The 72,089-nt window shown below is 46.3% G+C and overlaps 5 non-coding genes across 5 annotated transcripts; 2 read left to right on the top strand and 3 right to left on the bottom strand.

Moving 5' to 3' along the window:
- Positions 1-49,140: 49,140 nt before the first annotated feature.
- On the bottom strand, positions 49,141-49,212 carry TRNAD-GUC (transfer RNA aspartic acid (anticodon GUC)). The gene has a single exon. It is a non-coding gene; the product is annotated as a tRNA-Asp (tRNA).
- A 492-nt stretch (positions 49,213-49,704) lies between these two features.
- Positions 49,705-49,790, bottom strand: TRNAY-GUA (transfer RNA tyrosine (anticodon GUA)). Its single transcript is given in 2 exon segments — positions 49,705-49,740; positions 49,754-49,790. It is a non-coding gene; the product is annotated as a tRNA-Tyr (tRNA).
- An 864-nt stretch (positions 49,791-50,654) lies between these two features.
- Positions 50,655-50,726, top strand: TRNAE-CUC (transfer RNA glutamic acid (anticodon CUC)). Its single transcript has one exon. It is a non-coding gene; the product is annotated as a tRNA-Glu (tRNA).
- An 804-nt stretch (positions 50,727-51,530) lies between these two features.
- On the top strand, positions 51,531-51,603 carry TRNAT-UGU (transfer RNA threonine (anticodon UGU)). The gene has a single exon. It is a non-coding gene; the product is annotated as a tRNA-Thr (tRNA).
- Positions 51,604-54,789: 3,186 nt separating this feature from the next.
- Positions 54,790-54,861, bottom strand: TRNAC-GCA (transfer RNA cysteine (anticodon GCA)). The gene has a single exon. It is a non-coding gene; the product is annotated as a tRNA-Cys (tRNA).
- Positions 54,862-72,089: the final 17,228 nt, after the last annotated feature.

Genomic DNA, 72,089 nt, shown 5'->3' with positions numbered 1-72,089 from the left:
AATTGCGAGAGTTTGAGCTATTGGCATTGTAAATGGCAATGCCTTTTATTGATCTGTTTAAAAAACCTGTGACAATAAAAGGCATTATCATTTACAATACCAATTGGTTAAGTTTGTAAAATGTGAGACCTATTTATGCAAATACTTTTTTTTACAAGTTAAACACCGGTCAAGCGCGTTGTGCTCTTTCTCGGGCAATAAGTATGTTCATGCCCCCTGTCACTGCAAGGGTGCAGTTACTGCCTCTGAGAAAACACACCAGGTCACGCTCTGCTCCACGGGTTACCTGGAGTGAACGTGTTCAGACCGGAGGCACGACGAGCGACCCTTCCAGCATCTTATGGGCCACTGCATGGTGGTGAAAAGGGGACAACTGTCAGATATGGCTCCCGGTTCACTGCGCACGGATGCGTAAACAGGCTCTCTCCACAAGGACATGTTGGTGCTTGGGCTGGTGTGCGGAGTTGAGTGGGCATTCCTGCCTTAGTTCCTGGTGGTGGTAGGGGGCGCATTACCCTATAAAAGCACCTGAGCACCTCGTCAGGGTAGTAACCGCTAAATATATGAACATACGTTACAATAAGTGGAAGTTGGAGTAGGGAAGAGGCGTGATAAAAAAAAGCAGCAGAATTCTACACAAGTAAACATTTAAGCCATTAAACAAGCTGTCTCTGTTGTAAAAAAGTGACCGCCCGCCCACTTCACGACAATAACTTTAATCAACAAGTCTAGATCTGCATGAAAAACTAGTATCAACTCAGTGGGGTCGATTCACAGAACTAACTTAAGACAAAATCCTAAACTTACTACTTTTGGTATTCACAGAAGTTAGAATTTTGTCTTGAGTTTGTCTTAAGACAAACTTAAGACAGACTTAAGACAGACTTTTTTTTTTTTAATTCTTTTTATTGAAGTTGTGTTCAGGTTTTATGCAGCATAGATCGAAGAATACTGAAAATCACAGCAAAATAAATATTTACATTTGATTTCAACTTAACATAACGTCACACCAATTTACTCAAAATAACATCCCCAGATTTGATCGAATTTTCTAATGCCCCCAACTCTTTGAGCATATAACAGTTCGCTTTTCCTAACCCTTTTCATTTTTTCCAGCCATTCCTGCAGCGTCGGGATACAGGTTGAAAGCCAATTCTGCAATAATAAGGATCTAGCCACAGCCATTATAATATATATCAATTTTGCCAGGTGACTTGAAAATGTACAATCAGGATCATAACCAAATAATAACATTGTTGCATTGCATGGGACTGATAACATACAATAAGTTTTTAAAAAACCAATAATTTCTTCCCAGAAATGCTTCATTTTAGGACAAAATACTATAATGTGTGACCAATTGGCTTGTTCGCAATTACATTGTCTGAAACAGAAAGCAGATGCATTATTATACATTTTAGCAATTATTACTGGCGTACGATATAATAGCCACTTGCTAAAATACAACATCCGGCGCCAATTGGCACCACGTAGTACACAGAAATTAAACTGATTAATAGTTTTCCGTATTTCCGGTGACAAAATTAAATTTTCCTGAGTGTACCATTTACGGATTGCTTTAGCAGTCAACTCTACCTCCCGACTTTGAATTAGACACTGTTTCCATGCTCCGGGTTTCTTCTCCGAATTATTAACAAACAGATCTAAAACAAGAGTAGAAGTATAATTCGAAATGATACCGGGATCTAATTGTGCCAACATAGGATAAATTAAATTAGAATAGGAGCCCATTAGCAAAAAATTGCCAACAATTCGACCTGACATCTCGTTAACAGAGAGCCAAGTCCCGCTGACCAAAAAGTCTGCTAATGTTCTGAACCCGGCCCGGTCCCAATTTTCTATAACAATGGGATCGATTTTGATCTTTAAAAAGGAAAACACTCCAATTAAAGGAGTTAGTAAATGAAAGGGTGGAAGTGAATATCTCTTAATCATTGCATTGCGTCGTTTAAAAAACCAATTTAGGATTTTATACCGCACAAATTTGGGAGATTTCAGAACGAACAAAGGGGATGGAATTTGAATTTCTGAACATATCAGATCAAAGAAAAAATGTATAAAACAACTAGTAGCTGCATTCCTGTTTTTAAATCTCTCTAAATACTGTGCAAAATAAGCAAAGTAATAATCTTTCAAATTTGGAAAGGAAAGACCTCCATAATCAGTTTCTGCAGTTAATGTCCGTATATCTAATCTGGGTGTTTTTTTTGCCCAAATAAATTTGGAAAACATAGATTCTATTTTGGAGAAAAAAGTACCTGGCAAATAGACTGGAATTGAAGCAAACAAAAAATTAAAAAGAGGAAGGATTGACATTTTAATTAATTTGATGCGACCGAGAATAGTCAAAGGCAAAGGGTCCCATCGAGCAAACATAGATTGAACTTTTTTTATTAATGGTATGAAATTGAGTGTATATAAATCCAAGATATTGGAAGAGAACCAAATTCCCAGATATCTTTTCGGTTTTGAATTAATACAGCCTTGTAAATCTTTGTGAAGAACTGGGTCTGCACCCCCACAAACCAATATTTCTGTCTTTTTTTTATTATTCCGGTAACCTCCTAAAGATTCGAACTCTTCAAAAATTTGAAAAATATGGGTCTGTGATTCCAAATCGGGTTTAATAAGTAACATGATATCATCTGCGTAGAGTTTGATTTTGGCCATGGAGGTAACTGGAGATTTAATCTGAAAACAATTCCTGATAGCAATAGTTAATGGTTCGATAAAGAAAGCAAAAAGAATAGGTGATAAAGGGCAGCCTTGCCTAGTGCCACGTTGTACTGAAATTAAGCCTGCTAATGATTTATTAATAATTATGTTTGCTCTAGCACCAACATATAAATTCTTTATCAAATTGATGATGCGTTGAGAGATGGCAAACTTTGATAAAATAAGGAAAAGAGTGTCCCATACCACCAAATCAAAAGCTTTTTCTGCATCTAAAAGTAATACCAAGGCCTGCATCCCACGTGCTTCAAAATAATCTAATGCTTCAACTAAAAAGTGTGTGTTAGTAAATAATTGTCTATCTATTATAAAATCGTTTTGATCTGGATGAATCAAGTCCGCCGCATGATCATTAAGGCGGAGTGAAAGCATCTTAGTAGTTATTTTATAATCGGAATTTAATAAAGTAATTGGCCTGTATGAGTTCGGGTCTTTGGATTCTTTCCCTTTTTTAAAAAAACTAATGACTATACCTTCATGAAAGGATTCCGGGACTTGCCCTCCTTCCAGCATTGAGTTCAACAATAACAAAAATAAGTCACTGAAGGAGTTAAAAAAAGCTTTAAAGAATTCTGAGGGGAAGCCGTCGGGACCACAAGCCTTGCCTAGTGGAAGGTTTTTAACAACTTCTTCCAATTCTGTTTTAGAAAAAGGTCTTTGCATATGCCTCTGATCTTCGAAGGGTAGACTTGGAATTTCATGTCGGTCTAAAAACTCTGATAATTTTTGAGGATCGAAAATATGTTTTACAGAGTAAATACTCTCGTAATGTTTAAGCATGATATCATTTATTTCAGCCTGATCAAATATATCGGAATGAGTGAGAGGGTCTTTTAAGGAATGAATCAAATTTGAAGCCGCCTGTTCTTTTACTTGCCAGGCTAGAAATTTCCCTGAAAAGTTACTCTCTTCGTACACTTTTTGTGATTGTTTCTGAAACACCAATTCACTTTGCTCATAATAATGAGCGCTAAGCGCTTGTTTAGCTTCCCTCAATTGAAATAAAACTGCATAATTTGGTTGATGTTGATAGCTTAATGTTAAATCCTGAATTTTTTGAAGCAAGGAGTTCCTTTTCTTTTTCACAGCACACCACTCAGCCGCATCTTTGCTAATAAAAACCCCCCGAAAAAAAAGCCTTTAACGAGTCCCAAATAATATGAAGAGGGTCTGTGCCTATATTTCGGTTAATGTACTCTGCTATCTCCACCTTTACTGCTGATATCCAGTTCAAATTCTGTAAATACATTTTATTAAACATCCATCTTTTCGAAACCTTAGTAGTCTCCGCATAGTCAAAATTAATCACTATCATAGCATGGTCTGAAAAGCCATTGTGGTAAAATCTCTGTGAACTGAATTTAAGCTGTCTAGATGTTAAAAAAAAGTCTATACGAGATGATGATTTATACCTTCCTGACCAGCAGGTATACTCCATTTTCAGAGGGTTTCTCACACGCCACGGGTCACATAGACCAAATAAAGATATATAATTTAGAATAGTCTTAAGAGATCTAGGCTTAGACTGCCTCTTAAGAGATGATGTGGAGTCTAAATTAGGGTTCATGAGTATATTAAAATCGCCACCTATAATGATATCTCCACCAACCAATAGAAGAGATTGAAACAGAGCATCGTAAATCTGGGGATTATCCTCTATAGGGGCATAAAAGCAAACAAAGGTAATCAAGGAGTGATGATTTTTAACTTTACATGAAACCCAACACCAACGACCTGAAGAATCATTTTCAGTCTGGACTATCTCAATCTCTAAATTTTTATTTATACATAAAGCAACACCTCGTTGTGAATCCGTGGCGCACGAAAACCCCCGAAAAGAAGCCCAGGATTTAAACATTTTAAAATCCTCTTTTTTGGCGACAGCTATATGAGTCTCCTGTAACATGATCACTGTAGGATTTTCAGTTCTAATCCAGGACTCTATTGCACGCATTTTTCTAGCGTTATTCAGACCATTCACATTAAAGGATATCAGTTTCAACCCCATCCTAAGCGACATGAAGCAGAATTAATTGCACAAAGAAGTACAAAAATTTTAATCTCAAAACAACTTAATTTACGCATATATATGCACAATTGCCTACCAGAATACCAAAAATGCAAGATCTTACCACATTTAAATCCATTGAAAACAACTTCAATTTTTCCATTTTTTCGCCTCCCCCCCTCACCCATGGCTCTCCTCCTAGCACTCTCCCCCACGCTCACCACCGGGTCTTCCCCCCAACCATAGAGGTGTCTTGGAATAACACCCCGTTCCCTGCCCAGCCCTCCCGCTCCCTCACCCCTCCACCAGATCCACCAAATCCACCATATCTATTAAAAAAAAAAAAACGAAAAGAGAAAAAACCTGAGAAAAATATAGGCACAAAGTATGCTAGGAAACATAGAGTTAGCCTAAATCATTTATCCGGGTGACATTTGGCTAAGCAAATCGTTGGCTTCATCTATATCTGTTAGCAAGTGGAATTTGCCTTTAATCAACACTTTTAATTTCGACTGTTGTGCTATAGAGGCTTGTGCCCCTCTAGCTTTAAACAGGTGCAGAAGTTTCACAAACTCTTTTCTGCGTTTCGCAGCAGCGGCGGACATATCGGAAAAAATCCGGCATTTTGAAGTTGCATTAGCTGCAAACTGACCCTGTTTAATGGCTCTTGTCAGAATTGTCTCTTTAACCCGAAAGTCAGCAAAATTAACCAAGATAGTGCGGGGAAAAGGAGAGTTCGGAAATGGCTGAGCAGGCACAGGATGAGCTCGGGTGATTGTCAAATCACCTTTAAATTCCGGAATGACTTCATGTGATATAAAAGAGGTGACCCACTGAACCATATCCGAGCCCTCAATTTTCTCCGGGACCCCTACTATTCACAGATTAGATCTACGATTGTAATTTTCCAACTCATCAAGCTCAACTCATCCTAGACGATTTATAAACATCCTTGACGTCCTTTTGAAGTTTGGGAATTTCATCCTCTAGGCTTGAAATTCTGGCCTCAGCCTCCTGAAGACGAGGTGGGAAAGAAGTGACAATATCCTCAATTTTGTCCAAACGATTTTGAATTCCAGCAAGTTCTGCTTTTTGAGACTGTTGAGACTGTTTCACTTCACGAATCTCAGCCAAAATTAGGTTAAGCATGTCCTTGACTGACAATTGCATTGTATTTGAGCCAGTTGTCTGGTTAGTCTCAGTATTCAAAGACAGGGTAGGGCTCGTCAAACCCGTTTGTTCCTCCCCGACTTGCATTCCATGACTTGCGTCTTGAGCCACCTGGCTATCAGCTCCATTATTCAAGTTAGTGACTACTGTTGCAACATGAGCTGTACTTAAATCTTGAGCACAGACTGAACCAGGATTAGGCTGGGTGATAACAGAACTGCTCGGCGTGGGCGCGGGCGAGTTATTTCTAGGCTCGAACAATGGAAATTGTCTTAAAGGTTTGTTAGTAGACAATGCCTTCAGCTGTGTACTAGTGTCTACTACAGGCACGGAATCAGAGTCAGTTTGCAGAGTCTCAAATGGGCGAACATTCCCCAAAGTATCAGGAATATCAGGGGACTCTATAATTGCCTCATTCTCCCACTCGGAACTCACCAAAGAAATTTCTGCCCTGCTTTCCATCAGGTCCGTTGACTTTTCAGATGCAGTCTCTTCTGTAGCTTTAAGCCGTCGGGCTCTCGCCTTAGCACGCACTTTTGTTAGTTTGCCCATCAACAGCTCCAGTTATTTCAGAAGTTTATCGAAATGGGGGAAGTCACACAGTAGAAACACTCTTGCATAGGAACAAAGCAGTAGAGCAGGTTTTTTTTCTTTCAGGGAAGCAGGGCAATATGGGAGATGTAGACCTGTATGCAGCATGTAGTATTCAGACACTGCACATTGTGACTACTGGGTAGGAAACGCTGTCAAATGCCTTAGTCAATAGAGCCAATGCCAATGCCTACCAGAATCCATCAGCGCATACCAGCCGACCCGCTCTCAAAATCCACCTCACACCATGCACCGGTGCGCCGGTGTAATGACACAGGGAATGATGTTAGAGCCGATATTTTAGCCCCCTGCAGCGGCAGCCGCCAAACCAGGCACTCGGATCCTGCTCACCCGTGTTGGTGTCGGTGAAAATGCGCGCCTGTTCCACTTCAATGCGCCCTCTCAAATCGTCCTCGGTAAAGTTGTCTACGGAGCAGCATGAGGACCGGGCAGCATTCGATTCCGGATAAAACGCCGGCCGGCATCTGCTTCAGAAAGACGCCACCGCCATCGCCATTACCATCTCGCGTTCACAGTTGGGGGAGGAGCAAGGAGGCAGGAGTGCTCAGGTGCTACGTGGAGGCGTGGAGCTCCACCGTAGCGGCTGGGCGAGAGCTAAGACAGACTTAAGACAATATCCTAACTTAAGTCTGTCCTAAGTTGTCTTAGGACAAACTTAAGACAAAATCCTAACTTCTGTGAATACCAAAAGTAGTAAGTTTAGGATTTTGTCTTAAGTTAGTTCTGTGAATTGGGCCCAGGGAATGTTATTGCTTTCTATGTCAGCAAAGTACCCAATCAAATGCTTGTTCACCTAAAAACAAAAAAAAAACACTGTCCAGAAATCACCTCAATTAAATACAAATTATCTACAACAGTGGTTCCCAAACTTTTGACTCCTTAGGACCCCCATTGAGTCACCACTGGAAGCTGGGGACCCCCAAGCAATTTGTATGAGTTAAATTTCAAACATTAAAACAGTAATTCGAAAAAAATACACATGTGTGCACACAAAACTAATACTCAAAGTATTAAGGATTTTGGTGCCAGATGTACGACCATTTCATTTAGCGCCTCGCAATTGGCGACACATTGCGAGTGGCAAATTGCGAGTCGCTAAATAAAATGTACACTGTTTGGGATTCCCAATGGGGTCGCCAAATTGCGAGGTTCATTAATATTAATGAGCCTCTCTCAATTTGCGAGCCCATTGGGAATGCCAGCCATCCCAGCGATGGTGGCCTGCTGGGCTCTGCAGGCCACCATGTCTCGGACTGCTTTTAAATAAAGCAGTTTTAAAAAAAAAAAATGCAGCCTGTTTACCATGCATTTAAAAGAAAAAGAAAATTTTTTAAGGGCAGGCAGGCAGAGGTCCCTGAGACCACTGCCAGACCTTAAAAAATAATTTTGCATGCATTTTCAAAGGGGAAGGGGTCCCCGGGGGACCCCTTCCGATTTGCGAATGCATTACCATCTACTTGAAGTAGTTGGTAATTGTGACTGTTTTGCGACCGCAAAACATTTGTACATGGTTTTGAGACTCGCTATTTGGAAGGAAATGCCCCTTCCAAATAGGAAGTTGCAAAACCTATTTAGAAATTCGCAAACAAATTGCGACACGCAAATAGGCTATGTACATGGCCCAATAGGTTTTTGCATGCGCAAACGGGTTCGCGAACCATTTGCGCATATAAAAACAGATCGTACATCTGGCCCTTAGTATTTTATATTGAAGTAATAGCCCCTCTGTCACATGTATTTCATTTGTTTTGTAGCATCTCTCATACCATTGTAGGCTGTCAGAGCACTTTACATCACACACATATAGAGACATTGAATCATACATGTAAATCAGTGTGTATATAAAATGTTTAAAGAGTGCTTGGTCTGGAAAAGCACAAACTCCGGATTCAGAGCATAACACAGTGGCTAGCATTGACTTTAACATAAAAAATGTATTTCCACCCAAATATATCTTTTTAGCAGCATCAGGATAATGAATAACTGGGACAAAATAGAAGTTACTAACTGGTACAATGCAGTTTGCAAGCAGCTCTTTGATGACAGTTTATAGGTCTCTCTGCTGGATTACGATTGTCACTTATGACGTGCACAGTAATAAAGGAATCTCTGTGACAAAAGCAGTAACCACGAACCTAGGCACATAAAATGCTGCTTTTTAAGATGCATGTTACATGTTCTTTGCAGTAGGCACAGTAACCCTCTGTGCTACATTAGTTAAATCAAAGCTGCCACTGAACAAAACTCTCCTCGCTCTCCAGCAGGTATATTAATCACTGGCCTTATCTTGACACTTTTATTGTTGCTGGAAAGCTGCTAATTATACAAGAAATATTTCTGTGCTTTTAAAACTGTTGCCTACGGACCCCCTGGGAATGTGTCACGGACCCTTGGGGGTCCGCGGATCACAGTTTGGGAAACACTGATCTACAAGATTACAGCAAAAATGTTACTTATACAGCATGTCATACGAGCATTTGGATAATTCTCACAAGTGAGTCAGATATACTCATTGACTGAGATGGAATAAAGTATTTTGACAAAGATCGAAAGAGTTCTTAAGATGTAGTTGCAAAGCGACACGTTAGAGCGCTAAATATCTTTCGGCTATATTAACAAGTGGCAAAAAAGGGTAAAATGTTATGAGTGTTGCATAAATGCGCCAGTGCCGAATAAATGGTGTATCGCCATTTGCACTGACCAGTGTGCGCTCTAACAAATTGGCACAGGCTCGCCACTTTAAAAACACCTGCTCAAATCTTGGGGGCGCTCTATGCTGTTTTGGACCTAGTGGGTGTAACCAACCTTGCAAGTGAATAGCGCTTCGCAGCAGCAAGGGGACACCAGGCGCTGGGTGTGCTCCGAAGCTGCACGTAGGCACAGGCGTGCTAGTATTAATCTATCTGAGACACTGTGCAGGGTTCCCAGGAGTGTTTTGGACCTAGGGGGTGTAACCAACCTTGCGGGTGAACAGCGCTTCACAGCAGCAAGGGGACACCAGGCGCTGGGTGTGCTCAGAAGCTACACGTAGGCACAGGCGTGCGCCAGAGAAGACACAGCATGAGCGAGCAAATCGGCTGTCCGGGCAAGTGCACATCAGAATGTGCTGTGAGCGTGCACATCTGCTGTCCAGGCGCAAGCTGACATCGCCAGAGAAGACAACCCCTGAGCGTGCACATCGACTGTCCGGCTAAGTGTACATCTCCTGTCCCCCCCTCGGACGTAAAACCGACAACAATAGATATCGCAAGGTGTGCAACCCATGCGCTGCATCGCTAGGCAAGACCTAAAAAGTCACAAAAATCCTTCCTAAAACTTGAATCATTTCCAAAACTTGTCTCATCTGCATTTTTAATCGTCTGCCAGTGCTCAATACTAAATATGTCTTAATTCTTACATGGGTCATGTGGGTTTACTAACTGAAACTTTCACTGGTCCGTATTATTACATCATAGATTGGATTAACAATACATTAAACCAGAACACTTCTGCATATTATCATATATACTTTAAAATATCTAAAATCTGAAAACATAAATTTACTCTCCCCAGTCAGGGAATTAAACCCCAGTCTCAAGCGTCACAGGCAGGGATACTGACCACTATACTGACAAGAAATCTACCGCTTCTCGCGGTGCACGCAGTGGGCACTGTAAGAGGGTGGCTCCCTTAGTGCCGCAATAGGCACATCGCCACGCCCTGTCGCTGGGACTCCCTCCTTGGGAGCCCCTCCTAGGCCCAATGCCTCTGTGGCATAATTTCCGGTATGCAGTGGGCTGGGGACAAGTATTTATACCTGCCCCCACCCACTGCCCATCCTCTTTGTTCTCCGCTGGACACGCTGTTCAGTCTCGCCGGTCTTGCAGTGGTGGTCTCAATTCAGGTTTAAATTCGATTTTTTTTGCAGTGAGTGCAGGCCAGGAGGGGCCATTGTCTGGGCTGAACAGCCTCCCTCGTCTTTTCCCCTATTGTGGACCCTGTGGCTCCGACCCCCAGGTTCTTGCATGCTCCAGTGAAGCACATGTTAGAGAGGACTGCACCGAGGGCTGTCATACTTGGTAGCCTACATGCAAGTGTGTGGCTGGCCAGGTGTTCAGGCGGAGCATCCCACTAATGCAACGCTGAAAATCTCATGCTTTTATGTAATTCACTCCCATTTTGTTAAGTGAAAAGTGTTATTTAGGGGCTGTATAATTACCCTAATGGGTTGTTAGTCCAACGTCCTGAAACTAAACTTTGGTCTCGTAAGCGCAACTGCACTGCAAATCATTTCCCGGTCTGGGTGCTTGAGGCTGTCCTGGGTCCAGATTTGTGTTGTGAAAGGGGGCTGTGTTTGTAGCATGGGTTGTGCCATCAGTCCGACACGTGGAGTTGGGGCCGGGCCAGTGCCTGCAGCCGCCCGATTGGTGTACTGTTGTTTCCGGCTTGCATTGGGGGCAAGATAGCTGCATGTATGGAGGCCCGCAGCCTTGCCACCAAAGCAGTGGTTGTTTTGGTGGGGCATAATGGAGAGAGCTGTCGACTTTGGTCCTGGGGACCTGGGTTCGAGCTTTGGTGTAGGTTACTGTTAGAAATGGGGGTCTCTAGTTGGCAGAGATACGAACCTTTGGCCAAATAGGGACCCTTCTTCCTAGTCAGGATAAGGGAGATAAACTCCTAAAATAACCCCTGCTCATCCCCTTTGTAGCATGGCACGTGCAGTCAGGCTCAATCTAGAGGAAGTGTGTACAACAGTAATACAGTGTAAGCACTACAAAAGGACTCCACACCCGTTTAGAAAAATATCCAATATTTTTATATACTCAAGAAAAGACCAAAAATGATAAAAATCCACAATACAGTACTTAGAAATCTTCAGTTATCAAAATAACCTTGAAAAACAGTTTCTTGAAGTCGATAGCTCCCTCTGGGCCATCACGGCGTCATGAACAAACAAATCCAAACAGTTCTGGCTGACAGCGGTGTCGCAGGCCAGCTACGGTGTCGGGAACATGCACAAAATAGTACCTTTTAGAAATGCAGGGCGTCTGTAACCTCTCCTTGAGCTTCCGAAAGCACGGCGTCAGCAGGCGGAGGTCGGTTAAGGAGTCGTCGGGCCCTCGAAGTCACAAGCATTGCAGATCGAGCTCCTCTTTGTTGAAGTCAGGAGCGCTGGCGTCAGCGGGCATCGGGTGCTGCAGTGCGAAGTGCAGCGGTATGTCTTGCGGTGCCCTCAGGTCTAGATGCGAGCGGCAGTTCGATGGCGGCATCAGATGGCATTGTCGGAGGGACCAGGGTCACTGTGTGAAGTGAATGCGGTGCTCAATGCGGTGCTGGGGGGTCACGGTGCAAGCAGCGTCATTGTCGTTGGTAAAGAACTGTCGTCAGCTGACGAACTGGAGTCGATGGCAACAGCATCGGTAGGCCAAGGCTGCAGTGCGGGATGAGTGCGGTGCGTTGTATAATTTTATGAGCAGGGACCTCGAACCATGGTGCAAGCAGCGGCGTCGATTTTGGGGTGGAGAGGTGTCATCTGGGAGGCCAAGGCGTCATCGTGAAGTAAGGCGGTGCGGAGTGTGGTGCCCACAGGTCGCCCTGCGAGCAGCAGCTCGGTGGTGGTGTCGGTGAGACCAGGGTCGCGGAACTCTGGTTGCATTTTCTTTTGTTGTAGCACAAAACACACAGTCCCCAGTGCTAAGGGCAGAATAACTTGAAGTCTTTGCTGTTCCTGAGACTTCTTGAACAGGGGGAAAGCTCTACCTCCAGCCCTTGGAGAAACTCCCAAAATAGATTGCAGAAAGTTCATTCCAGTCCTTTCACTGCCCAAGACAGAAGCAGCCACTGCAGTCCAACACAGCAAAGCACTCAGCAAAGTGGTAGTTCCTCCTCAGAGCTTCTCCAGCTCTTCTTCTTGACAGTCTTTTTGGTCCAAAAAGGGGGTTGGGCCCCAATATTTATACAATAAAATCCTTTTTCATCTCAGGCAGAGAGTGTCTGAACCCAGCCAAAACCAGTTCTGTCCTCACTGGTGCAGCTTCCTGGCAGGAGATGGAGACAGCATTGTTTAAGGCAGACCAGGCCCAGGCAGGTGAAAGGAAATCTCCTTCCCTTACTCTAAATTCAACCCAGGTCCATTCAGCCCAGCCCTGACTCATCAGACATCTGAAGCCACAGTCCTCCCCAGCCCCCTGTCATCCAAAAGTAAACCCAGCAGAGGTGCACTGGATGGTCAGGCAAGACAATACCCACTTTTTAAAAGTGGTATTTTCAAACACAGAATGTAAACATCACCCTCACTAAAAGATGCACTTTAACATTCTGAGTTCAGGCATACTAAACTTTTCTTTTCTATCTTGTTCCCAGGGTCAGTTATGTTTATATTATGTTATAAACAAACTACCCATTCTGGGCTGTGGGAACAGATAGCCTTGCAATAGTGAAAAACAAAATTGGTAGTAATTCATTATCAGGACATGCCACACACACCAGGGTATGTCCGACCTTTCACATACACTGCACCCTGCCCACAGGGGTACCTTGGGCCTACCTTAGAGGTGACTGACATGTAAGAAAAGGGAAGATTAGGGCCTGGCAAGTGGGTGCACTTGCCAAGTCGACATGGCAGTTCCAGACTGCACACAGACTCTGCAATGGCAGGCCAGAGTTACATTTATGGGCTGTTTGTGTGGGTGGCACAATCCAGAGCTGCAGCCTACTAACAGCATTTGATTTACAGGCCCTGGCACACCCAGTGCACCTTACTAGGGACTGGCACATAAATCAAATAGGCCAATCATGGAAACACCAATCCATAACACATTTTTCTGCAGGAGCACTTGCACTTTTTCATTGATCAGCAGTGAGAAAAAAGTGCGCAGAAACACTAAAAGAGCAAAAACAAAACCGGGAGGTCAGAAAGCAAAAACTCAGGTGAAGCATGCCAAAAGATGCCAAGTATAACAGTTGCTTACAGCATATATGGATGTTGTGATTGCAGGGGACTTGGGAGTGGTACTTTTGCATGTCTCTCATTGGGTGAGTTGGGCCTATTGGTCCTGCCCCGGTCATCTTGGGGCACGCCTGGTCGGGCGTTGTATGGGGGAGCAGAGAGCGGTGCCCAAATATAAAAGTCAGCAATAGACATCCCCTGTGCTGCCCTGGTTAGCATTTTGTACAGAGCAGCCACAGGGGCAGTAATTCTCCTCGTGGCTCACACCTCTGATGGTGCAGCTTGAAGGAGCTAGGTGCCCAACGCAGCGCTGCTGCCGAGGGTCTTACAGTGGTGATGAAGGAGTCCAGGAGGCTTGATGGGTACGTGACGTAAAACCCCAGGCAGTTCGCACCCTGCCTGCCTCACGCTACCAGACAGACATACCTTGCCTGCGCACACGTTGAGCTTTGTTTTAATTCTGATCTACAGAAGCCCGCCGGGTATCCCATCCTGACTCAGCAGGCACATTAAAATCTAATGTTACAAATTTCACTAACCTCAGGTAACTGAAGCCTAAACAGTGAGGTACCAAATGATGAGGTTACGTGTGTCTGCAATGTATAGCACATGCATGTTAGGTGGGAGAGCTTGAAGCTAGACAATGTGTGGGAAAAGCCGAGCCAAGGGTCTGTCTGGCTTGGCCCCAAGAGCACGAGCCGAGCCAAAAAAGAAGGTTTCGACATGTCTGCTTGCTATCTTAACACTTGCACAAAACAGTGAGAGGGGGTTCAAAGGGAAAAGAGTTTAAAGACCTACTACAAGTTCACTTCCCCAGCTAAGTACTATGAAAAACAAAACAGAACTAGTAAGGTCTAACAACCAAATGAATTGGCCACACTGACATGAAGTACACTATGTCGGTGAGTGCTATAATTGCCTCTAAACAGAGTAACAGAGTGTGAGTCACATGTGTGAGAAGAACAAAGTATAATCACGGACTGGTCAACTAAATCCAGAACAACTTATTGTGGATAACCATCAAACAAACAAAGTGATCAGTCATATCATTTGGTCGTCCACACTGTGACCAGGCCGGTCTTTAGATCATCTAGACCTCATGCCACACAGTAAGAGGGAGTTTGACCATCTCCCAGACAGGATTTAATGTATTAGGACTGGGTGGGTGTGCTTGTGAGCGACTGAAAGTCTGCATGAGGTGCACATTTGGTGTCCCAAGCCATAGTCCAGTTCAAACCAGTCCTGGGAGCCATTGGCTACCACTCTGGGATGAAACTGGACAAAGGATATGGGAGTAACCTCTCCTCTGCACAGACTTCTCCTGGGAGGGTACCCTGAATCTTTCCAACCCTCTCCCATGGGTACTTAAGGGCTTACCTGGCGTGAACATTTCAAACGCCTCCTTTAAGCTGTTACAGCCTTTATTAGGTTGACTCTGACCCAGCATCCAACTGCACAGACCGTGGGCACGGCTTTCTGCATCCTTTTACTCTCCTTGTACTTGGCCTGGACTTCTACTCGGTCTTTGCCTGAAACAAACCTCCTCCAAGTCACTCTGACCTGAATAGGCAAAATGTATACAGGCATACCATTGTTAATGTCCTGATGATGATCCTATATCTTTTGTAAGGGTCAAAACGCTGTTGAATTTTTGTACGCCATATACACCTCTTTATTTAATACTTATTATGTGTAATTGTGTCTCCACTATAATTTATTTGTCCTACCAAAATGTGTCTCATAAAAAATGTACTCTGCCCTAAGCCTTTTTGTTTCATGTTGTATGTCCTTCCCACTAAGTTGGATACAGGCTTGTGTCCCACTTTATTTGTTTCATGCTGAATTTTGTGTATATTTAAGCAACTACATATTAAAAACACCTGTCCGACTGGACAGCTGTAAAATATAGTACTGATTAGGTCTATATTTATTGTTTGCTCTCATTACTCCTTGTCTAGGGGCCACTGTCTGTAGAAATAATTGATTACCCAAGGTCCCTGACCAACCTTATTTGGATTCCCTTGTTCTTCATAACATCAGTGAACATTACAGCAGTTCCTATACCTGATGGTATAGTGTGGGACAGGTTTGATTATGATATATTTGGTCCAACCCTACTTTTGAAAATACTACATTTATTTACAATATCCTTAAATGATATTACCTCCAGAACATTTTCCAATGATTGGGATTATGAAACTGTAAAGAATATGTTGTCTGATTTAGAACAATCTGCTGCCTTTTCTACTAATGAAACGTTGGAAGACACATCAGATTTTGACACAATGTATTGCTTTCAGCATTATGGTCATCATTTTTTGCACAAATCTGCTAATCCCAGAAATGTTTTCACATACCACCAATGGGAACACTGCCCAACACCGCCGAAAAGCAGTTCAAAAACATTTGCCCGGAAATTCTCATATTTTTCAAAGGTTTAACATGTCTGAGCCAGCCTCATATTATTATAAGGTTAAACCGACATCAGCACAGAAAAATATGTTGACAAACACCAAACAGATTTACTCGGCTACCTTTATTACCCAGTTGTCTGAACAAGGTTTCGACTTATGGAAAGACACAAGAGACACAAAATCAGTCTGGGGTTCAAGAGACTGGCAAGTCCAGGGAACAAAGGCGTAATTAGAGCATGCCTCATTCCTCAGCAGATTATGTTTCTGAATGATACTCTGCAACAAACTACCTGTCTTGGAATAGCCAAGAATAAGGATTTGAACGCACCTCGGATTCCAACACTTCCAGAAGTGTGGCTCAATGATTAGAGCGGCAGACCCTGATGCAGAGGTCTAGCCCGGGACCAGGGTTCAATTCCCTGCCTCGGCGGGTCTTGGGCTCAAAATTCCACAGACCTGATAATTATCGCCTCTGTGCCTATTCCAATCATGGAGTCCCACTCTGCAACTCTTGGCAATAGCTTGCTTAATCTCCACAACGGCCCCCACAACGCTAAGGATGCCTGGCCTCCACCTTGGGGGTGCCCAGGAGTGGACGCCTCACAGGGAAAGCCAGGGTAGGTTCCACAGCGGTATTTGTACAAGTGCCTTGAGACCCTTGCGGGTGAGTAGTGTGCTATACAAGTATCAATTTACATTTACACATACTGAGGTTAATGTTACATCACAAGAAGGGATTATGTTAGATGACATAATGCAATACAATAGATCAGACCCCAATTGGAAAGGATGGTTGGGTTGGCCCACAGACACTAATAGATGTCAGGAAAGACTCAAAGGTACAACCAAAGGGTTTAGTATTCACAGGCCAGACCCACACTATGTACAAACAGAACATCCAGGGCTAGTGACATCATACAGTGTTGGGAAGTTATGTCTCAATTAGCTAAAATACTCAACACTCACACAGGTGAAACAACACTTTTCCTTACTTACAGAGGATGCAGGATTTTTAATTGGGTCCCAGAAAGCCAAGTCAAAAACGCTTCTTATATGATGTCTATTTTTTTAATATATTTTTATTTTATTTAGAAATTTTTATATAGCGCGAACGTGACCCTTGGGTATCAGATTCAGAAAAGGGGTTGGTGATGGACAGAGTTTCGGAATAAAGCAGAATACTCCTACCCAGTCAACAGATTAGGGCTTGATCCATCACCGTTTTTAGCTCACTGCACCATCCCAGCTCAGAACCTGGCTACATGCAAATTAGTCTATCCCTGGCCCAGTGCATCATGGGAACAGGGCAGACCCAACTACCAAGCCAATTCTTTTACTGGAAAGGAAACAAGCTTCCAGGGACCGGTTTCTGGCATTACAGCCGTCTTCGGCCCGGCTTCCTTGAATCCTGATGGTGCAGTGAGCAAGGGACTCATGTCTGAGTATACCCTTCCACGCTTATGGTGGACAAAACGATTCAGAAAAGGGGGTGGTGATGGACAGAGTTTCTGAATAAAGCAGAATACTACTACCCAGTAAACAGATCAGGGCTTGATCCATCACCGTTTTTTAGCTCACTGCACCATCCCAGCTCAGAACCTGGCTACATGCAAATTAGTCTGTCCCTGGCCCAGTGCATCATGGGAACAGGGCAGACCAAACTACCAAGCCAATTCTTTTACTGGAAAGGAAACAAGCTTCCGGGGACCGGTTTCTGGCATTACATCCGTCTTCGGCCCGGCTTGCTTGAATCCAGATGGTGCAGTGAGCAAGGGACTCATGTCTGAGTATACCCTTCCACGCTTATGGTGGACAAAACGATTCAGAAAAGGGGGTGGTGATGGACAGAGTTTCTGAATATAGCAGAATACTCCTACCCAGTCAACAGATCAGGGCTTGATCCATCACCGTTTTTTAGCTCACTGCACCATCCCAGCTCAGAACCTGGCTACATGCAAATTAGTCTGTCCCTGGCCCAGTGCATCATGGGAACAGGGCAGACCAAACTACCAAGCCAATTCTTTTACTGGAAAGGAAACAAGCTTCCGGGGACCGGTTTCTGGCATTACAGCCGTCTTCGGCCGGGCTTGCTTGAATCCTGATGGTGCAGTGAGCAAGGGACTCATTTCTGAGTATACCCTTCCACGCTTATGGTGGACAAAACGATTCAGAAAAGGGGGTGGTGATGGACAGAGTTTCTGAATAAAGCAGAATACTCCTACCCAGTCAACAGATTAGGGCTTGATCCATCACCGTTTATTAGCTCACTGCACCATCCCAGCTCAGAACCTGGCTACATGCAAATTAGTCTGTCCCTGGCCCAGTGCATCATGGGAACAGGGCAGACCAAACTACCAAGCCAATTCTTTTACTGGAAAGGAAACAAGCTTCCGGGGACCGGTTTCTGGCATTACATCCGTCTTCGGCCCGGCTTGCTTGAATCCTGATGGTGCAGTGAGCAAGGGACTCATGTCTGAGTATACCCTTCCACGCTTATGGTGGACAAAACGATTCATAAAAGGGGGTGGTGATGGACAGAGTTTCTGAATATAGCAGAATACTCCTACCCAGTCAACAGATCAGGGCTTGATCCATCACCGTTTTTTAGCTCACTGCACCATCCCAGCTCAGAACCTGGCTACATGCAAATTAGTCTGTCCCTGGCCCAGTGCATCATGGGAACAGGGCAGACCAAACTACCAAGCCAATTCTTTTACTGGAAAGGAAACAAGCTTCCGGGGACCGGTTTCTGGCATTACAGCCGTCTTCGGCCGGGCTTGCTTGAATCCTGATGGTGCAGTGAGCAAGGGACTCATTTCTGAGTATACCCTTCCACGCTTATGGTGGACAAAACGATTCAGAAAAGGGGTTGGTGATGGACAGAGTTTCGGAATAAAGCAGAATACTCCTACCCAGTCAACAGATTAGGGCTTGATCCATCACCGTTTTTTAGCTCACTGCACCATCCCAGCTCAGAACCTGGCTACATGCAAATTAGTCTATCCCTGGCCCAGTGCATCATGGGAACAGGGCAGACCCAACTACCAAGCCAATTCTTTTACTGGAAAGGAAACAAGCTTCCGGGGACCGGTTTCTGGCATTACAGCCGTCTTCGGCCTGGCTTCCTTGAATCCTGATGGTGCAGTGAGCAAGGGACTCATGTCTGAGTATACCCTTCCACGCTTATGGTGGACAAAACGATTCAGAAAAGGGGGTGGTGATGGACAGAGTTTCTGAATAAAGCAGAATACTACTACCCAGTAAACAGATCAGGGCTTGATCCATCACCGTTTTTTAGCTCACTGCACCATCCCAGCTCAGAACCTGGCTACATGCAAATTAGTCTTTCCCTGGCCCAGTGCATCATGGGAACAGGGCAGACCAAACTACCAAGCCAATTCTTTTACTGGAAAGGAAACAAGCTTCCGGGGACCGGTTTCTGGCATTACATCCGTCTTCGGCCCGGCTTGCTTGAATCCTGATGGTGCAGTGAGCAAGGGACTCATGTCTGAGTATACCCTTCCACGCTTATGGTGGACAAAACGATTCAGAAAAGGGGGTGGTGATGGACAGAGTTTCTGAATATAGCAGAATACTCCTACCCAGTCAACAGATCAGGGCTTGATCCATCACCGTTTTTTAGCTCACTGCACCATCCCAGCTCAGAACCTGGCTACATGCAAATTAGTCTGTCCCTGGCCCAGTGCATCATGGGAACAGGGCAGACCAAACTACCAAGCCAATTCTTTTACTGGAAAGGAAACAAGCTTCCGGGGACCGGTTTCTGGCATTACAGCCGTCTTCGGCCGGGCTTGCTTGAATCCTGATGGTGCAGTGAGCAAGGGACTCATTTCTGAGTATACCCTTCCACGCTTATGGTGGACAAAACGATTCAGAAAAGGGGGTGGTGATGGACAGAGTTTCTGAATAAAGCAGAATACTCCTACCCAGTCAACAGATTAGGGCTTGATCCATCACCGTTTATTAGCTCACTGCACCATCCCAGCTCAGAACCTGGCTACATGCAAATTAGTCTGTCCCTGGCCCAGTGCATCATGGGAACAGGGCAGACCAAACTACCAAGCCAATTCTTTCACTGGAAAGGAAACAAGCTTCCGGGGACCGGTTTCTGGCATTACATCCGTCTTCGGCCCGGCTTGCTTGAATCCTGATGGTGCAGTGAGCAAGGGACTCATGTCTGAGTATACCCTTCCACGCTTATGGTGGACAAAACGATTCAGAAAAGAGGGTGGTGATGGACAGAGTTTCTGAATAAAGCAGAATACTCCTACCCAGACAACAGATCAGGGCTTGATCCATCACCGTTTTTTAGCTCACTGCACCATCCCAGCTCAGAACCTGGCTACATGCAAATTAGTCTGTCCCTGGCCCAGTGCATCATGGGAACAGGGCAGACCAAACTACCAAGCCAATTCTTTTACTGGAAAGGAAACAAGCTTCCGGGGACCGGTTTCTGGCATTACAGCCGTCTTTGGCCGGGCTTGCTTGAATCCTGATGGTGCAGTGAGCAAGGGACTCATGTCTGAGTATACCCTTCCACGCTTATGGTGGACAAAACGATTCAGAAAAGGGGGTGGTGATGGACAGAGTTTCTGAATTAAGCAGAATACTCCTACCCAGTCAACAGATCAGGGCTTGATCCATCACCGTTTATTAGCTCACGGCACCATCCCAGCTCAGAACATGGCTACATGCAAATTAGTCTGTCCCTGGCCCAGTGCATCATGGGAACAGGGCAGACCAAACTACCAAGCCAATTCTATTACTGGAAAGGAAACAAGCTTCCGGGGACCGGTTTCTGGCATTACAGCTGTCTTCGGCCCGGCTTGCTTGAATCCTGATGGTGCAGTGAGCAAGGGACTCATGTCTGAGTATACCCTTCCACGCTTATGGTGGACAAAACGATTCAGAAAAGGGTGTGGTGATGGACAGAGTTTCTGAATAAAGCAGAATACTCCTACCCAGTCAACAGACCAGGGCTTGATCCATCACCGTTTTTTAGCTCACTGCACAATCCCAGCTCAGAACCTGGCTACATGCAAATTAGTCTGTCCATGGCCCAGTGCATCATGGGAACAGGGCAGACCAAACTACCAAGCCAATTCTTTTACTGGAAAGGAAACAAGCTTCCGGGGACCGGTTTCTGGCATTACAGCCGTCTTCGGCCTGGCTTGCTTGAATCCTGATGGTGCAGTGAGCAAGGGACTCATGTCTGAGTATACCCTTCCACGCTTATGGTGGACAAAACGATTCAGAAAAGGGGGTGGTGATGGACAGAGTTTCTGAATAAAGCAGAATACTCCGACCCAGTCAACAGATCAGGGCTTGATCCATAACCGTTTTTTAGCTCACTGCACCATCCCAGCTCAGAACCTGGCTACGTGCAAATTAGTCTGTCCCTGGCCCAGTGCATCATGGGAACAGGGCAGACCAAACTACCAAGCCAATTCTTTTACTGGAAAGGAAACAAGCTTCCGGGGACCGGTTTCTGGCATTACAGCCGTCTTCGGCCCGGCTTGCTTGAATCCTGATGGTGCAGTGAGCAAGGGACTCATGTCTGAGTATACCCTTCCACGCTTATGGTGGACAAAACGATTCAGAAAAGGGGGTGGTGATGGATAGAGTTTCTGAATAAAGCAGAATACACATACCCAGTCAACAGATCAGGGCTTGATCCATCACCGTTTTTTAGCTCACTGCACCATCCCAGCTCAGAACCTGGCTACATGCAAATTAGTCTGTCCCTGGCCCAGTGCATCATGGGAACAGGGCAGACCAATTCAGATTCAGATACTCTGTCCATCACCACCCCCTTTTCTAAATCGTTTTGTCCACCATAAGCGTGGAAGGGTATACTCAGATGTGAGTCCCTTGCTCATTGCACCATCAGGATTCAAGCAAGCCGGGCCGAAGACGGCTGTAATGCCAGAAACCGGTCCCCGGAAGCTTGTTTCCTTCCCAGTATAAGAATTGGCTTGGTAGTTTTGTCTGCCCTGTTCCCATGATGCACTGGGCCAGGGACAGTCTAATTTGCATGTAGCCAGGTTCTGAGCTGGGATGGTGCAGTGAGCTAAAAAACGGTGATGGGTCAAGCCCTGATCTGTTGACTGGGTATGAGTGTTCTGTTTCATTCAGATACTCTGTCCATCACCACCCCCTTTTCTGAATCGTTTTGTCCACCATAAGCGTGGAAGGGTATACTCAGATGTGAGTCCCTTGCTCATTGCACCATCAGGATTCAAGCAAGCCGGGCCGAAGACGGCTGTAATGCCAGAAACCGGTCCCCAGATGCTTGTTTCCTTCCCAGTATAAGAATTGGCTTGATAGTTTGGTCTGCCCTGTTCCCATGATGCACTGGGCCAGGGACAGACTAATTTGCATGTAGCCAGGTTCTGAGCTGGGATGGTGCAGTGAGCTAAAAAACGGTGATGGATCAAGCCCTGATCTGTTGACTGGGTATGAGTGTTCTGTTTAATTCAGATACTCTGTCCATCACCACCCCCTTTTCTGAATCGTTTGTCCGCCATAAGCGTGGAAGGGTATACTCAGATGTGAGTCCCTTGCTCATTGCACCATCAGGATTCAAGCAAGCCGGGCCGAAGATGGCTGTAATGCCAGAAACCGGTCCCCGGAAGCTTGTTTCCTTCCAAGTATAAGAATTGGCTTGGTAGTTTGGTCTGCCCTGTTCCCATGATGCACTGGGCCAGGGACAGACTAATTTGCATGTAGCCAGGTTCTGAGCAGGGATGGTGCAGTGAACTAAAAAATGGTGATGGATCAAGCCCTGATCTGTTGACTGGGTATGAGTGTTCTGTTTAATTCAGATACTCTGTCCATCACCAACCCCTTTTCTGAATCGTCATGTCCACCATAAGCGTGTAAGGGTATACTCAGTTGTGAGTCCCTTGCTCATTGCACCATCAGGATTCAAGCAAGCCGGGCCGAAGACGGCTGTAATGCCAGAAACCGGTCCCCGGAAGCTTGTTTCCTTCCCAGTATAAGAATTGGCTTGGTAGTTTGGTCTGCCCTGTTCCCATGATGCACTGGGCCAGAGACAGACTAATTTGCATGTAGCCAGGTTCTGAGCTGGGATGGTGCAGTGAGATAAAAAACGGTGATGGATCAAGCCCTGATCTGTTGACTGGGTATGAGTGTTCTGTTTAATTCAGATACTCTGTCCATCACCACCCCCTTTTCTGAATCGTTTTGTCCACCATAAGCGTGGAAGGGTATACTCAGATGTGAGTCCCTTGCTCATTGCACCATCAGGATTCAAGCAAGCCGGGCGGAAGACGGCTGTAATGCCAGAAACCGGTCCCCGGAAGCTTCTTTCCTTCCCAGTATAAGAATTGGCTTGGTAGTTTGGTCTGCCCTGTTCCCATGATGCACTGGGCCAGGGACAGACTAATTTGCATGTAGCCAGGTTCTGAGCTGGGATGGTGCAGTGAGCAAAAAAACGGTGATGGATCAAGCCCTAATCTGTTGACTGGGTATGAGTGTTCTGTTTAATTCAGATACTCTGTCCATCACCACCCCCTTTTCTGAATCGTTTTTTCCACCATAAGCGTGGAAGGGTATACTCAGATGTGAGTTCCTTGCTCATTGCACCATCAGGATTCAAGCAAGCCGGGCCGAAGACGGCTGTAATGCCAGAAGCCGGTCCCCGGAAGCTTGTTTCCTTCCCAGTATAAGAATTGGCTTGGTAGTTTGGTCTGCCCTGTTCCCATGATGCACTGGGCCAGGGACAGACTAATTTGCATGTAGCCAGGTTCTGAGCTGGGATGGTGCAGTGAGCTAAAACACGGTGATGGATCAAGCCCTGATCTGTTGACTGGGTATGAGTGTTCTGTTTAATTCAGATACTCTGTCCATCACCACCCCCTTTTCTGAATAGTTTTGTCCACCATAAGCGTGGAAGGGTATACTCAGATGTGAGTCCCTTGCTCATTGCACCATCAGGATTCAAGCAAGCCGGGCCGAAGACGGCTGTAATGCCAGAAACCGGTCCCCGGAAGCTTGTTTCCTTCCCAGTATAAGAATTGGCTTGGTAGTTTGGTCTGCCCTGTTCCCATGATGCACTGGGCCAGGGACAGACTAATTTGCATGTAGCCAGGTTCTGTGCTGGGATGGTGCAGTGAACAAAAAAATGGTGATGGATCAAGCCCTGATCTGTTGACTGGGTATGAGTGTTCTGTTTAATTCAGATACTCTGTCCATCACCACCCCCTTTTCTGAATCGTTTTGTCCACCATAAGCGTGGAAGGGTATACTCAGATGTGAGTCCCTTGCTCATTGCACCATCAGGATTCAAGCAAGCCGGGCCGAAGACGGCTGTAATGCCAGAAACCGGTCCCCGGAAGCTTGTTTCCTTCCCAGTATAAGAATTGGCTTGGTAGTTTGGTCTGCCCTGTTCCCATGATGCACTGGGCCAGGGACAGACTAATTTGCATGTAGCCAGGTTCGGAACTGGGATGGTGCAGTGAGCTAAAAAACGGTGATGGATCAAGCCCTGATCTGTTGACTGGGTATGAGTGTTCTGTTTAATTCAGACACTCTGTCCATCACCACCCCCTTTTCTGAATCCTTGGGTATCAGAGCGCTTCACAGATACATGAGATAGGTTAGAGGTACATTTTTCATGGCATAACCATTCAGTGAATGAGGTAGGTTAGGTATAAAGCTATATAGTAAACGTTTCACAAAGATACAAGATAGGTTAGGTATACATCTATAAAGTATTAGTATAAAATAAGTGCAGTGACGTGGTATATTTAGGCTACTACATGACATCGGAGTTTACATATATCTATATAATTCCTGTCTATGTCGATCTTCAAGGTTACCATAAAAGTTATTCTACTTGCCTACTGTACTGTATACTGTACTCCAGTAACAATAGTTCAGAATTGTCTTTATCTGTGCATTCTTCCTTCAAACAATAGTTCTGGAAAATCTCCGAACAAGAAGCTGCGGTGAGGTTACGAGAAATAGATAGCATTAACTAGAGAAGCCTTAGGTAAATGTAAATGTAAATGTATAGGCATTTATATAGCGCACTACTTACCCGTAGGGTCCCAAGGCGCTTCGACCGCTGCGAAACCCTTCCTGGCTTCCCTGAGAGATGGTCCCTTAATGGGTATCTCCAGGGTGAGACCAGGCATCCCCGGCGGTCTGGTGGGGCCATTAGTGAAGAACAATGGTATGACTACGTTAACTTCCAGGATATATTCACTAAGCAACATTGTATCTTCTGTTATTGATGTACTAGAACAAGATTTGTCCATACTACAGCCTGGGCAATCACAGTTACGTTCTATTATGTTATTGAGCTGGACGCTGCAATCTTTGTGCACATGCTATGTGCCCTTGCGTTTTATCAATAGTACGTCTCTGTTTTCTGCATACAATCTGACAGAGAAACAGACAAAAATGCACAAAGGGGAGCAAAATATACAATGCTGCATATTGAAAAGCTGGACAGATTAGCTTTTACAGTGGCAGAATCACCGTCCACAGAATGGTTAATCCATGGCCATATCACTTTACTGGTCATAACTTTCCAATTTCAGTATTGCCTAGAACAACATCAGGCAGGCAGACAGATATGAAGAAATGGGTAGGGAATTCATCAAGGAATCTTGGGAATTGCCATTCTGATTTTGATGCTGGAGTGGGGATCTGGGGAAGTGTTTCTAGGCGGTATAAACTGTGAGAACGCTTTGAGTGGATCTTTCATATGCCAGGATATAATGCTGCACAGGCTTCTAATGGTTCAGGAGCTAACTTATCCTGTCACTTGTGGGGTGCCCCGGCAGCCGTGATTACTCCAGTGTTCAGGCTACTTTTGAATGGGAGTTACTTGATGCTGAACTATCAAGGTTATTGTGGGATGCTCCTGGGCATCGCATATCTAGTAACCGTGAGCTCCCAGGGTTACTTGCTGTATGCAAGTATTGTTTTCTCCAACACATACAGTCAGTGAGGCACCGTTATGACCTTCACTAAACGTTTCTTTAAGATGGTTTGATACTTTGAGCAGAATGAAAGCCATGCTTCTACAGAAGACTGTGCTCTTACTCTCCACTTCAGAGACTTTTGATCTCCAGATCACAAGGTCTTCAGCCGAGATGCAGGCACTCATACGTACGAACTGACCCTTCCATTTAGCAGCAATGGTAAATCATATCTTCAACATGTCTGATATGACGGGTATCTTCCATCTATTTATGAACATAGGTTCAGGCTGTTAAGCACCTTTCAGACAGTTCTCGGAGTTATACCAAACTTTATACACTCCGTATTCAGAAACGTTTTGGAGGACTTCAGCTGATCCTGTTTCTAATAGCAGGTATCCTGATTGTCATTTTTCTGCTACACATTAGACCTCCCAGTCACCAAGTAGATGGAAAAAGCAGTATGAAGCGTAAATACCGTGATCGTATGGTACAAAATCTGGGCACACCTCACCTGAGAGAACTAAGTGCATCTTGTTTCTTGTCTTTTAGACCAGTCTGGATGGACTGCATCTTACCTGTCCTCCGATGCCTGGTTTGTGGAGAAGAATGCGTGTTGGATCTCTGTCTGACACTCCCATCATGTCTGCAATCAGACATTGATGCTTTACTGGACCCGATAACAGCCCATGTTCTGCAGTGTCTCCAGCATATTCCGATGTTGATGGCGGCATTTCTAGAGCCTTCACAGGTAGTCACGGCTCCTGTCGAAATAGACACCGGCTCCTCCATTGACACCCAGGCCTTGGATGGTGCACAGGCTGCCCCAGCACCGGCTGCAGGCAGTACGGAAGATCATCTGTGCTCAATTGACGTAATCTGCAAGGTGTTACAAGGATCGTTGTGTGGTAGACACAACAATAATGTTGTGTCTACCAGCAGGGACACATAAACATTTATGTCATTGTGTGTTGGAAGAAATGTGTCCTTTTTTTAAACAAACTATATTTTGAACTCTAAAACAAATTGACACTCTTTCTGGATATGCATTGCTTTCAGACGCTTGTAGTAGTTCAAACTATACATACACACATACTAGAGCTATGGCTTGAGTGCCAATTTCCTTTTTCTCCAAGTTTTTAAAAAGATTTTTTAGAATTTATAAAACATTTTTATTAGCATGACTATTTGTTTTTACCTTAGTTATTTGCGTGCCAGTGCCTAGTCAGCCTAGTAGAACAGTTAGCATTTGAATTATGTCGTCCTGTCGGGTGAGGAGTGGGTGTTATATTCCATCTAGATATACCCCTAATATAGGCTCAGGTAACATCATAATCCTTCTCCTATATTCCTACCTACATTACATACATAACGGTTCTTAGGGACTGACCTTTTACCTAGATATGACACTGCATTTCAGAACGCAGGAATTTGTCTGACAAAAACCTCATACATTATGCATGAGGATTCTTGGAAGCACAGCAGGGCTAACATCTCCTGTATAATATCTATGTACAAAGTTCAATCCCAACGTCATCCTAACTCTGACAAAGTAATACAGTGAGGTAGAACCCCGGGGGAGACCTAAGGGTGTATATATATATATATTTTTTTTTTCATTGGCTAAATTTACATAAATCATGAAATTTAATTTTGCGTTATGTTTAAACTGCTTCATTTAGAGACTTTAGGCTGTATTCTACAGACACACACATGCATTATCGGGGCCATAGACAGAACGGTTACACATCAATGTGTTTTCTATGTCTAAGAGGAGGTCCAGGGGGAAGGGCTATTTAATGTGTTAGATATTTGGCGCCAAACTAGATCGATAAAGGCCACTGTGCAGGCCGAAACGCGTCTCTTGTACCTGGGATTGAGGGCGACATGATTGATTAAACTGATGCCTGATCCTGCAACCACTTTGTGCCTGTGCCTTCTTCCATGGAGTTTGTCTTTTTGGGAGCTGGATGTTTTGTTCATATATATATATATATACACATGTATCCAAACCACTTCTGTCTCTCCAATGCGGCACCACAGAATCACGGACCACAAAGCAGCATAGAGTATTTAGGGTATGTTTATTATTCCTTCTTTGTTCACTCTCGGCATGACGCATTTCGGGTAATGAATAACCTTGCTCACATAGCGAACATGCAGTACAAAATAACGTTTATATACTCATTTTTTTCTTTCAACCTTTGAAACACCACGTGATCATAGAAAGTGAAGATATACTTATGTGCATGAAAAAACTGCAATACAATGGAATTTTGTCTCATGTTCCAGTTTCAACCACAATACATCATTGTTAATTTCATTTTTGCCTCATGTCGGAATATAGCAGCTTAAATGCATGAAATGTATGTGCAACAATACGCTATAAATATTTATGCATAGAATTTCAACAATAAATAATCTATAATTATAAGAGTATTTACACATACTTTTTAAAATATCAGATAAAAAAATCTCTCATTATAATTATAAAAAAGTTTATGGATCCATCTGATGTTCCTTTTGGTTCCCATGTGCAAAAATTACAGTATATATATATATATATTTCACATCTTGTTAAGATAGGCAGAGGAGACCAGGACTTCCCTTTCGACACACTGAACAGAGACCCTGAGGTTCCTGCATGCAGATACTCCAGCTCGCAGTGGTCTTACATCCCTTTTACCTGAGACCAGTACAGGGTCCCACAGTCTCGCAATCCAGGTAATGGGGTTGACTTTATCCTGGAGGGATAATTGGATTAACACCCACACACATGCTAGGTACACTTAGGTACAACTAGTTAGGGAGGCATCGTAGGATTACGCACTTTTATTGTCATGTATTTTATATATTCGTATGTATTCATGATTCTTGCAAGATGGTAGAATTCTATCAGCCTTTTACTTTCATAGTGCTTCTAATAATTATATATGTTACTGTCTAGTGGTTGTTGAAGCTCATCTATTGTACACTAGAATAGCGACTGTTCAATAAATGCTTATTGAAAAAAGTCCATACCGTTTATTCTGTGTATCTCTCGGAGACTAAGTGAGCACGAGTGAGTAAGTGAAAAGTAGTACACTGGTTCCACGGTCCTGAGGGACCAGGGCTATCATGTTTGAAGGTTGCCAAGAACTATTCCCTCCTTGGTAACAGGAGATTCCAGTGACATTGTGAGTTAGAAGATACAAAAAGGCCAACATACCCGGTGGGGGTGTTTAGAATCAGTCTGACACCAATCCTACAGTGTATGTTATCAGAACGTGCAGATCCTGTATAGGTTTTATAGGAACTACACAATAGTAGCACATAACCCAAATGACAGTGGTCACGGTATTCCGACAACCAGTGTTGTTACAAACATTATGTTGCATTCTTGGACTTGTGGCTGCACTTATCAGGGTACGTATGGGATCAAATTCCCCGCATGCATAGCATGCAGCCGGGGGCAACATTTGCATATGATTGTCTTCACAATATGAACAATGAGGGGCAAAGGCAATGGTTTTGTATTTCACACAGCTGCAGGACCTCAAGTGGCTAGATGTTCCTTTCAGAAGTAAAACTATAACATGGCTTCAGGCCATCCTACTGTTACTGGAGGTCTCTCTAGAGTCAGGTGCAACAGACCGGAATCCCCATCAAGCAGCAGGGCGCCAAGTGCTGCTAGGGGTCTCACTTGAGTGACATACAAGTGCATTAACCCTTTCCATGCGTTGGACGGCCCCCGGACGTCTGACATCATGGTGGGCATGTGCGTCGGATGGCCGGGGGCTGTCCGATCTGCGCACGGGTCAAATCCGCCCACACCGCGGTGTAATGTCCGCCGCGGCGAAGCAGTTAAGTGAGCTGATTAAGTACCTGGGTTACTTAAAGTGAGACAGGACACACAAAAAGGTGGGCTGCGTTAAAACAAAAACTGGGAATCTTCGATTCCGGCGCTAATGTCATTGGACAACTCACATTGTTAAAATGTTACAGCCTGGGAAGATTGTGTTATGTTATGTTACACACATTTATATAGTGCATGGCTACCCCAGCAACGGGGTGTCCCAGCACTGACAGACTGAGTGACCAGATAGAGGAAGCTAGATAGTAGAAAAGAGCCAGGTTTTGATGAATTTCCTGAAGACCCAGTGCACCATGTGGTCCGGGCAATAAGTGGGATGAAATTCCATAGGGCAGGATCCCTCGCCTTGAAAGAGCGCCCCCTGCTCTACGTGTGCACGTAGCAGGAATGCAGACCAGATGCAGTTCGGCAGAGCGCAGGGTGCGGGATGGGACATATGGTGTGCAGAGCCCCTCCAGGATTTGGGGACCCTGCCCATATAAGATCTTATGGGTGGTGCAGAGGGTCTTAAACTGGACTCTCTGTTTAATGGGCAGCCAGTGGAGGCGATGGAGAAGATTGAAAGTGCAACAGTGTTTTGGGAGACCAAAGTGGATGCGTGTCGCCACATTCTGTGCCCGTTGGAGTCTTTTGGTGACAGTTTTATTTACGCCCAGAAAAAGTCCATTACAATAATCTAGGCAAGTTTGCACCACTGATTGCACAATTAAATGGTGCGTTGATGCATCGAAGAACCCCAAGATGGGTTTCAAACCGTGTAAGAGGCCAAAACAGGTCCCTGCCATTTTTTTTGCATGGAACTCAAAGGAAAGGGTATTGTCCATAAGAACCCCTAAGTTCTTAACTGCATCTTTCGGTTGGGAGGGAGATACGAGAGCTGTGGGCCACCAATGGTAGTCCCACTTGTTGGTGTCACGGCCGACCAGCAGCAGCCTGGTCTTTGAAGAGTTGAGTTGTAGGTAATTGTCTGCCATCCAGGCAGAAATGGCCAGGATGTCTTCACAGATTTTCAGTTGATCCTAGTCCGGGTTGTTGGAAAAGGTAAATAACAATTGAGTATCATCACTCCACCTTTCATGGCAGGGCCCTGCTTGACCCCCACGGGCGACGACTACTACACCGTTGACTATCCTCCTAATCTCTCCAAAACCGCCACGGAATCTTTCAAACACTCAATCCTAAAAAGTCACCTCGAGACCCTGGTCTCCAACCTGCGTTTCAGCGTGGACAAGAGCACAGTCATCAATTACCTCATCTTCTCCTCCAGAAAAATGTCCCTATGGCGTAAAGCCTTCTTGAACCTCAAGGTACACGAAGCTAGAAACATTCCATACAGCAACAAACTCACGATCACTCCATCCACAAACCTGCGTGTTGACCTCACCATCACCCTCTACAAAAACGGCATCATCCTTATACAAGCTCCTCAAGAGACCTCACTAAATTTGCGGACTTCTTCACCGGCCTTAAAAAATATGTGCACGACCCTCCTCTGTCCATGCTCCCCCCGCAACACCCCTCGCCCAATCCGCCAAGGGTGCCTAGCCTTTCTCAAACCTCCCATGCTGGAGATAATGCCACGGGTCAACCAAGCCCCACTATCACGCCACCAGCCCATACTAACATCTGTGTGCCTATACCACTGACCTTAGGCCTGCTAGCTCCCCCCTCTTCTATGGCCACTAAAACTCCCCCTACGGCTCACGCCTCTAGCAATCATAGCCCCACTACCATGCTACCAGTACATGCCAACAGAAACGTTCCCGAACCCATAACCTCCTGCCTGCAAAATATTCCCTCCCATATGATTATTGAAACTCCTGCAAGGGCTCACAACAAGGGACGGCTTAGACACACCACTAGGCTACCAGATCACCCTGTCAGAATCACTCCCATCCCATCGGCACCCTGCCCACAAGTGCTTCCCTCTTATAGGGATGTTGATACTCTCCACCGCAGAGCCACAGAACTGAGCATCCACAATGCCATTCTGGATCTAAAGAACCTCACCAAGCTCTCTTTCTCAAATCTCAAGCTCTCGCAGAACTCTGTACTCCCCCCTTACTCTGAGCCCTTCTTTCGCCCATTACCGCTATCCCTGAGACACCTGCGCCCCCGCAAGCAGCCCTGCCATCTCTCGGAGGACAAGTTCTGGCCCTCTAGACCTCACAGAGGAAAAAGCTGCAGCCCTCCTCTCCAGCAACGAATCTGCCCTGACAACCCCTTGCCGTTTAGACCTGAATGAAGAACACCCTAGCCGCACGGTGGCAGCCAACCCCAACAGACCCTCTACCCTCCGCAACAGAGCAGTGGTCAATAGCAACCTAGCGATAGTACCCATCTCTGCCCCTACCCAGGACACACACTCCGACCCCTAGCTATCCGGCCTCCTAATTAACTGCCGTTTGGCAGTAAAGCATGCCTCAGATGTCGCTGATCTCATCCTGAGCCATAAATCAGACTTAGTGATCTTGACAGAAACTTGGCTCACCGAATCCTCATCGCCCTGCCTAGACCTCTTAGTCCCACCCAATTACAACATCATAAGACTAGACAGGTAATAACAAAAAAAGGAGGAGGCATTGCCTGCATCTATCACTCTACTCTCCTTGTAACTGAACTTCTGGCTGATCCTACAGACTCCTGTGAATTCCTTGCACTCTCCATTTGCAACAACAACACCCAACTGTGCAGACTACATATCTTTTACACCCCTCAGGCAAGAACGACACCTTCACTGACCACCTCATGGAAATCATCACAACCAAGGCTTCCCCTAACTCTAATTACATTTTCCATGGGGGAGTTCAATCTGCACTGGAACGACCCAAAGACCCGCAGGTCAAAGCCATCAGAGACTTCCTGGCCGACCAAGCCCTTACCCAAGCCTGCACACTCCCTACTCACTCAAAAGGCACCACTCTAGATTGGATCATCGCCAAGAAATCAGCAGTCAAACTTATCTCTATAGACCCATGTGACTGGTCCGACCACCACGCCATTTCCTCCCTTCTGCCCGGCACCCACAAGACATGGACACCACAACCCGTAATCCCCAAACGATGGTTTAGAGACACCAAGAACCTAGATCACAGAAAATTGGCTGCACGCTGTGAGACTGATCTCCCATCCCCCATCATTTCACCTCGGTCAACAGCCTCACTGAACATTACTCCTCTACTATATCTGACATTCTCGATGACCTTCTCCACTAATACTCAAAAGAACCCAGACCAAAGACAGGAATCTCTGGTTCAAAGAATCCCTCAATAAGTAGAGGAGATCCCTTCGGCAGACAGAACGTAACTGGAAACAGCACCCGTAAGCAGCCCACCTAAAGCTTCTCCGACAGGCCAGAAAAGCCTACAATAGGAAAATCCTTAACTCAAAAAAAGAATTCTTCAGAACTGAACTAGAGAACTCCAAAAATAGACATATCAAGCTATTCGATTTGGTTAAACACCAATCCAACAAACTACCAAAAACCTCCAAAGAAACCCTTAATCCGCTTATATCTTGTGAGGAATTCCCCTCTTACTTCTGCAGCAAAATCTCTGCCATAGGAATCAAACTTAAATCCGCAACTCTCTCCCTAACTCCGTTGGCTCTACCTCCTCTTTCCGTGCTGCCCTCCCAGCTTTAAAGTCTATGACAAACACTCTGTCACGAAAATTGTATCCTCCCTAAACCCGAACAATCACTTCAATGATCCTCTCCCCTCTAACTGCCTAGCCGCCGGCTCTCAGGCTATCATCCCTTCCTGGACTGCAATAATCAACACCTCCCTCTTACAGGGATCGATAACTGACTCTCTTAAAGCTGGACAAGTCAACACCATTTTTAAAAAAACCTACGCTGGATCTTACCTCCCCTAACAAATATAGACCTATATCCAACATCCCACTCCTAGCCAAAGTTCTGGAAAAATGTGTGCAACAGTAGCTGAGCCTACACATCACTAACTTCCATTTACTGGATGACTTCGAATCCTGGTTCAGACCTGGACACAGCACCAAAACCACCCTCCTCCACATTGTGGATGATGCCCTTCAAGCATTGGACCAAGGCAAACCTGTCTCCTTATCCTCCTAGATCTATCTTTGGCTTTCGATACGGTCAACCACGAAACACTCCTTGAACACCTCAAACTCAGGATGGGTTTGGATGGCATCGTACTTGAATGGTTTAGGTCCTTCCTCCAGAATCGCTCACAGAGAATCCTAATTAATGGCAGCCTATCTGCTCCCTCTCCGATCACGGTGGTAGTCCCTCAAGGCTCAACCCTGTCCTCTACCCTTTTCAATCTTTACCTGGAACCACTCGCAGAGGTGCTATGCACCTCCAATACCTGCTACCACATGTATGCTGACGACACACAGATCTACATAAAAATCTCTTCTCCTAAGGATATTCTCTCCCTGAATGAGGCCTTGAATCTGACTGTTCACTGGCTCACCTCTAACCAGCTCAAACTTAACTAAAAGAAAACGAGTTTCTTCTTATCTCCCCACCCAAAACTAACCCAGACATCCAAGAATGGATCAAGGCTATCACAGCGCTAAACTGCTCTCCTACCATTGTGGACTCTGCTAAATCCCTGGGAATAACTCTAGATGGCAGCTTAAACCTGTGTGGCCATATCAACTCGATGGCCAAAGCTGCCAGATATCACCTGAGTTACCTAAGAAACCTGAAACCCTTCCTCGACCCTCCCGACCTAAAAATGGCTCTACTCTTGCAGGTCTACCCAAGAACTCTCTGGCCCCACTGAAAGCCTGCCTCAACGCAGCTGCCACACTCCTAACTGGTTCAAGGAAATTCAACCACATCTCTCCCCACCTGAAATCCCTGAACTGGCTTCCTCTCGAGGCCAGAATCCAACTTAAGATGGCCTGCATTACTCACAAGGCTCTATACTCTAATTCCTCTGCATTCCTCGCCCAGAAACTCGTGATATCCGGAGGGACCAGAAACTCCCGGTCTGCCAGTGACCTTTTGCTCCAACCAGCTTGTTTCTGGAAAAAAAACTACAATCAGGCCTTCTCTAGGGCCACTCCAAAAATATGGAACTCTCTCCCGCCCACCAACAGAAGACTGTCATTGTTTGCACGCTTCAAAAAGGAGACCAAAATTTTCCTTATGGGAAAATTCCTCGCCTAACAATTGCATTACATTCTCCTCTACAACCTTGTACCACCCGCCATTACAGCATTATCCTTGACTTTTCCTGGATGATACCTTCCAAGCCCTTCTGGGCTTCTCACCCGGGAGCTGAGACTACTTATTTTCTTGTATAATGACTCTACCTGTTTTTATCCCAAATGTATCCGGAACTTGAAACTGCTTGTTTTTCCTGCACTATGTGCATAACCCTTTGTATCCCATTGATATCCTCCCCGCCTAAGCCCTTTGTATACCACCCCCATCAATCCTGTAAAGCACTCAGATACCCTCACAGGTCTGGTTTGCGCTCTATAAAACCTTAAAATAAATACATAAATAAATAATCAGCAAAGGATATGATACTGATGTTCAGAGCTTTTGCTAAAAGGGTCAATGGGCAGACGTACACGTTGAATAATGTGGGGCTCAAAGGTGAACCTTGAGGAACACCACAGCTGAGAGGGTATGTGCTAGACAGATGGGGGGGGGGCATAGACCTGAAAAGAGAGATTAGATAAAACTACATAAACCAGGCCAAGGCCTTGCCTCCGACCCCGATCTCTCCTAGCCGTTGAAGCAAGATCTTATGAGAGACCGTGTCGAAGGCCGCACTGAGGTCAAATAAAATCATGTCATGAGACATTTATGGAATATCCTGAAAATATCAGGTTTTACAGGGTTGTCAGGGGAGCCTGATTTGACCTTGGATGCCAAAGTTTCCATGTCTTTAGGAGACATGGGGGGCAGGTCACGTAAGCAGTGGGAGAGACCTTTAGGCATGGAGGTCACTAAAAGTTCAGTGAGCAGAACCATCAGTCAAAGCTTGGGGTGTATTTTCTTAAGGGAATAAGGGTCACACTCCCATTGCTCGAGGCCCCATGTTCCTAACCCCAGTGGAGCCTCCATAGTGTATAAAATGCCGAAACCAAGACCTTTGCTCAGAGCTGTTAAACAACAAAGGTTTTATCAGCAGACGTCCAGGACATATCGGCTGGGTCTGATGGCTTAGTGGACTATTGCATCCACTGTGGGGCCAGGGTTCAAATTGCTGGATTAAGCAACAAAGGTACAGCTGGTTAGCATGTAGTGTGGGGTCCCTCACCCAAATTGGGGGCCAAAGTGACATGCAGGTGAATATTTTTACAGATCCCAGCTGTTGACAACATTGATTGACGATCAAGTGCCAAGGATAGGGAGTATAGTAGTTATCGCAGTTAGCAGAGGCATATCACAAGATGGAACAGGATACACATGTTTTTCCGAGGCCTTTTTTAACGCTGAGTCATTGCAGTTTATACCACACCAGTGTCACTTCAGTTTAGCTAAAAGTGTACCTGCTGCACGCCGCTGCAGCCCGGCGGGTTGTGGAAGTTGTCATCTAACAAGTGTGCTGCGGACTCAAATGTTGGGGAAACACCGGGTTAGAGCAGAAAATGGCTACAAGGTAGTAAAAAAAACATTTTGGCATTTCCAGTATTCGAGGAAGGGCAGGGAATTGCACATATGGATCTCCTCCTGCTCCCACCCACTTGATTACCCCCTGTTCCAGCCAGCACACCTGCCGCCTCTTCCCGTGTCTCCGCTCCCTGCCTGACTGCTGAAAACTCCTCGCGGCCCCCGCTCCGCGGGGGCCGCTCGTGGAGGAGCCCTTGGATCCCTTGTTCTGTTGTTGCTGCCAGGAGCCCCGTAGGGCATTGCATCAGTGTGCCAGGAGCCCCGCTGGGCATTGAAGTTAACGAGGGGAGCTGCTTCCTAAGAGGACGGGACTGCGAGGGCCAGCAGGCTGTGCGTGTTCCAGCCAGCACACCTGCCGCCTCTTCCCGTGTCTCCGCCCCCTGCCTGACTGCTGAAAACTCCTCGCGGCCCCCGCTCCGCGGGAGCCGCTCGTGGAGGAGCCCTTGGATCCCTTGTTCTGTTGTTGCTGCCAGGAGCCCCGTAGGGCATTGCATCAGTGTGCCAGGAGCCCCGCTGGGCATTGAAGTTAACGAGGGGAGCTGCTTCCTAAGAGGACGGGACTGCGAGGGCCAGCAGGCTGTGCGTGTTCCAGCCAGCACACCTGCCGCCTCTTCCCGTGACTCCGCCCCCTCTATCCTCAGTCGGCTTAAGACCTGAAGACAATACGCGTCAGCGGGACGCGTGTGCGGGACATCACCCGGGACAAAGCCCGGACTAAGGGCGGACCCTCTTAGGCCCTCATAGGCCAGATTAGGCCGGGCCGGGCATACTTTCCAGTTCATTTGTTTTTTGGTACTGGTTTCTACGTAGCCCTTGTTGTCCAAGACATTCCATTTACCTATCATGCCTTCACCAGCTCTGGACAAATCTATAGTGAAGCTGGGGGGGTCCAAGATTAGAACCCTGGATACTTATTTTCCACGCTCTTTGGCGGAGGAAGAGGGAGATTTGGATACTGCCCTTGCAGAACGCAGGGTTGAGCGCCGACGCTCTATTGAAAATCTGAAACGTAGACCCCTGGTAGATACTCTAGACGGTGGCTCATCGCTGATTGTTAGTGAGGAATCTCTTTCACAGGAAGGAGTCCCTCTTTTGTTGAGGGAATGTACTGTTAGTCCCAGTCAGGCACTGATGCCTACCCCTTCCCCTAGCCTCTGTTGATACGGCTATTGATCTTATATCCCAACCTACCCTTATTTCTAAATCAAGGAAAGCTAAGCCCAAATTAGTTACTGTGGCCGAGCTGCACGGCCCTCCCCCTAATAAGCGTAGAAGGAAGTCGAGGGCAGGTAAGGGTAAATCCAAACTTTCCCATTCCGATTTTGGAAAACCTACTAAGTCTGTTCCTGTTCCCGGTAAGTCTAATGAAGTTACGGGTACTGCTCCTCTCCTTATAAATAGCCTGCCTACTTTATTGCCCCCAGTTGTCCCCCAGGGGAACCTAGAATTCTTACTCAGATCTCTGCTGCAGCCTATCAGCGAGAGTATTAAGAGAGTGGAGATCAGACTAACTATTCTTGAGGCTACATTAAGTAGTTTGAATTCGCAGGTCAATACCCTTGGAAGACCCCCTGAGACTATGTCCCCTCCCACCCTACCCCCCACCTCACAACCTCCTCCAGCTATTCCAGGACCAACTGTGGTGACCTCTGCCACCCCTATTCTGCAACCCCTCATGGCCAAACCAGTTCCTCCATGCCATAGTAAAACTATCACTCCCCCACTACTACCAGCAGGTATTACTCCCCCTGTTATAAATCCCAATGGGGCTGTAAATGGTGACGGTATTCCACCCCCTTTACCAGAGAAACCTGCCCCTAGAGTTCGGAGACCCGACCTTCCCCCCGAAGCTAACGATCTTATGGTAGTTATGGCCGGGGTTCCTCCCCTGGAGATGGGGGAAGGTGAGAATTTTTTCTCACTAAAAAATCAAGTAATTAAATGGTTGAACTGGAATAGACCTCTTCCTGCATATTTTAATAATGAAATTGTGATGGTAAGGAGGGTACCCTGGCTGGGTAAGACCAGGAAGTCAATAGTAGGGGACTGTATTTTGGTGAGCTTTAGAGACCCAAGGACTGTTCATTACATCTGCTCGGGGTCGAATAGATCATCTGAATCCACCATCCGGACCCTGCCTGTATCTTTTTTCTTCCCCCCTGTACAAATGCATCGTGATCAAGCTCAGGACAAATGGACAAGGGTTGATCGGAGGGGTAGATTTTGTGGGTATCCAGCTCAACCTGTTTTTCAACCACCTCTGACACCCTTTCATAATTATAATCGTTTTAATTGTCTGAGTGGCCTTAATGGTGTTGATTGACTGCCCACTGCTGTAGACCCCACTATTTCTTCTGATAAAGAGCCTACGGTAATGCCCGACAGTAGCCCTATTTCTATTCAAGATCTTGCAATGTCCCAAACTGCCCCGATAATCCCCGTGGCTTATCCAGTATTATTGGACCCTCTACCTGTCAATAATGCTTTAATTACCATGGTACCAGTGCCTATTCAACCCCCCACTTGTTCCCCTGGGCTGAAGTTTGTTACCTGGAATGTTGCAGGGTGGAGCAGGCAATCGGCCTCTCTGGGGTGGAATGAGATCCTCTCGGACTTTGATATTTTATGCTTACAAGAGACCTGGGCAACTGATGATATTGAACTCGATGGGTTTGTGTCTTATAACAACCAGGCAATAAGGACAGGTATGGGTAGGGCTAAAGGGGGGTTAGTGATTTTTACATCAGTCAAACTTCCACTATGTTTGATTTCCTACCTCCCTGTGGGACACCACTCCCAAATTTTAATACTAGAACATCCTAAGGGCCATGTTTTAGTGGTGGTCAACCACTATAACAATCTGTTTAATGCCTCAGATACCTCGGTGGCAGAGGAGCTGGGTCCTATTTTGAGGAACTTACGAAACGATGTCAGTAAACCAATTGACATCATTTGGGGTGGGGATTTTAACCTCCGTACTTGCCCATATTCCTTTACTAGAATTTGTGGATTTGATGGAGACAACGGGGAAAACAGAGCGCATTTTGTACATACTCCCCATGGTGACTCCTTTAATTCCCTCGTGCTGAACCTGGATCTTATGATCCACTCCCCGGCCCTAGATGCAGATGGTAAGCCTGTTCCAACTTTTGTAGGACCCAGCTCGTCCTCTGCCATTGATCACTTACTGGTTTCTACGCATTTTACTCCTCATTGTACGGTTCCCGTCGTTACTGATCTTGGAGGTAGTGATCACCAAGCAATCACCATGCTTATTTCTGCATGGGGGCCTAGTGCTAAGAATGATTATTTGGTATTAGAAGATGTTACCCCATGTAGACAGAATGGTTTCCGTATAAAGTGGAATCTGGATAACTCCGAAAAATTGCAAGCTAGAATTATTAAAGAGGGGTTCGCTGAAATTTATAGTTGCCTTAATCCCGAGGCCCCTAACGGGTGCATTATAACTAATTTCGTGGCACTCGGTGATGCTGTAAAAAGGTGCCTTATCATTACTAAAGCCCGAATTAGGAACCAAAACGTGGGCTGGTTTGATAGCCTATGTACTCAATCCCTGCGGGAACTCAAGCTGGCCTTAACAAAACTCCCGAGAGATAGGGAGGCCGTCAAATTACTTAGGCTTACCTATAAAAGTAATCTTGTACGTAGGAAGCAGGAACTCAGGGAACTTGCCTGGGATGCCCTGAACCAAGCATCGGTACTACGGGACAGTAGGCTGTTTTGGTCTACGGTTAACAGCCCTTTCCTTGCCAATGAAGAGTTTCCCAAACTGTCAGCGCAGGTTAGCGAAGCCAATTGGGTCTCCCATTTTTCTGGTATTTTTAACCCACCCGGGGGAGACTCTGACGGTCCTACTATCCCGATGTCTGACACTAGGATACCTTTGGATATTACCCTATCAGAGGTGGTTATCTCCCTAAGCAAGAGCAAAGGTGGAAAGGCACCGGGACCCGATGGGGTACCGGTAGATCTGTACAAATCTAACCCCAGTCTTTGGTGCCCACTCCTGACCCAGGTGTTTAATGCATCAGTCCTGGAGAACACCCCTCCTACTTGGAGTGAATCCTTAATTCTACCTATTTACAAGAAGGGAGATAGAGGCGAGGCAAAGAACTATCGCCCTATCTCCCTTCTTGATTCCTCCCTGAAGATTATGAGTAGGGTTCTCCTTATAAGGCTTGAGGAGTGGGTTGAAGAAAATAATATCATGGCTGAATCCCAATTTGGTTTTCGCAAAGGCTTAGGGACTACGGAGCAGTGCCTTAACCTTGACCTCCTTATAGGGAAATATACGAGAGCGAAACAAGGGTCCCTATTTCTCTGTTTTGCCGATCTCTCGAGCGCCTTTGACCTTGTGGACCATGAACTCTTGTGGTGCACTTTACTGGCCATGGGCGCCCCCCCGGCAATCATTCACTTTCTGGCTCGTCTCTATAATAAGCTGTCGGCCCAGATACGTTTTGGTCCGTCGGGTGAATGTACTGAGAAAATCAGGGTTAAGTCAGGCATAAGGCAGGGCTGTGTACTGGCCCCCCTGCTATTTTCCCTCTTTATCAATTCCATTGAATCTGAACTCAAAAAGGTCCAGGCAGATTCCCCTCAAGTCGGTGGACTTCCCGTACCAGTTCTGCTTTATGCCGACGATACGGTGCTTCTCTCGCGTACTCCAAATGGGCTACAGAAACTTATGAATACTTTTTATGATTTTATTAATGCGAGGAAATTGAAAATAAATAACACCAAGACCTTTATTATGGCCTGTGGTAAATGGATGAAGTCTGTTATGCCGTTCCATTTTAACAATCCTAATATTGAGGTAGTGGATAGGTTCTGCTACCTCGGTGTTACCTTTAACAACAAGGGGACATGGTCCCAGGAGATCTCAAATGTTAATGGTAGAATGGCCAAAAGCTCATCTGGTATTTTTCGATTCGCTGCAAAGCTAGGAAGCCGTCGTATACCTGATATGGTAGATATTTACAGGCATAGATGTGCGTCTATTGCTCTGTACGGCTCTGGTATTTGGGGCTATAGTCAGCATAGGATACTGCAAAATACCGAGAATGGGTTCCTTAGAAGATTGCTTTGCCTACCTCCCTCGGCACCTACTGTACTGTGCCATAGCGAAGTCTGTTTAAATTATCTGACTGATCTTATGGGAGTAAGACCCCTCATGGTATGGAGGTCAATATGGGCTAAAGAAGAGACTACTTTTTCTAGGAAGATTATCACCGATTGTTTGAAGTTGGACAAAGTCCTTAAGATTCCCTGGCTAAGCTATGTCTCTTCTACTTATGGCAAGGTATTTAATTTTGACATCATTAAGGATCCCTATTGTGCCGTTACTGTATCGAAAAAGGAACTTAAAGATGTTTTCATCCAAACTAAGTCTGATATGCGTAGGGTAAAGTGTACTACCATGTCTACCTATGTATTTTATCACACCACTAAACCTGAAGGAAAGGGCATGCCTATGTACTTAAAATTCATAACCAAGCAGTCCCATCAGTTTGTTCTGACACGACTCAGACTTGGTATAGTACATAATTTAGTTGCCTTTCCTGAGATGAAACTTCCTAGCCATTCCCCCTGTCCTTGTGATGGTCAGACTAGGCAAAGTACTCGGCACTTCATGCTTATTTGTCCACTCTATATGCACCTTCGCCGTCTCTATCTTAGACCTATGTTTTTAAGATTATCAGTGTATACTATTACCCAAGCCATGGAATTATTATTTGCACTTGACTCTGCAGACACCTGTTTTTTTACTGCTACTTTTTTACTCAAAGCCATTTCTCATAGGAAAAGTCTGGTGTTTTAAATCTTCCGAAATTTTTCATTTCTGAGCTATTGTTTTATTATAATGTTTGTATTGTGTTTTATTGTACGCTTTTGTGATTGTTTTTAATAGTCGAATAAAGCTTGAAATTGAAATTGATTGATACCCCCTGTTATACATTAGCAGAAGTTTGGAATTGACAACTGCGCCAGTGTGGGTACATCAGCATGGCCACACAGCACCTACATATCACAGTCAGACGGTGAGAGACTTGCATGCATTAGGGACATGCAATAAGTGGAATACTGGGGTGCAGTGCTCTCCCCTTCACCTTATCATATTAGATGGTAGGGCGGTGGGACTATAGGCGTTACATTTGCCCATACATGGGCAGAAGGGTACATTGGCAGGAACCTGCAATACAGTGGAATAAATAGGTTTTCCTTTTGGCCATTTCTATAAAATATATGCATACTATAAACGTGAGAGTGTGGGTAACAGGATCCTGCATTTAAGCAAGCCTGGTGGGCTGTGTAGTTTGTCACTCCAAACAGTGTGCTGTGGCTCCAATAGTGTGGAGAAATATCGGTTCAGAACACATATTGTGACAATTAACAGAACACTTCTTGCATTCATATTCAAGAATGTGCTGGTAAAATTGCTCATATGTTACTCCATGTCCTCACAATTCCAAAAGCATTAGCAGTGGCATCTGTTTCAGCACATTGGTAAACTTATAGCAAAACGTGGCTTTGGGCTGCTTACACTAGGGTGGGGACACCAGCAGACTGACTCAGCTTCTAACGATCGCGGTCAGACTGGGGGTTTTGCAGGCAATAAGCATTGAAATGTAGCAGGATTTAGGAGTACCCTTAGGGGACCTCAGGCCCTCTCCCCCACCCCCCGGTGGTCAGATATACCTTTGCCTTGGTTTAGGTTTCATCGAAGAGCACGCCATCCTAGACACCTCCCAGTCCGGATTCCGCAGCAACCACAGCACCGAGACTGCCCTCCTCGCCGCCACTGATGACATCTGCATGCTACTCAACCAGGGTCACACTGCGGCCCTCATCCTTCTAGACCTCTCTGCAGCCTTTGACCCTGTCTCACATCGCACTCTCGCAGCCAGACTCCACGATGTATGGATTCGAGGAACTGCCCTCAACTGAATCCAATTCTTTCTCTCTGGTAGAACCCAGAGGATCAGACTCCCTCCCTTCCTCTCTGAACCCACAGAGATAAACTGTGGAGTACCCCAAGGATCGTCACTCAGCCCCACGCTCTTCAACATCTACATGGCCCCCTTCACCGCCATCGTCAGAGAGCATTGGGTCAGCATAGTGTCATACGCGGACGACACCCAGCTCATCCTCTCTCTCACAAAGAGCCCCGAAGACACTAGACTCTGCTTCCAGGAAGGAATAGATGACATCACAGCCTGAATGAAAAATGGCTGCCTGAAGCTCAACTCGAAGAAGACTGTGGTCCTCGTCCTCGGACCCTCCACCTCCGGCTGGGACCCAGCGGCCCTCTGCCCTCGGGAGTCCACCCACCCCCAACGACCACGCATGGAACCTCAGCAGGCTTCCCTGCGTTGGAGATTGCCTGAGATGCGGACACGTTAAAATCGAGGCTCTTTTTTGATCAGGACGCTCTAAAGTTTGGATGCAATACCCTCAGTGTTCTGAATGGAAAATGAATTAAACAAAACCGTATGGACATAACTATAATCCAATTGAGTTCTTCTTTATCTCTATTCTTATCCTTAGCTGGGACCCAACTATTGGTGTTTTTCAATAAATAGAAAGCCTAGGATTATACTGATTGCAGCAATTACAGAAAACCCGATTTACTCCAACATCTACCTATATAGGGATCATTATCTGTAATAGAGATAATATACTATCTTCAGAAAATTTGTAATTGGATTGTATCACTAGAACTCCAACAGTATTGTCAACCCTCGCTCCTCTTTACCCCCTGGATATCTGGGTTTCTTTATCGGAAGTGGTCCTGAAGAAGGTGGCCTTGAGCCGCCGAAACGCGTCGACCAAGTGCGGGGTCTCTCATTGACCTTGGAGACCTGCACTCATGATTTTTCTTCCGTGTTTTAAATGTTGTGGGAATGTGTGAAGTTTGAGTGAGAATGTGGAGATTGTTATGAATGTGTTTGGATGTTATCTTTTTTCTTTTTTCCAGGGGCTGTTTCAAACATGTATTAGTCTTCGGTCATTTGATTTGTTAACAATGTCTGACTCATTTACATTTGATGTTATTTTCTTGTGTTCTCTTTTTCTGTATTTATAAAAATAATTTGTTTGTATAAAAATTATAAATTTCACCATATCTGATGAATTCTTGATACAATGTTATTTGAAGTAAATTTATGGAGCATATATTTATAAAAATGAAATAAATAATATATATTTTTTTGTAATATTGCAAGTTATGGTCTAGTTTTTGTCACCTTATTGTAGTAGTTGCATTTTTCAATTATGTGGTAGGTAAGGGAAAATTGTTCTTTCTTGTTTGATCATTTCATTCCCCTCCTTCCCTGGCTTTATTAAGTCTTGAGGGGGTCCCATCATTATTGCTAATGGAACCTCAGCATCATCCTTGTTCCTCCCTCACCATGACCCGGCTCGCCAACTCCATCGCCTCCACCCGTTTCAACTGCCTTTGTATCCTCCACAAGACCATAAAATGGATACCTCCTAAATGCAGATAGACAGTCACCCACACTCTCATAACCAGCAGACTGGACTACGGCAATGCCCTCCATGTTGGAATCAGCAGTGCGCAAGCTTCAAACCATCCAGAACACCGCAGCCAGACTCGTCCTCGGGACCTCACTGCATGAACACATGACCCAGCACCTACGAGACCTCCACTGGCTCCCCGTCGAGAAGAGAGTAACATTCAAACTTCTCACCCATGCCTACAAATCTCCACAGCTAAACACACAAGATGATGGACGGAATGTTGCACAATGGCAAAACATACACCCCCAGTCACAGATCTGGGTTTAATCCATCTTTATTTTGCTCACCAATCCACCCCAGTTCAGACATGGCCATATGCAAATCAGTCTTGACCCTGTGCCTCATGGGAACAGTCCAGACCGAACTGCCAAGCCATGTCTTCCCTGAACTGAAATCAAGCATCCTAAAACCGGTTTCTGGCTATCAGCCTTCAACAGCCAGGATAGCTTGACTTCAGTGGCGTAGTGAGCATGGGACCCACATCTGGGCATACCCTTCCCACTTAGGGTGAACAGCAAAACACACAAGATGATGGACGGAATGTTGCACAATGGCAAAACATTCACCCCCAGTCACAGATCTGGGTTTAATCTGTGACTGGGGGTCAGTGGTGGATCCTCCATGGGAGAAACATCCTTTACAACGCAACTTTGACCACGCAGTGCCTTTACGACGCAACTATTACAACGCAAACCATTACAACACATTGCGCTGGGGGGCCCTCTAGGATAGGGAATAGATTTAATTTACTATCCAACACCTTCCCTAGTGTCCACGGGGACTGGAGTTGGAATAGTAAATTAAACTATTCACTATCCAGCACCCCAAAGCACTATGCGTTGTAAAGGTTTGCGTTGTAATACTTTCGTTGTAAAAGCATGCGTGGTAAAAGCATGCGTTGTAATGTCATACATCCTTCCATGGGGGCGTTTGGGTGCCGCCCCACTGCTTTCTCGCCGTGTGAGAAGGCAGAAACAAATAGTAGAGAACTACCATTTGTTTCTGCCTTCTCGCACGGCGAGACAGCAGAAGTTCCTGCTTGAGAGAGTGGGAGGGGTTACTCAAGGGCAGGGGAGTGGCTTCCCCACTGTTGTTAATACTGTCTGTTTGGGCAGCCTGAGAGGCTGTCCAAACAGACAGTATTAACTGTATTAATAACAGCGGGCAAGCCGCTCCCCCCTGCCCTCGAGTAACCCCTCCCACTCTCCCTGTTTTCTGTATGCTGCAGCATACAGAGAAATGACGTGGTGTTGGGGCAGCCGGACGAACCAATCACAGCGCTGAGCTGTGGTGGAGGGGAGGGAGGCTGCCTGGCTTCCTGTGTGACGACGAATTCAAGAACAGGATGGCGCGGGAGTCAGGACATCTGGAGTCAGAACTAACTTGAAGTCGGGAAGGTAAGGTAAGTTAAGTTTATTGACTCAAATGATTGCTCGCAGGTGCGTATCTTAAAAAAGAAAAGGTCACTGTGTGTCTGTTAGCCAGAGATTACTGTTCTTGGGTTGCTGATTGCTGAAAATGTGCGACATGCTCGCCAAAAAAAACACAATCCATGTATTCCTTTTGCGTAAAAACATCAGCGTTTCCCCAAAAGTAACTTTTGTGTCCAGAAGAGGTCACTCAGTCATTTTCCACTCTCGCCTAGAAAGTACCAGCCGAGGACGTTTCCGGTTCATCGGGTCAAATCACTCATTCTGTCAAGCATACATTAAAATGCACAAGATGCATTTTCCACAATAATAACGCAAAGGTATCTCCTGTACCTTAAAAAAACCTAAATGCTTGCACTTCGCTTCCCTGCAGGAAAAAAACCATACCTCGTGTGAGACGTTTGTCATCCGAGTTAACTGCTCACAATAATGGAGTGATCACAAGACTGAAAAGTTTCCTCCTAACGCTTTTGCACTGTCCCGCTCCAGCCTACCAAGTGACTGCGGTACCGTTTCCGGCTTTTAAACCATGATTGTTCGCTCAAAAACTGTCTCTAAAGTCCCGGAACAGTCTGGACACAGTCCAGCTACCCCGAGGCGGAGTAGAGGAGGTGAGCACTCCGGCAAAGCACTAGGAAGAACTTTCACTGAGCTCAGTGAAACCAGTATATTAATGGCCGGCGCTTTGATTGTGCACTTTAGAAAGCGCCGAGCAACGTTAACAAAATGCTCATGTTAACGTTGCTCGTCGCCCTTTAAAGTGCACAATCACAGCGCCGGCCACTCTTTTCAACAAGCCTTGTTGTTGGCATAACGTTGCTTGGCTCTTTAATGTGCATAAACATAGATACATCTAAAGTCATGATAATGAGAAGAATGTGTTTTTAAAATAAAAAAGAGGAGCTTGGAGTATAAATTGCACACTAGTTTAAAGAGTAACTCAAAAAACAAGTATCTGGGCGTTGTCATTGAAAGTCGTGAAACATTTTTCCCACAGAAACTGCTGATAAAAGCATTTCACACAAAAACCGGAAATACAACATTAGACCCAATGATAAAAGTTATATGTGCCAAAGTATTGCCAACCATTACATATGGGTCTGAAGCAATGTTAGGAAGAGACCACACTCTTGGATTAACTTGTCATCAATATCTATAGCTGCGTTTTTGGCGCAGTGCTGTTCTGTGTTTGCTTTTGACTTTCTTCAAGTTGGCAATATTCGAATTTGCTTGTTCGGGCTCGCTCACTACGGTGCTCTATGAAATGCATTTTCCGCCTCACCACGTACAAATGTCACCAGCCGCCACTGCTGGGGGTGAATATTTTGCCATTGTGCAACATTCCATCCATCATCTTGTGTGTTTTACAAATCCCTCCACAACATTGGACCCAAATACCCCAACGAGAGAGTCTCCTTCCACATACCCAAAAGGAACCTCAACTCCGCCGATCTCACCCTAGTAGACACCCCCCACATCCACAGAAGTCCTTCGAGACAGATTTGAACCAGCGACTTAAGGATGTCAATCACTCCACTACAGTCCTCTGCTCTACCAACTGAGCTTTCGAAGGTGGGGATTGAATTCATTGACAAGGCGGTATATGGCATGAGAAGCGGGCCGGGAGCCAGTCCATCTAGGCAGCTTTCTGTTTCTAAACACTAACTCAAGGGCTTTATAAAGTTGCAAAGTCCACAATGGAGAATTTTATTTCCAAACAACACCCCCCTCAAAGGGGCTGAAAAGAAACAAGCTAAGTTTTTACCAATCCACAGGCACTTCTCAGACACATGAAAATGGGGAATAACAACCCTTAACCTTTGCAATAGTTCTCCCCCTTGGATAGTTCCAGGGCTGCCTGCATGGACACTTTTTTACAGGTTCTCACCCTGTGCACGCTTACTGCTGCTGTTACTATGCTTGCTCAGGGGGGATTGTTTCTGCCTTGCTCTACACATCTCCATGGTTCCCTGATGTTCAATGAAGTGCCCATCAATGAGGCGTTTCTCTAGGCAAAGCCCAAAAATCAAAAGAAACAGGTCACCTGCATTTGCCAATGCTTCTTCCATTCATCTGTTATGAAGAATAAGCTTTGACGACCAGCATTAACTTTTCTATCAGTGCTTTGTGTCTGTCCCTGAAAACGACACGTTTTATTAACAGGTGGCAAGTCAAGTAACGGAAAAAATGGATGTAATAAAAAATTTGTAATTTAGAAATTCTCAAAAAGTCTGTTTAGATGCGATTAAAATAAACCCATAGAGAATTTGGTGCTCGTGCTGGACCCAGGCAACATAAGATCTCTGAGGAGGCTGGTGGGGAGTGCACTTAGAGGCCAGCGGACCTTTAACTTTCACGATGAGCCTATATGTTGTAAACAGTACACTTAAATAAAGAAAGAAGCCGCTTCGCCGTCATATAAAACAATTCCTCATTCAGAGCCCGATCCATCATTTCATTTATGTAGCGTGGAAAAAAACAGTGGCATAAATGCATTTTATATATCATGCAGCCCTTTGATTTTGATGTCAATAATAGCCCTTCGTGCGCATTTCTTTTTTCAATAAAGTACACAGAAGCTGAGCATGAAAAGGCAGAAATGCTTCCCAAAAAGTGTGCGACTTAAAAATCGCCCGTGATTGATTTGAAGAGTTATGAGATTGCATCAGTAAATCTTTTACCTATAGGAGATTATGTAATTAATGAAAAGCGCCAGTACACAATAGCAGGCGTATCACATTGTAGATGACATTTAAAATAGAGGTAGAATCGTCATACTTTAAAAATATAGGCTGACTTTAAAAATAAAAATAACACCTCCCCGTCGGGGAATTGAACCCCGGTCTCCCGCGTGACAGGCGGGGATACTGACCACTATACTAACGAGGATCCGATACACAAGTGAGTGCTTAGCAGCTCCTTAACGAGGCTTCAAGCTGCCTTGTCCTGTCTATGACTGATGTTTCTGTTTTCCCAGCTCTTTGACACCAATACAAGCTCAACAGACACACACACTCTCTCCCACGATACACACACAAACACACTCCTCCCTCACACCTCACAACGACCCTCTCGCCTCCTAGCAGACGCTCTCAGCAGCATCCCCTGATGCCAGAGTCACCACAACCAGCTCCCAGGGCTGCTTCAGACGGGGCCCCGGACTGGCTCTTCAGCTCAGGGGCCCCTGGCTCTGTCTGATGAGGGGGCATTGCAGCGGGGGCTGGGGGGGCGGGAGACACCACCCCCCTCGCCCCCGCCGGAGGAGAGAGCTGGGCTGTAAAGGTGAAGAGGGGAGGCAGGAAAAGCCCCGGCGTGTGAGGGTCCGAGAAAGAGGCGCTTTCCATTGTGAATCAGAGGGAAAAAAAGAAGAGTTTGTAAAAATCCTTCGAGCCGGATTTGAACCAGCGACCTAAGGATGACAGTCACTCCACTACAGTCCTCCGCTCTACCAACTGAACTATCGAAGGCTCTGCCGATGAGCTGTCAAGGCGCTATATGGCATAATGAGTGGGCGCGGAGCCCAGATATCTAGCTCGCATTCTGCTTGTAAACACCGACTCCAAGGCTTGATAAAGACACAAACCCTAGAACGGAGACTTTCCTTTCCACAGCAGCCGCCGCCTCCCCGCCTCCCCCTCGCACCCTCAAAGGGCTGAAGAAACCAGCCCTTCTTCCATTCAGTTTCTGCTGGAAGGAGCCGCTCTGAGCTGCAGGAGTCCCGGGCTCGGCCCCCCTTGGCCCCTCGCCCCCCCCCCACTCCCGGAAGAGGCTCATGTCCCTCACGGTCGGTGCCTTGCAGTGTTTCTTTTATGTCCATTCATGCGCCCCCACTTTCACTGTGTATTTCAGCCTCCTAGCGCTCTCGCTGTAGTTTGTCTTCATGGCGCTGATTTTGATGTAACAAATGCATAATCTTCATAATAAATAAAAAGATTCGAGACAGAAATGAGCTTTAAAGTGACGGTAAAAAGCGCGCACTTTTCTTTCATGAGATGTGAATTGTAATAAAAGGACGAGAGCCCTGATTACTGGGGGGGGGGGGTGCTTTGGTTATTCGTGCATTCTTCTTTCACATGTGTGATCTGTTGAAACACCCGCGACTCTCGGATATTTCTATTCACATGTCCCCCTGATGGACGGCACTGGCTTCTGCTCGGGTATCTGAGCGCAGCATCCGCGCGCCGCTGTGTTTACTCCCGCTGTTCCTTCTGTACTGGGCAGGGGCTGCTCGGGTGCTGAGTGTTGATATAACTCTGTGGTTTAGACGGCAAAACGGATAAAATCTGTATTAGTCTGCAGGTATCTAATGTTACTGTAGTGCTATGCCATGCTCCCTGGTGGTCTAGTGGTCAGGATTCGGCGCTCTCACCGCCGCGGCCCGGGTTCGATTCCCGGTCAGGGAACTTCAATTTTTCCTCACGCTTAAATTCATTCTTTATTTTTTAAAACATATGCTGAGTTATACAATAATGTAGGTGTAGCGTCACGAGGCAGACAAGTGCTTGACATATAAAAAAAAACACCTTCTACAGGTGTTTTTGTTTTATTTAACAGAACATTCGATTATACTTTATACTTCCAGCCGAAAGGCGTCCTTTCCAGGCCGACTGTCTGTTGTGTGCAGCCACTGACCACGGATACTTTTGTAGTTTTTTGATTGATCTCTCGTCAATGCCATGAACCGTGTGATCCTTGACACATTGTTTCCGTGTTTTCTCTGAACAAGAGTTAGGAGTTCATAAAACCAGGGGTGACTTCGAGGTGAGGAGGTGTGTTTATACCTGTACAAGTGGGGACATTTACAGTTCAAGCTATTGATTCTCTGATGCACGTCTGTGAAGGCTAAAATTGTTACTTTATTTTTTTAAACTACTCCCTCTGATAGGTTATGAAGTCTGGGCTATGTTTACTCCAGCAAATAATGGGAAAACATGAACTGGAATATTTATATTCCGAGGACAGTGGCCATTGAGCCCAGACTGGTCACAGTTTGTTTTAAAACTGCTGCATATGCTGTTTGCTTAATGATATTCAGTGGAGCCTGTTTCTGAATTACACTGCACGGGAAGGACTAGTCTTTGAAGAGAGGAAGCTTACACTTTCCATTCATTCTCTTTTGCAGCTGATCTGACGTCCACCTAACGTCACTCCAGGAGAACATCTTCTTACTATTAAGGAAATATACGTTGCAAACTGATGCCATATTGGGCTCCATAGCTCAGGGGTTAGAGCACTGGTCTTGTAAACCAGGAGTCGAGAGTTTAAATCTCGCTGGAGCCTTAACATTTTTTAAATTCGAATAAAAAGCTTTTAATCACTTAAATATTCTAACCAAAAAAAATGCATTTTGCCTCCAACATTAAACTTCCAAGTGAGTGACTTTAGAACAAAGTAGTTCTTCCATTGCAATGAATGAACAACGTGAAACAAATATTCCCTTCCGGGTCCATCTGGACAGAGCTGGGTTCCCTGGAGACGGATGCTCTGACGTCATGATTCTTGTGATTGAATGTGAACTGTCTGTGCAGGTTTGTAAAGTTGAGCGTCTTGTTAGTTGTCAGCGCGCAATTCCCTGACAGGGGCAGAACATTGTCCAGGGCTGTGGCACACCCGGGCATTAAAGATGGTGCAGAGAAGTTTGCCGTCCATCAATCCCTTTGGTATCGCTTTGTTCGCCCTAAGTTGGCAGGGTGTGCCCAGACGTGAGTCCCTTGCTCACTTTGCCACTGGAGTCAAGCTATCCTGGCTGATGACGGCTGATTAGCCAGAAACCGGTTCCAGGATGCTTGTTTCCGGTCCAGGGAAGACATGGTTGGCAGTTCGGGCTGGACTGTTCCCACGAGGCACAGGGTCAGACTGATTTGCATATGGCCATGTCTGAACTGGGGTGGTGGAGTGAGCTAAAGAATGATGATGGATTAAACCCAGATCAGTTGACTGGGGGTGAGTTTCTGATTTGCTTCAACGCTCCGTCCATCATCCCCTGTGGTATCACGAAGTCTGCCCCAGTCACACGAGCCCCGGGGAGGCTGTGGAGGCCTTTGATACCAATTGTCACACAGTAGCATTTCCTGAGTTTCAGCCTCTCTTTCTTTGAGGCTCCTGCAGAGACAATGTTCCAGTAATCCAGTCTGGACCCCACCAAACCCCTGATCAACCCCTTGCAGCATCTTTCAAGGAGCCGAGGCAGGTCTGTCCTAGAACATGAGATGGGGAGTTACATAGTTTCCAACATTTGAAAAAAGATTCCCAGGACACTTTCAGCACAGGGCTGCAGCAGATAGAAAGTTCTTGTTTGCGTACCTGTGTGTGATAATTATGAACAGTTTCTGCAATACAAGTTGCCGGGACTGTCCCTGCGAAACTGGACAGGAGTCAACTATATAGTTACATATTTAACATGGACTGTGATTGGATTGCCAAATGATAGCACTGTGCCATACTCTGAGATGTATCACAGCAGGGGAGGGAGTGTGACAATTTACCAACTCCGCTGGCCGATGAATGCTGTGTCTACAACTCAGAATATTACAGCCTTCCATGCATTCAGGCAGAGGTAGGAATCTTTGATCCAAATGGCCTGATGTTACCCAGGGTTTATTTTGGTTATCCCTCGTACATTGAGCCCAGTGCCTCCTGCCTCATCAGCATCATTTGGAGCAGCAGACTGCACTTGCATGTAACCTGAACCAGAGGCCTTTTACCAATGTTCAATCCCAGCAGGGGAAGATCCCTGGTTATTCCAAATTGAATGTGTTTGAAATTAAAAGAAATAAAAACACATTTATATATTGCACATCTACCAAAAAGCGTCAAGGCACCTGATGCAGCGGAAGCAGTGTTTTTTTTTATTATCTGATGTCCCACACCAAGTACAATAACGGAAACGTAACTCCAACGACGGGCCCATAAATCTTTATTATTCGGTGAGCAGTATCTAAGGTCCTCCGAAGGATCTTTGGTAGAGCTAAAAGGGACTAAGTAATGAAAGTCGGAGAGCTGCTCTCCCACGAGGACCTGTAGTGAAAGACTAACCTATACATCAATAAACAACCGTAATATGTCAAATAACTCATAACTCATGAATAAAGGCAAACGCTGTTCTTTTTCTCAATATTTTTTATCGATGTTATTCAAAATATGATGGTAAATCACGAGTTCAGAGTAAATTATCCTCGCTTAGTTCTCAATGTCACAGGTTAATTCCACAACAGGCATAACATCTTGAATGCTCGAAATCATCAAAACGTCAGGTATAGAGGAGAGAAAGAGAGAGTGAGAGAAAACATCTGCATAGATAATTCTAATACTAATGCACAGCTGTGCAATTCGTTGTAAAGGCTAACCCCCCCCACAGCCGCATGGTATAGCACGAGCAGCGTCACCAGCCGATGATGTGCTAAGGGGCAGATTTACAAGGCCCTTGCGCCACTTTTGCGTCATTTTTAACATGGGAAAAGTGACGCAAAAGTGGCGTAAGAGGCTTGTAAATCTGCCACTAAGTCTTTAGGAAGAGTGTCTTAGGATTCCAGCAGGAGAGGCCAGCCAGAGGAATCAGGAATCAGCACAGCATTCAGCATACCACAAAGGCAGGGTCAGGTCACCAATCTTGTGAACGAGCCGACAAACACTTCCCCACAGTTCATTTGTATAGTACAGTGTTTCTTTATCTCTGATGAAATGTTTCTCTTACAACTCTCTACAAGCCTCTCCATTGGATAGTGACTATAGGATGACGATCTCCTGACAATGACTTTACAAATATTTCCTAGGCATGCTTTACCTAAAATTGTATAACTTCCTAGAGAGGAAGAGGAAGAACTACAGGTACATTTGTACATAAATGTTGAAACTGTTTCATCTGAGTCTACTACATCCTTCGCACAGGCAGGAAGGAACCTATAATGTTCTATTCAGAAATAAACTAATGTCTTTAGAATTCTGTTTTCTTTTTAGACACACCTTTGCCTCCCCCACCCACATGCCCCCCTCAAATCACTGCCCCGCCCCCATTCCACTTAGGATGACAGTTACCAAACTGTTTTTAATGTACTTCGACTGGTGCTTGTTTGACGCTTTCGGGTGTCGCTTCTGATCACCTTGGAGGGGGGGTCTCACTCCAGAATGAAACCTGCACCTGCTGCCCTCGTGTCCCTCGGATCCAGTATATACGGTAGTGAAAAGGCGCATGGCAAAACCTTTCCAGAGTGAGGCACCCTTTCACCTTTCCATACATGTTACGGGTTCTCATTAATGAAACCAGTGTGGAAAAGAAGCAATGCAGAAAACAGGCGCATTTAATCTTAAAACAGAGTCACAAATGTTAAAAGTTTGAATCTCCCTCTCGTTCCTGTTAAACGTGCATTGAAAAATAGGCTAAGTTATTACAAAATGTCCCTTTTGAAAGCAAGGAATTTGTATTGAAAATAATGTTTTGCAGAAAAAAGAAGAATATTTTGTAAAACTAGGGGACACCCGGATTTGAACCGGGGACCTCTTGATCTGCAGTCAAATGCTCTACCACTGAGCTATATCCCCAGCTGGGTATGTTAGAAATGTAAAATATTAAACGCCTGTTTCGTGTTCCTGATGAGTCCTACAGATGTTATTTCAAGGCGCGCCACGAACTCAATGTTCCAGTTTTGTGTGCGTGCACACTGCCTTCTGTGAAATGGACTTTGTTATATTTCTACGTGTGGGAGCGCCTAGTAAGCCGCTAAAATGGCGGAAGGGAATGTGGTGAGGGTTGTATGTTCCCCCCAATCCTCCAGGGGAGGCGCGATGAGTTCTGGCCATGGGGGTCTGAGGTTTCTTTATCATATTTTATTTTTATTTTAAGTGTTTTTATATAGCGCAGACTTTACCCGAAGGTGTCAGAGCGCTTCACAATAGGAACAGTAGTGAAACATGAGGAAAAATTACAAGTCAGCATGTTACAAAAGTAAACGTTACTTTACATAAGGCAATAGTGACAATTGTGCATGTTTCAAGAGCAAACAAAATACAAGATCGCGCGCAGGAGAGCCGAAGACAACGCCGAAGACTAGCCAAAGAGTGGCCCGTCTGCGCCCGTCCGCGACAGGACGGGGCCAGGGACCAAGTACTCTGCCCCTTGTTACTATGGACTGCTCTATGTTCGCCCTTTGTATCAGGTACTCACCTCATGCTCTTCTGGCGCTACAACCCCAGGGGAAACATAGTTGCACTAATAGAACGCCAATATGTCCCGAGGGTCCCCTTTCCTGCATTAAATGCGGATTCCAAGCTACTCACTCCAACATCATTGTTGGACAGCCCAGAGACAGTATAGACACCCAGGGAGGCTGGAAAAGCTTTCTGTTAAATGTTAGATCACTCCCTAAACATCATATGCAATTATGGGACACTATTCACAGCATTCAGCCTGAGATATGTTTCCTGACAGAAACATGGCTGAAACCCCATACTATCCCCACTATCACCTTAGGGATACCTATGGGATATAAAATCCTTCGTCAAGACCGCCCTGAGAAGGTAGGAGGCGGGACTGCCATAATATATAGAGATGCATTAAATATTAGAGTTTTAGAACAAGTGATGCTACCTACCATGGAAGTAATAATTTTTCATCTAAAAATCAGCCCCAAGGTACATTGGAAAGGAGCATTAGTCTATCGGCCACCTGGACCCAACGCTGGGTTCTCCCTTGCCCTTACTGAACTGTTAGCCCCCTACATGAAAGCTAACAAAAACTTTATTTTTCTTGGAGGTTTTAATTTTCACACTGACATTGCTGATCACCTTGATACGAATGTATTTTTGACAGATCTTGCTCTTCTAGGTCTGCATCTCCGAAATAGTGGACCTACTCATTCAGGTGGTCACACCCTGGATCTGATTTTTACTACCCATCCCAATGTTCACTGTCACCCTCCTAAGCACATTTATTGGTCTGACCATAAAATGGTAGATTTCTCCTTGTTACATTTACCTAATCCCACAAATCACCCTGCCACACAGTCCACTAAACGTAGATCATGGCATAAAGTTACTCCTGCCAGGTTCACACAAACCTGGAAACAGCCTATATTCTCAAACTCAGATAACATCGATACTGCTCTCTCAAAGTTTAACTCCACACTGACGGCAGCCATTGACACCCTGGCTCCTCAGAAAAATGTAAAAAAATCTACCATAGCTAAAAGGGAAGCATGGTACACTGAGGCCCTTAAAATAGAAAAGCAGGGATGTAGAAAGTTGGAGAAACTTTGGAGACGGACAGGCAATGGGGAAGATAAGAATCGATACTTGGAGGCTATGACCACGTACTATAAAAATATTAAAAAAGCAAGAAAAATAAGCCTCACCTCCCAAATTGCAGAGGCGGGCAACTCTACAAGAGAACTATTTAAAATCATTCAGACCTTCACTAATCCTGTGGTGTGTGAGAGCCCAGATACTTTCACTCAAGATCTTTGTAATGAAATATCTCAGTTCTTCGAGGATAAAATAGAAGGGATATACAAGAAAATTATCGCAGTCTCAGGTCCCTTGGATACCGAGGCCCCTGAAATCTCCCCAATGGTGACTTCTGGGAAAACCCTTCATGTAATCCCTGAAATAACCATCAAAGATCTGACTGCACTTATCAACCAAATGAAGACCGGCTCTCCTACTGATCTGATACCCGCCAAACTAATCTCCCCTCTGAACGAGATATTAGGACCCTCTATTCAGAAATTGCTGAACCTCTCCTTTGCCGAGGGACAACTCCCACAATCCTGGAAGGAAGCGGTAGTGAACCCTATACGCAAAAATTCCACCTTGCCCTGGTCAGAACTCTCCAACCTCCGCCCAATTTCTCTCCTCCCTTTCATCAGCAAACTGGCAGAGAAACACGTTAACACCATCCTCTCCAGCTTTATCGAGGCGACAGGGGGCCTGGACCAATCTCAATCTGGGTTCAGGCCCAACCACAGCACTGAATCGGCCCTTCTTTCTGTGACAGATAAGATCAAAATGTCACAGGATAGAGGCGGTTCCATGATCCTGGTGCTGTTGGACCTGTCCGCAGCCTTTGATACCGTGTCCCATAACATCCTTCTCAGCCGTTTGCAGGGAGTAGGAATTGGAGGCTTAGCGTTTTCATGGTTGGAGAGTTTCCTCTCCGGGAGATCACAATCTATCAGCTTGGGCCCCTTTCGTACCATCTCAAGGGTGCTCACGAAGGGGGTGCCACAGGGCTCATGCCTTAGCCCTACATTGTTTAATGTAAATGTGGCCCCCCTTGCTGAGATTGTGCGGAAATATGGGTTCATACCGGTTTCCTACGCTGATGACACCCAGCTCCTCTACCCTTTCAGCTCCCTTGGCCCCAAAGTCAAGGAGAACTTTGCTGAGGGTATGAGGGCAATGTCACATTGGATGGCTGTGAATTGCCTCCAATGTAACGTGGGAAAAACAGAAGTCATGCTCTTTGGCAAGGCGAGTCTCCTCTGGTCCCCAGACTGGTGGCCAATAGATCTGGGCCCAGTACCCACATCCAAACCTCATGTTAAGAATCTAGGGGTGAAGTTGGACCAAAAGTTGACCTTAAAGGAACACACCAATTACATCGCAGGGTTGTGTTTCCATACTATCGGCCTTCTCAGACGTGTCTTCCCGTATCTCCCTGCCACCTATAGGAAGACACTTGTACAGGCCTTGGTCACCAGCCGCCTGGACTACTGCAACGGCCTGCTGACATTAGCAAATGCAGATGCAGTAGGTCGTTTGCAGGTAGTCCAGAACACAGCAGCGAGATTGGTCATGAGTGTACCGGCCAGGACTCCCTCTAGGCCCTTGTTGGAAGAATTACATTGGCTCCCCATACGGCAGCGCATCAACTTTAAGATATGCTGTACGGTCCACAAGTGCCTATATGGAGCAAGTCCTAAATACCTGTCACAATCCCTTGAGCTGTACCAGCCTAGCAGGTCTCTCCGCTCAAGCAATCAAGCCCTTCTAAAACCCCCTGCTACAAAGAAATCCAGACAAGGAGACCGTGCTTTCTCCTCGGTTGGACCTGCCTTATGGAACAAGCTCCCCACCGATGTAAGAATGACCACCAACCACCTGTCTTTTAGAAAGACATTAAAGACCCTTCTTTATCAAGAAGCTTTTCTGTCCTCTTAACCTCTTGTGTCACACTACCTGATGATCCTATGGCTGGCAAAGCGCGGAGATACCCTTACGGGATTGATTCCAGCGCTATATAAGAAATTAAAATAAAATAAATTAAAATAAGAGGGAAAGTGACGTGTGTGTGTATGTTACAAAAGCGTACAAAATACAAGTAGAGGTATAATACCGAACTAAATGGCAGATACTCCAGCACAGGAACAAACGTTACGTAACGTGAGACAATGGTGGCAAATGCGCATGTATCAATAGTGCCAACATCGGCCCAGACCCCAACCTGCTCACGACAACTTCCCAAATAACAGACACCACACAATGTTTTTTGTTGGAGAAAGTTGTTGCAGCTTTATTTGCATAAACATTATGCCAACATGTTGGGTTATCTTACGGGCGATCCAGGGTCAGTGTAGTGTCTTGAAACTAAGTCAAATATCTACATGCCAAGTCTGCTAATGACCCTTGCACTTAGGGGTGTGTGATTTAGAGTCACTTCTTTACTCATCTCCTTACTATTCTCCTCAGAAACACCTCCTCCTCCCAGGCCTTCAAAACTGACCTCAAAGTTCTCCTCCTTCAAAGACACTTCCAAATTTAATTCATGCCCATTCTATTACCTGAAGGACTACCTTATATTTTAGAGAATTCTATTCTCCTTGACTATGGAAGTGTCTTTCCAGTGTGTTCTTGTGGTTTGAGAGTCTGCCCTATATTGCAGTATTATCCTTCTACTTGAGCTTGGTACTCTATTGTAAAATGCACACGCCACTTTCCTCTTGTAACACACTGTTTGCTAACTCTTACATTGTGTTTGCTTCCAGTACTTGCACAAGTGCCACCATTGCCTGCGTAACATTAGTTCTTGTGTTTGAGTGTCTGCCATGTATTGCAGTATTTTACTTCTACTTGTACTTTGTACACTTGCATGACATTCACACATGTTACTTTTTCCTCCTGTAATGCACCGATTGCTACCACTTGTATTGTTTGCTGAAGGTAGTCACGTTGCTTCAAGTAACTTGGCGTTTGCTAATGTACTGTGTTCATTTATAGTGCTCCAGTCCCATGATCAGTTCTGGTCCTATTGTGAAGGGCTCTGACACTGTAAAATAAGTCCAGTGAAATAAACGTGAACGAACAAGGCTGTCCCATGATTACCTATTGGAGTGCTCTTTCTGACATTAACAACGTTCCATCATCAAACACTGCATTGCCCTGATCAGGGATAATTAAAAATTTGCAAACATTCGTGACAAGAATTTTCAATTCTATTAAGGACACGGAGGCGAAGATTATGCTTTCTCGATTTCTTTACTACCAACAGCAGCCAATAGGAACATAGTAAAGAAAACAGTAAACTACAACTCCCATGAGCCCTTAGGCAACCATAAAGACTACATGCTATATAAGTCACCATAGAGGACAACACTTCCTCTTTCTTTGTCCAGGAACTATAAACAGTCAAAGTCATTGAAGAAAGTACCGCCGACCATCCTGAAGGAAAGTCCGAAGGCAGAACCGCAAAGAAGTCCAACAGGAAAACAGGCAACCATCCAAAAGCGCAGAAGGTGCATCAGGAAACACAGCAAATCCAGGCTCCAAGGCGCGGAAAACAGTGCAGGAGAGACCAAGATGAAGGATCACTTCTGGTCCGAACCTGAAAGAAAAACAGAGCCGTAACACATATCCCCAAAACCTTGGAAGGTAGCATCACATAGGGTGGGGAAAAGATCAATGCAAGAAACAATGCAGATCATAGTAAAGCAAAAATGCAACATAAACAATGCAGTAGAATACAAATGGGTGGGATAATCTTCGCCTCCGTGTCCTTAATAGAATTGAAAATTCTTGTTACGAATGTTTGCAAATTTTTAATTCTATGGCAGGACAGGAGGCTCAGATTATGCTTGTTCAAAGCTGGTCCACCACAACAGAGGCAATATCAACAATGGGTTTGAAGTAAAATGTCTTAAACACAGTATCAGAAGGCCAATCAGCTGTCTTCACAATGTCTTGCAAACTTACACCAACATGAAAAGCCTTAGAGGCCATGGCACCCCTCGCGGAATGAGCGCCAAAAATGGAGACATCAATTCCTGCCTCAGACATAAGCCAGCGCACCCAACGAGCCAGAGTAGCTGGCGCCACAGGCTTAAAAGGCTTTTGCAAAGCAATCAACAACTGTCCAGCCATATCCTGACGAAAAGGAGCAGTACTCACCTCATAATATTTTATGCAGCGAACCACACACAATTGCGGATTGTGAGGAAACGCCGGGTAAGTGACAGTAGACAGATTAGTCTTGGTACGCCTGGAAACCGTAAAAGTAACGCCTTCTGGGGAAAAAGAACGACCCGCGAGATCCAACGCGCGGACATCCGAAACACGCTTACAAGATACTAAGCATAAAAGCATTGTCAATTTCGCAGACAACTGCTTACGAGACAGAGAAGCGTTGGGAGGCCAAGCTTCCAGAAAACGTAACACAATGGAGACATCCCATAGAGCGACATATTTCGGACATGGCGGTTTAGCCATCCGAACACCACGCAGCAATGTAGAGATGAGAGGATGCTCCCCAACAGGCTTCCCGTCGACCAAATCATGGCCAGCAGAGAGAGCGGAGCGAAAAGAATTGAAAGTCCTGTAAGCAGAACCAGCAGAAGCGATGGAAGCAAGAAAATTAACCACTAGAGAGACATCTGCTGAAGCGGGATCCAGATTCCGTTCAGAACACCAATCACACCACCGACGCCAAGCGGACGTATAACGCTTGCGCGTGTTGGGGGCCCAAGCTTCATTGATAAATCTCTCAGCGTCTCCAGATAAGCCAGGGACTTTCCAGCGTTCCCCGAAAGACGCCACGCCACCAGACGGAGCTGGCCCGACAGAATTAGAGGGTGTGGATGGAGCAGAGGATCCAACAGCAAGTTCCACTTCGTTGGAAGCAGGAATGGAGTCGAGCAACTCATTTCCAGAAGGTCCGGAAACCACGCTTGAGCTCTCCAAAGAGGAGTGATCAGAATGATCTCCGATAGAAACTGTTTCGTTCTGGCCAAGACTCGCGGAATCATCGCGAACGGGGGAAATGCATAGCAAAGCTGAGGAGGCCAAGTCTGCAGAAAGGCATCCGTGGCCAGAGCCTCCGGATCCGGACGCCAGCTGTAAAACCTGGGCAGGTGAGTATTGAGGCGAGAGGCGAAGAGATCGATCCAAGGGCGACCCCAAAGGCGAGACAGGGATCGAAAGACCCGAGGGTGAAGGCGCCAGTCGCTGAAGTCCAGCAGATGGCGAGAATTCCAGTCGGCCACTTGATTCTGGCGACCTGGGAGATACTCTGCAATAAGAGTGATCTTCCTCTGAAGGCAGAAATGCCAGAAATCCTTCGCAATCTCCGCTAACAATTTCGACCGAGTCCCCCCCAGTTTGTTCCCATATCGCACCGCTGAGATGTTGTCCATGCGGAGCAAAATGCAACAGCTGGTGGCCTGTGGAGCAAGGCTGCGGATCGCAAATGATCCCGCCAGAAGTTCCAGGCAGTTGATGTGAAGGGCTAATTCGTCTTGAGACCAACGGCCGCCCGTCGTCAAGTCCCCGCAACGGGCTCCCCATCCCCACAGGCTCGCATCCGATTCCAAAACCAAGTCCGGAGTTGAGCCGAACAGGGCTTTCCCGTTCCAGGCTTCCATGTGATGGAGCCACCACATCATTTCTGATTTCGCATCCTGGGACAGAGGAACAAGGTCGGAATACCGAAGACCCTTCTGCAAGTGTCAGATTTTGAGACGTTGCAGAGCCCGATAATGCAGGGGACCCGGAAAGATCGCCTGAATGGAAGAGGCGAATAGCCCGACAACCCGAGCGATCGACCGCAACGATACGTTCGGTGCAGACAACAGTGACTTCAACTCCCTCTTGATAGACCTGACTTTCTGGGCAGGTAAAAGAAGTTGGCAAGAGACTGAGTCCACAAGGAAACCCAGAAACTCTATTGATTGAGTGGGTTGCAAATGAGACTTCTGCGGATTCACTAGAAATCCGAGAGACTGAAGTAGATCGATTGTCCAAGATAAATGGGAACGTAGTTGCAGCGGGCACTGAGCCATCAAAAGAATGTCGTCCAGATACACTATCAGTCGCACCCTCCGTGCACGCAGTGATTCCATGACTGGTCGCAGGAGCTTCGTGAAGCACCATGGGGCGGACGAGAGACCGAACGGGAGAACCGTGTACTCGAACCATTCCCCGACCATTGGAACTGCAGAAAACGGCGATGAGGCGGAAAGATGGGAATGGACAAGTAAGCGTCCTTCAAATCCAGGCGAACCATCCAGTCGCCCTTGCGAAGAAGATCCCTGAGAAGATGGATGCCCTCCATCTTGAAGTGGCGATAGACCACCCCGTTGTTGAATTCCTTGAGGTTGAGTACAAGACGAGACCCTCCCCCTTTCTTCTCCACCAGAAACACATTGCTGACGAACCCCTGTGGATGTAGGGTCGTCCGCACAATGGCCCCCTTGAGAAGAAGAGAATCGATCTCCTTGGATATCACCTCTCGATCTCGTTGGGAAAAAACAAGGGGAGAAGGGACGGGACCCTGAAGGGGTGGGTGGTAGAACTCGATGTGGTACCCCTGAACTGTTTGCAATATCCAAGCATCGTTGGAGATCGAGCGCCAATTCTTTAGAAAACACTGAACCCTGCCCCCCAAAACAACACTGTCGTAAGGAATCAAGCTCACCTGTAGCGGAGTAATCTTGTCGTCCTCCTTGGCTTCCACCGTAGCCTCCCTTGTTGCCTTGTCCTCGACCTTTACGGGAGGGGTAGAAGGTCGTCTTAGACCCGGAATAGGACTGTTGATGCTGCTGACGCTGTCCGCCTCCACCCTGGTGGGACTGTTGGCCACGTTGTTGACCAGAACCTCGGCCGAACGAACGTCCCCCAGATCGTCCGCCCTTGGCAAAAACCGGGCGGAACGCCCTGCGCAAGGAAGATTGTGCCTTGTCGAGGCCACTAAAGGTCGCCACAAATTTTGTCAGCTCCTTCAAAAATGGCTGACCAAATAGTAGACCTTGAGCCAGAGCACCGGACTCGGACGTAGCAAGCTCAGACAAGCGTGGATCCATTTTCAGCAAGATGGAACGCCTACGTTCCGTTGAAAGGGCACAGTTTGCGTTCCCCAGAAGACAGATAGCCCGTTGGGCCCAACCAATAAGTACATCGGGGTCAATGCCAGACGCCTCCCCTTGGGCTTGATACCCCAGATCCAGGATTTTCGTCAGGGGACCAAAAAGATCCAGCAACTTGTCCTGGCACAGGCGCCAGGAACGGTCAATCCCCTTTTTCAGATCTTTATTAAATTTTTTAAGGTAGGTCAAAATCGTGGGGTCAACCTCCGGGGTGTCAGCCAATTTATCCGCCAACTCCGGAAGAGGGCACTCGGAGCGTAACCGAGAACGCACCTCCTGATCGAAAGAGTCACGGATAAGGGCTTGGATATAATCCGCGACCTCTGGAGCAGGGCACCAAACTTTGGAATTAGGGTGTATGATATCTGTAGGCTCAAAGGTCAAGACCGGTGGATGGGAAGAGGCGTCAACAAAATGTTCTTTTCTGGATTTCTTAGCAGGAGGGGGACCAGAGGGACCTGAAGATGACGATGAAGAGGTATCGTCCGTGTCAGGAGGCGGAAGATGAGAATGACAAACTTTAGCAGGGGCAGACAAAGACTTGGCCAGTCTTACAAAGTCCGACCTGTGAGGATTACTGGGCGACTTAGAGGAATGTTTGGAAGCAGAGGATGGAATCCAACCCTGTTGTTGGGCATAGTCGGTCAAATGACGCTTCAGTGGCCCAATCGCTCGGACCAGCGCAGTATTGACTGAATGTTGAACGCCCTGGTCAAGTGCATCGACCAAATCGTACTCAAACGATTCCTCCGGCTCCTCCTCATAATAATACTCCTCAGCGTCAACATATCCTGCCATGGTTTCGAAAAAACAATGCACACCACTGATGAAAAACAGGTAAAAAATATATAAATATATAGATATATATCTATATGCCCACAGAAGACCAAAAAGGCAAAGGTCAGGTCACAACCAAGCGACCCTGTCAGGGGGGGTGACAGCCCCACGCAAGCTAGAGAGGTAGAGCAAGAACTCGACCAAAACAACTCGAATAGAATGTGGAGGGACCAGCTTGCGTATGAAAGACACCCTAGGCACCGCCTCTATAGATTATACAGCCCAAAACCTTCCGTGAGGTAGAGGGCGTCAGAAGGAGCTCTCCGGCAGACAAGTGGGCAGAGGCAATTGAAGAAAACGCCGCCTCGTAGCGTGTCTGGGCTCCTGTCACACGGAGCGTCAATAGTCGCCAGCGCGCATGGGCGGTGGCGTGTCTGCAACCCGGAAGAGGAGCGACGCGTGACACGCGCGCGCGAGTCCCCGAGCTCCGGTCCCACTCCACAAAACACCGACACGGGCACAAGGCGCCCGCAAGTCCAGAGAGGCGAACACGCGCTCTCTAAGAAGAACAACACAACGTCCTGAAAGCAATGAAAAACGCCAGCGGCAGCACTACACGCACACGCAAAGCGGCTGCAATGAAGGCATAAAGCGAAAAGCGGCGTACAGCAACTGTAACAGGACAGCAAGGTAACAGGCAATTTACATGCAATTAATACAATAAACGTAGAAAAGCACTTAACTGGCTGCGAAGCAGCAAAGAAAGAGGAAGTGTTGTCCTCTATGGTGACTTATATAGCATGTAGTCTCTATGGTTGCCTAAGGGCTCATGGGAGTTGTAGTTTACTGTTTTCTTTACTATGTTCCTATTGGCTGCTGTTGGTAGTAAAGAAATCGAGAAAGCATAATCTGAGCCTCCTGTCCTGCCATAGAATTAGACCGCAAACCTGAAATCAACATGCAATATTCCTTTAGCAGTCCTAATATATTGCTAACAGTGCCCTCTAACGGCCTCGTGTATAAAGCAAAAGAACGTCACATCTTTAAATCTAAACCTAATTAGAACATGTCATTCGAACCGCGCGCTGCGTCTAAGCTCACACAAAGGCCCTGCTGGACTCGAGCTCGCAACCAAAACAATGTCAAACGGTATAAATGGCGGCAGCGGGCGTAAATAAATTGAATGTGTGACAACTGATACGTGCGTGCACCCACAATCTCTCCTGCTGAAAACTCCAATCCGACGTGCATAGCACCCTGATTATCCGTAGTGGCCGAAGAGCATACACCACCCGCCAGGAAATAACCGCAAATCCCCGTCAGCAGCGGTCGTCCCATGCGTGCCTGGCCTGAAACCCCTAAAGGCCCTCTCGGTCTCAACTCCACTTTCCTCCCTTTAATTCGCTGTGGAGCACATGGTGCCTGGTGAAACCGACCTAATCTACGGGCAAAGGGGACTAAAACACCAACTAGGAGCCCCAAGGTGGTCAATTGACAGAGTTCTACGCCAAGCTCCGGAAATGTGGGAAGAGGTTCTACCGAGTAACCCTGCTACTGTGCACCCCTGACACAAAACTGCAGCACAATATGGCACTCGGGGAGTGCTGCTACCCCACAAACCTGCATAATTACCCCATTGTTCGCGCCGCGCATGCCAACTGTGCGACAAAACTATCCCATACCAGCGCCGAAGGCAATACCATGTACACATACCACCAGCCCCGGCAGATCGCCGAGACTCGAACCTGAGTCCCCACTATCAAAGTTGGCATCCTGGTTGTGCTTGGAGCTTGCTTGTGCTGTGGTTTAGACAATATTAGAGGGCACGCCCATACCAATTGTGCAGACCGCTCAACCTCCAGTGACGGAGCACACAACTGAGGCATGAGTGTATGCAAGTGTGCAGAGAGGTCCCGGCGGCAGCCCATGACCGGTGCAAACAATGACCCAGCTCCGTCCGCGATGGAGAACCGGGTCACCTCCAAGAATCAACCCGCTGGCACAGGGCAGACGGCAGTCAAGAGGATCCACTGCTGCTGATGGCAACGACCCCCATCTCAGCAGTGAAAAGGCTAAACCCTGCACGTATAACAATACAAACACATGTGGCTTTGTCCTTTAGGCACGGAAATGTGGACCCTATCCCGATCCAGAGCCCCAATGACTCAAACCACCTGGGCCCATGGACAACGTGCAGTTCTGCACCCGCCAGGGTGGAACACACAGGCCTGCACCACATAGGACCCCATCGTGAGCATCCTCAGCGAGCCTATGAAACGGGAGAGAAGTCAGTGGGCGGGCAGCAGAGGGTCCCACACTGCACTGTGGTGATTGACACTGTAGTAGCGCGCACTAGTGTACGCACGTCACGTAAGCCACGTGAAGTGCCGCGCCCGCGCAGGGCTACGCGGCTGTGTAGAGGGGTGGCGTGGAAGACCGTTAGAGGAGTTGAGGCGCGGCGCTCTTCAGAGGTGGACGTGTTGAATAAAGACTGTTAACTTTACCAAGTGCAGCGTCATCATTGCTGGGTACAACACGACATTACAGACACCCGACTCAAGGGAGGGAAAGGCGGGCTTCCCACGTCTCTGAGTTGAACAGATTCCAGAACACGACCTCGGATGCTTGGCTGGACCGTCCCCACCTCAACAGTCCAGAAAGGTTGTAACAACATAGAACCATGGTTTTCTTTGGACACCTCGGCCATGTGCGGGTGAAAGGACGATAGGTGAGCTAGGCCGTCCATTGCCGAGAGGGGGCTGTGCAGCCAGAGACAAATACTACTGAGATTAGAGACGACCAGGCACAGGAAGGTGTCTAGCACCAAGGAAAGAGACAGCCAACAACACACACTCCCGAAGTTCAATGACACTATGACGGGGAGAGAGGGGAAAAACAGGGGTCTACTTTGGGGAATGAAGCAATCGTGACACATCACGCGGCTGTGGTTCTGAAAATTCCGGACCCCGCCATAATGGTGTACCAAGGCCTAAACACTTGTGCAGAAAATATCATCATACCACGACGAATTTGGTATCAATAGACCGGTAATGATCAGGACATTATGCCTGTGTATTTGCGTCACGATCGAGTGATGCTATCACCCTTAAATCACTGTTCTTGTCCTGAGCCCACGGCATCCATCTTGTGTCTTGCCCTCATATAGTCAATTGATTAAAGGCTGAATTTGATCCAAAGGACACGTCCACCTTTCTCTGACTTCTCCATGACCTGAACAGGCTGAATCTGCCTACGTGATGTTGGCCTCACCAAACCAGTCCATGCCCTCTAGTCAATCTATATTAAAGATCTGAGCAACTTGTTGTGTACATTGGCCTGAGCAAGATTAGAAGGCCGAATACAGTAGCCATGCCTGTTTATGACCCACAAGCATCCCTTATCCTACATTTCTATCTTCCACACCTGGCTCTGTTTCTCTGCTTCTGGGCTTTTACAATGGGGAGGTGACTGTTTATATGATGGGGAGGAAACCAGTTCTATGGTGAGCTTCTCCGGCCTGCACAGGAAAATATGTGAAGTTTGACATATGTTCATGATGGAAGATGGGTTGGTCAGTTTGGGCAAGTAGAATGGAATTCATAATTATAGCCTGCTTTGTTACGGTACCATGGGAGCGACCTACAATGATGTGTTTCACAGCAAGAATGTGAGCCTAGGGCCAAACTTTTTGTATAAAAGGCCTGCCTGAGAAAGCTCAGGGAGGCTCCCTCTTTCAATTGTAAAACTACGGTTGGACGACGAAGCCTCATAATTAATTATAATAAAGATGTCTTTTAATTTTACAGATTGGCTGTCAATTCCTTTGCTGCTTTATTATGCAAACTGTTGCATAGATCCCTGGTGGGGAGAGTGAGGCATTTTTGACTTTTCCTCACGGCCAGGAGGAATCAGTCACAGCGAGCCGCTCAGGTCTCAGCAGAAAAGTCCCATCCTGGGGGAGATGCCGGAAGTGGAGGGTGGAGAGCTGCATCTCAAAACCCCACTTAGGAGGTATATGTCCGTGAATTCCTCCAAGCAAGTCGACAGACTCAAATACAACACCCCGCAAACTTTCCTCCTCCACCACCAACCGGACCGAAGCTGGGGCAGCCCGGTAAATGCCCTTCTGCTCCCAGCAAATGCAGATGCCTCAGTCCCCCGCCCTCCCTCACCACGAGTATCTCCCACACCGCCTACCAAGGCTGCACACACCGCAAAGATGCACGCAGACGGGCTCGGTAAACAAACCAGCACTCACCGAGTGACCTGTCGAAGAGACCCGACGCGAGACCAGACGAGCCCAAAACAGCGTCCGGGCAGTACCCCACGTCTAAGACCAGGAAGGGGAGAGGGTCAGTCCGTGCAGCCAGTCAGGGGTCAAAGAGGGCGTCAGGCCTGCGACCCCAGGCAATATACCCTCGGCCCCTGATCCCTCCCCCGCCGGAACTGACATTACTGGGGGGGACCCTCCGAGTCCCCAAACACTAGACCACTCTTTTGGGGTCTGTGCCATCCTGTGGCACTAAGGGTGGCCGCCCTCTTAGGTGGCCACCTTCGGTGGCCCGGGACAGCCTGGCAAAGCAATCAAAATACAACAGGTAGCAAACGATACATTACAAGAGGGAACGTGATGTGTGTCTGCTGGTGGGATCGGCTGAGTGCATGATGCAGGGGTGTCAGAGCCCCACAGCGGGGGCAGGGGCGGAAGACTCCTGGGGGCGGGGTGAGGGGGCATAAGAAGGAAATCGCATCTGTAACTTCACCCTTCTCGATAGCAGGGGGCGCTGCAGGGTCACACCCCTTCAGAAGTAGAAAAGAACCAGGGGGACACGAGCACCTATCACAGCGCTGACCTTGTGATACAACCTCAACTGTGACAAAGCATTACACATCAATAAGATAACCTAAACAGCAACTAAAAAACTCAAAATGAATGTAGAGTAATGAGGCTACCGCCTCGGTATCTAAAAACTCACCACAGTCAGAAGGAATCTGACAGGCAAAAACAAGACACAGACGGGTATCCGAGCCGCCCCTCGCCCCCTCCCGTGAGATGGGAGGGGGCACTAGCAAAGGGAAGGGAAAGAGTTAATAGTCTCGGGTTGGAAAATTGTATTTTTCGAGGGAAAAGGAGGACTCCCTCGGATGAGCTCGCACCGAGGAATACATGGGCCCAGTTCTTCAACAGAACACCACGTCCTCGACCACCAGGGAGGCCAAGTGTGAATGTCCTGAGTTCTAGAAGGGCGTCCCCCCACTCATTTTACCAGGAGCTCGATTACTGGAGCAAATGGAGCCACACATTCACTCTTTGGCCTCTCTGGGGCGTGATCAGAGCTCATTCTAAACGCGGCTCACGCAGTGGCTTCTCTGATGCAATCGCATCCAAGGGGTGAGCGAGGGGAGGCAAAGAGTCTGATGGTGCAAGCCATCTTTCGGGACGTCTTTCTATTGTGAAGTCAGTGTTCCCCCACTTCTTATTTTAGGATTTGTGCCCTGAGAGACACCATCATTTGTAGTGATGGGTGTATTGTTGCCACTTCTGAAGAATTATGGGCATATTGTACTTGTAATTGCATTTATATAGCGCTTGCTACTCCTGACAAGGCTTTGAAGTGCTTTACACCCGGCAGCGCACTGCTCCTGAATCCAAGGTTAGTGGTTCGTTCAGTGTAACTGGGATTCGTCTTGTGCGCTCACACAAACCTTTCCATGCGGTCACTCCAGTTTCTTTATGGTGGACTAAAGGAATAGGGGTTAGTGGGGAGAGCCGAGAGACATCCAGGGAGCGTGCAAGGGTGCAACAGAGGGCACTGCCTGAACTCTCTCCGCTCGCTATGACAAGGACCAGGGGCACAACTAGGCCCCAACTTGGGGGAGGGGGGGCTAACACTCCCTGCTAGGGCTGGCCCTAGCACTGGTCGCACACAATGCAACAGTCTTTTTTGGCACCTTCCCCTTTTCCATGAATTCCCTCACTACCACTCACCAACAATGCACCTCTCCTCACTATAGCACTTTTCTGACTAACATTTCAATTTTTTTATAGCGCTACTCATAGTTTACTCACACTCAGTTCTGTGATCTGTATGGGACATGTTCTTTGTAGCAGGCACATTAACCCTCTGCGCTGTGTGGGTGGCAGGAGTGCCCATGTGAGTGCACAGTGGGCGATGTGACAGTGTGAGAGTAGGATAAGAGGAGTGACTGCAATGTGAGTGATGTGACCATATGAATTTGGGTGCGGATGTGAGTACAGAGTTGGACGAATGAACGCATGGTTAGTGATGGGCTTGTTGAGTGAGACTGCAGACTGAGCAGTGAGGGGGACAGGTGAGTGAAGTGTCACATGAGTGCAGAGTGAGTAGTGTGCTTGTGTTACTGCAGGGTGAGGTACAGGGTGAACAGCGCAAATGCATTGTGAGTGCAGAGAGATCGCTGTGGGTGCAGGGTGAGCGGGTTAATGGTGTGAGTGCATGGTGATCAGAATGAGTGCATTGCGATCGCTGTCAGTGCAGGGTGAGCATGACAATGAAGAGCAAGAATGAGGACTGAGTTGTCTGCATTCTGGGTGCATTCCCAGACACTTGAAGTAACTCAGTATGCTATTGACGGCGGCATAGGGTTTCAGATATAGGTAAAACTATTGCTATTATGCAGGGTTTTAAGTGTTATGAAAAACCTGCTGGGTCTCTCAAAGGGGTGTGGTCGATATGATTAAGGGCGTGGCTTAAAACATTTATGCTAAAAATCTGTGCTTCACATAATGTGCCACCTGACAGGTATTTCGCTGCTTCTGTTATTGCCTCCACATAAGTAACATTACACCTACAACAAGCCAGGACGATTGGCTTTGTCAAAGGTTGTTAGTGGCATAAGAAAAATATACTACATGCATACATACAACTATGGCTTAGTTCTATATAATATTGAAAGTGCTTTAGTTCTTGCGCAAAAGGATGTGGTGTAATGTCTAGACCTGACAACTTTGGAGCTGAGGAAGCATGTTTGAGTCTCAGCGTCGGCTGAACATCCTGTGTTTCTGGGCAAATCACTTAATCGTCCGTGCCTACCAAAAAAATAAATGAAGATGTCCTTGATGGTGCTCATGTCAAGCACTTCAAGTTTAGCAATACAGAACAGCAAAAAAATAAAACTTCCATCAAAACAGTCAACTGCTTCTGAGTTAAGATTGTTTTTTCTCCATTCTGAGTGTGAGGGTGAAGATGGAGAGCCTGATAGGGACTTGGCTGCTTTTACAAATTGCCGGTGCTGAGACCCAGCAGAACTAGGCCCACTTAAAGCCCTGCATTTATGGAATTAATCAGTAATGAGTGTGGGAAAAATAAATAAAGTGCTGATCCTGCAACAAAATTCCAGTCTTATGATTAGGGTTGCCCGCTCATTATTTTGATGTCCCAGACGGTAGGAAAATAAGCAGTCACCTAAAGCTGCATTTTCAGCACTTTTCTGTGCATACTTTGAACAGCAAATATAAATAGAAAGCATTTTTAATTGTGTTCTAGGACTGCCTGAATGATCCATGGCTGATATTTAAGGGGGACAAAGACAGAGAAGACACATTACAAATGAATACATACTTTTTTATTTATAACCCTATTTAGTCTCAAGACGAGGTCTTTG

The sequence above is a fragment of the Lissotriton vulgaris genome, chromosome 1_1 (assembly GCF_964263255.1).
Source record: "Lissotriton vulgaris chromosome 1_1, aLisVul1.2, whole genome shotgun sequence".
NCBI lineage: Eukaryota > Metazoa > Chordata > Amphibia > Caudata > Salamandridae > Lissotriton > Lissotriton vulgaris.
Note: the sequence above shows the minus strand (reverse complement) of the source record. Positions and strands in the feature narration are given on the sequence as shown.